General features: G+C 38.4%; 1 protein-coding gene and 1 long non-coding RNA gene across 7 annotated transcripts; one reads left to right on the top strand and one right to left on the bottom strand.

The window, feature by feature from the left end:
- Window positions 1-15207: 15207 nt before the first annotated feature.
- MAP3K7 (mitogen-activated protein kinase kinase kinase 7) lies at window positions 15208-60144 on the bottom strand. Of its 6 annotated transcripts, none has more exons than XM_082300831.1 (18): window positions 59563-60144; window positions 49494-49604; window positions 47835-47900; window positions 46898-46943; window positions 46102-46240; window positions 44845-44969; window positions 41125-41253; window positions 38933-39063; window positions 38428-38509; window positions 37070-37221; window positions 36277-36436; window positions 33892-33930; window positions 33649-33729; window positions 27259-27326; window positions 21536-21644; window positions 18726-18787; window positions 18074-18189; window positions 15208-16070 (listed from the first exon to the last, which is right to left on the bottom strand). In XM_082300831.1, the coding sequence occupies exons 1-18, from the start codon at window positions 59650-59652 to the stop codon at window positions 15890-15892; spliced, it is 1887 nt and encodes a 628-aa protein (XP_082156957.1). In that variant the 5' UTR covers window positions 59653-60144; the 3' UTR covers window positions 15208-15889. The 6 variants fall into 6 exon arrangements, with proteins under 6 accessions (XP_082156957.1, XP_082156958.1, XP_082156959.1 ...); XM_082300832.1 differs by having other exon boundaries at window positions 27259-27323; XM_082300833.1 differs by lacking the exon at window positions 33892-33930 and having other exon boundaries at window positions 59563-60142.
- Window positions 30922-32701, top strand: LOC309584700. The gene is made up of 2 exons (XR_014227265.1): window positions 30922-31185; window positions 32147-32701. It is a non-coding gene; the product is annotated as an uncharacterized lncRNA (long non-coding RNA).
- Window positions 60145-72089: the final 11945 nt, after the last annotated feature.

Genomic DNA, 72089 nt, shown 5'->3' with positions numbered 1-72089 from the left:
AGACATAAAACTCCTCTATATGTCTTTGAAATTGTAATTCTGGTAGGACCAGGCAAAAAAATTTTACATACATCCAATGATTTAAGAGCCTTTGTCCCATTTAAAAAGAATAAATGTATGCACTTGGATGATTGATCCCTCTGGCCACTGATGGCGATTGGGGCCCATTCCCAGTGCCTGGCTGTGGGATCACTGGACCACTTTCAGCAATTCCCACTCTTGTATCTGGAAAGTTAGGTGACAAATTTCTGTGGTCTGTGTCACCTCAAGTCCGGGGGCACCAATGACCACAGAAGAAGTAATAATAATGCAGCCCTGGCTTGCTGATACATTTGCCAAAAGACCTGATTTTTTTTTATGGGACTGTTATTCCAGATAAAAATGGTTTGGCCAACGGCACTCATCTTCAAAAGCAACTTGATCTTTTAGGAATGCAAGTCCCAACGGCTTCAGTGAAATGTAGGTTTCAGGGTGCCAAACACTCTGTTGAGCATGGAGGCCAGATCCCCACGTCATCTGGTTCTTTGAGAAACTATTGTCTCATTAGAAGTGGTTTCATTTGCTAGAAAAGTTTAATTGCTCTGACAGGAACATTGTGCTGAAGAATGTAGAGTGGTGCAGTCTGACAGTGTGCAAAATTGGTTTTAATATAAAGCTTTACATCATAGTTCAATGATGTTCAAGAGAATACAGCAGTGTTTGCATTTATTTTCTGGCATAAACTTGCTGCAATTTTTTTTTTTTTAATTCAAAATCATGTAAAGCAAGCAGTGCAGACTCTAGAGGGAAAACCACGGTGTCGTCGTGGTTTGTACAGACACAGAAACAGTTTAGTCTTTTGTATAGAAAAAAGGTCAAAATGCACGCCTTTGAGGAAAACACAAGCAGATGTATCTATTATAGATGATAACCTTTAGCTAAGTTGTAAGCTCCAAGCTTATTAAATAATTGATATTACATCAGAACTTCAGGAAAGCCTTGTTTAACATGCTGAGTTTAAATAGAAAGGTTTGTCATAATACTTTTTTCTAAAACATAATATAAAGAAAACACTGACACAGAGACCAACAGGACAAAACATTTTCACGTTATTAAACAGATCACTGTATCTAAAATAGATCTAAACCTCACTAAAATCTCTGGAAGAGGAAAATTAACCATGTTTTCATGGTGAAATATCACTTCAAACTTGTATTTGCAAGAGGAAGCTTGCTGAGGGTTTCTACTTTTTAAAAATGCAGCCTAAATGCTCTGTAGAGTGCTCATAACCACAGAATGATATAAGTAGCTTTAAAGGAAATGATGAGCTGATTCTTAACTGATGTAAATCACCAGAGCTCTGCTAGAGTAAATGGAAATTTATTCAATGGACAATTTTAATTTTAAATAAGATACAGATTGCAGATCCACCAAAATAGTTTCCATATACTTTCTTTAAATTGCAATGAGAAAAGGAAAATTCACTTTTCCGCCCTTCCAGTTTCCGTAGGTGACTGTAAGACTTTGTGCTCATCTGGCAGAAGGAAATGCAAAAACACACCTCATTTTTCTCTCTATCGTGCTCTGGTAAATCTCTGGTAAGTTTAAAGAGGTTGCAGTGCTGCAAAAAGATAGTCAGAGGGAGCATGTAGTTAAATGCAGAGATGGTTCACCTCCAAGTGATTCATCTGCATCTTTTATGCCAGGTAACAGGATGAGAATGGTGCAAAAGCCCCACATCTGCCTTCTAAAGAGCCCTGCTCACTGCTGAAACAGAAGCTGGACTTCAGCAAGTGCTTTTTGAACTCTCCAGGGTTAAAGGTAAGCTGCCACTACGGATATGGAAGCTTACACCAGGGCTTACGATGGAGCAGAAGAGCCCTGCACTTGTTCTTTTGCTCTTTGCCAGCTGCTGCAAATACTGCAAGCATCCTCTGATCATTTCAAAGGCTACTCTAGTGATTCATCTTTGTGACTTTGGTACTGTACTGTGGTTTGGGTTTTTTAAATGTGGAAAATTCTAAACCAAAAGAAACACACAAGGTATTTATTAAAATAAATACAGGTTAATTTCAGATACCTCTGAGATTACTGCTTCTTAATGGCTATAATCCAACTTTTTTTTTGAATTCAAGCCTGTCCAGTTGCAATCAAGGTCAGACTAGATTTTAAGTAGGCTCTTTGTAGTAGCTGCAAAGTCCGGCCTCTCCCCAAGAGCACATTTTTCCTTGCTCTTACATTATTAGCAATGTCTGATTTCAGACACAAAAAACCCCAAAACCATTTTGCATCCATTAGAGAGGTTTTGTGCATTGAACAGGCTCCACGTGACGCTCCTTCCCAACAATTCCAGACCATAAGGAGGAAACCACTGCAATTCCCATTTCCAAGCAGTAAAGCAGCTTTCAGCACCACCAGCTGACTACTTAGTGTATTTTAATTAGCTTGAGAATGCTCCCAGGCCACTGCGTTGAAATGAAATGTGCACACAACTGAAGACTTGCTCATTGGCAATCAAATTTTTAAGTTACCAAGCCTGCCGGGTTCTCTTTGCAGAGCAGTGACATTCCTCCAGGGGCAAGGGGGGAGAAAAAAAGGCCATATTTTTGCATAATCACAGCTTTCAGTAGTACAAAATTCACTGCTCTGTGGGAAATGGCAAGACAAAAAATCTTAGTAAGTATGAAGGCCTCAGTGCTCTGGCATGTTAATGCAAGGGAAAAAACTGCCTTGCACAAAAGAGATTATGAGGGCTATTTGGCATAATTTCTCCATCCACAGGTCATTACTCAGGGTCTCATCACAGTTACAGAGCAGAATGCCATGGTTTGAAGGGCTCTGTGAGCAGTATAGCTCAGAAAAAGGGCTTTCTCCTGCTGCTCACCCCTCCTTCAGGAGAAGTCTCTCATCTCCAGGAAATCCAGGTTATAGCATGATGTAATTTAGCCCCTGCTGGCAGTCTCAGTATTGTTTAATTAATTTTTTCAAATTTATTGCAATTTCTTGCAGATCCAGCGTAAACGCTGCGTCTTGGCTACTGCAAAGCTGACACCGAGAAATTTTGCAGAAAAACTACTTGCACTTATGATCACTTACATAGTGAAAAAGTACTGCTTTTGTCTACTAGTGTGCTCAATTAAAAAGGAATAGCACATTTTTCTTTTTCACTTTGCCTGAATTGAGAGGCTAATGTGTGTCCATCATATATTTATTTCTATCTATTGGCAAATAAGGTCAATGATTAGGTAGTTTAAAACTCATGTGTGCCCATATCCAGTCTTACAGAGATTACAGGTAGAGGATGATGTAAGGCCTCTGTCCTCAGCTAAGCTTCAGCGAAGAATATGAGGAAATAGAACATGAAGAATACGGGAAAAAGAAAGCAGAGCTGGGCATGAAGAAGACATTGATCAAAAAATTGGCTGATCCTTTCAATCACGGATTAGGGTATAGGTGGCACAAGTGGTGGGCACGCTCCACTGGACAGGCATCAGCCTTGGCTGGCTCACTGGCCAGGAGTCCCAAGGATGGATAACAGAACCACAAGCTGAGCACTCACAGAAATTTCTGCAGGACACAGAGATGTCCTCCAGGAGAGGTCAGCTCTTCCGGCAAGAGATGATAAATCAGATCTTCGCTGAACAGCAATGATACACTGAGACTAAACACAGAACAGTGCCATTCCGTAGTGTGCTGGGTTCCAGCTCTACCTTCCTGAATTCACTGTGTGCTTTGGATGATTGCAAGAAACTCTGGCATTAATATTTCATTTTTACGTTTTTCCAAGTAAAGGGAGTTTGGCCTGGTTTCTCAAGCCAAGTAGGCCACAGTTCTGTCAAAATGATTGGCCTCCAGGAAGCCCAGTGTAACCGAGCTAAGTCAAGAGACTCCCACAATTTACTGTTCTATAGAGCCCTAAAGGTTTTCTGCACATGTGAGACATTTACTTATTGAATTTTGGTTTGCTCACTCATGGGCATCACAAGAAAGAACTGCATTTTTATTTACAGCTTTGTAATCACTGCTAGATTTGTAAAAGAAAGATGATATATTTCATGTGTTCTAAATAGCAGAGAAGAAAGAATTTGAGCTTGGTGAGAAATTCTTTCTTCTTATGAGCACTGCATGTGGAGATAGAGCTTTAGGCACATTCTTTCCTAACTGCACAGCATTTAAATATAATTAAGTACAGTCACTTGTACCAACCAACGATCATGAACTGTATAACATAAATAGATCTCTGTTAACCTCTTCTATCAACAAAAAATGATACCTTAACTTTAAAATTGTTTTGCAGGATTTTTAACAAGTAACAATGTGTTTGGTTTAGAATATTTTACTCTGTCCTTGAACTATAAAGTTCATTGAGGCATTACCAGAAAGTTGTCTCTTAGGTTTTTTATTTCATTAACAGTTATGATCCTGAACAAGATTAGGTACAGTCAGCTAGTTTGTAGCAAGCCCAAAATTCATGGTCTTTTATTAAAGCCTTTTATATGTAGGGGACACCTTATCTCATACTGAGATGTAAATTCATCGCCCTGCTATGCATATCCAAAAGATGTACCCGTTCATTCACTGCTATCCCACTTTCACAACAACAGCTGACCTGGTATGTAATTGGTTTATTTCCATTTGCATCAGCTTAATCAACTCAAATAGGTGAGTAATTAAAAAAATACCCAATTCTTGCTAACTAAAAGAATTTTTCCTGGATCTAGCTTGGCTAGATCCAGGAACCTCTCCTGAACTGTGCTGCTTAACTGATAATTATTCAGTGACAGAATCACCGGAGCCCACCACGTACGTTATTGGAATGACAACAGGAAACATGAATCTTATTCCCAAATACTTATTCCCTTCTGGCAGGTCAGCTGTGCTCCCTTGGGCCTTTATTTTCTTGTAATCATGGTTTTTTGGAAAGTGATTTGAAGTCTTCAGGTGAGAAATGCTCTGCAAACGTTACATATCTGTAATAAAAGAAGGCCTAATGACCACTTCTTTTCCCCTTAAAGGCTTCGCATGGAGCCAGCATCACCCATGGAGATGGTTCTGCGGGACTTCGCTGGTGTTTTCACCCTATGAATAATTGCAAGATGGGATCCAGGTACCTGTTTATTGTTATAAGCCTGTGCTGAGACTTGTACATCTAAATGACAAAAATTCAATCACCAATATAAATTTCCTTATTACTTATGCTGTGTGCATTGCCAAACAAGCTTTTGCCTCCTGGTTGCTGCAATGACATTTTTTACAAGGCGCTGCTGCCTGTGAGACCAGATGACAGTGCTAATGACCCATGTCCTTGTTCTCTGCTTCCCTTGCTTACGCCTCTTGTTTCTCCACACTCAATTAAGGAAAAGGAATTGAGGTTAATATTCCCATCCTTGAAATTAAATCTACCCTTGCCCCACAGTGCAATTAATGAAAACAACTTGGACACAGAGCCTTTCATCTCTAGTTCACTGGTTTATTTAGTAGGAGTTGACAATGACTCACGCCAATAATTTGTCTGCTGAGTGGCAATCACAGAATGAATTAGAGATGTTAGCCTGGATTGTAGGCATAAACCTTGCAAAATCACTGCCACGAGTTAACAACCCTGCTGCTCTCTGAGGTGAAGAGTTGTGGTGGCTCCGAGATTCCTCTGTGTGTCACAGGTCCTCCTGCAGCCTGTCTGCAGACACACAAAGGTTACGCATGGCCTGTGCTGCCCTTGATAATACTAATTCTAGGGGTAATTAAATAAAAGTGGCTATTATACATTAAACATTAGCCTTGGTCCAAATAACAGGGCAAGTTATGCTATGCACTCATAGTATGAGAAGTGCTGGTCAATTACATACTTGGCTATTAAAAGATTTTAGAGTTCAGCAGCAGAAACAAAACAGATGGGTCAAAATGAGTGTAGGTATCATCTCTGATTTTCCACACTGGAAGATGCTGATGACTGGGGAGTCCTTGTGGTATTCACAAATGCTAAAGCATCTGAGAGTAACCTCTCCTGTATCCACCTGTGTAGCCTCACTTGTAAGGCAGAGAGACCTGTGTTCTGCACCATCCATTTCAGGACCCTGAATTAGGCTCACAGCTTGATTTACTGCGGAGGAATATGTGTCTCCCTTGCCTGTGAAGCAAGTGGGAGGAAGTGTCTTTGTGAATACTTCTACCAGCCCTCCAGCTACCTGCTCCAAGGCTGAGCTCTGGGAAAATGGTTGGTACAGGAAGAATAGCCACCAACTGAGTAGAGACAGCACCATCCCTCTACAATCTGATCCTTGTTATGAAGGAGGCTGTGTATCTTTAAGCTCACAGCAGCAGGAACATCTTTCATTCACTGCTGCCCTGATACACTGAGGTAGGCTTTCCAAACCCGAGAATCCCCCTCAGCTCTTGTAAATAAAGAGAAACTGTAGTTTTCTTTCCCACATCTCTTCAGACCAAAGCTAAAAAGATCCCCAGAGTCACAGCTTACAGTTGTGTTGAAAATTTTTGACCTCTGCTGTGCGTGAAAGAAAGGGGAGCCAGCATTAGTGTGTTATCATCACTCACAGAACAACGATCAGATCTCAGCTGATACCATGGGGAATATCAGTCCAAGTAAATACCAGCCACTAAATCATAAATGTTCAGGAGGGCTCAAAGTGCTTAGTGTTCATCATCTAATTCTTAAGGGATTTGAATTTATGCCAAGTTAATAAGGGAACAGCATCGCCTGCAATTCATTGCCGTACTGTACAGCAATATTTTATGCAACTGACTACAATAACACTGATGTTGCATTCAATTTTTGACTAGCTCAAGGAGGCGGCCACTTTTCTTCTCTTGACGTGCTCAGGCTGGACCACAGAGCAGACGATGGAGTCAATAGCATTGAGATTTGAGAAATCTGTTGCGATGATCTCGCAAAAACTTCAGAATGTAGTGTGCTGCTGTGGTGGCTTGAATACAGATGAATAAATGCCTTGCCTGAATGCTTCTGTATTTAAGGCGTATTTTAGAGCTACTGCACAGTTGTCCATTACACAGCAGGAGGGGCACTGAACCAGAACATAAGAAGTCAGCACTTTTAAACTTCTTTTAAGCACACTTAAAACCATTTGGCTCATCCATCCTGCAAGCAAATAGGGCTCTTGGGACACAGCAGCACTGGCTAACAAAGGGCTGCTACAGATAATATGGTATTGCACTGCTAGTATGGACAGTTCTTTTGTTTTACCAAGTGTTTCTAAAGTCATATTTCTTAAATATTAATTAATAGATTTAATTTTTTAGTTTAATTAGTATTTACTAGTATTAATTAATTAACAGGTTCAATTTATTCTATTATGTTTTCTTTGGTGGGGAGGGAATAAGAAATTGTGAGAAATGCTGTCTTGTGGTGTAAGAAGCCAACAGAAATGAAGAAACATTAAGCAGCAAGTTACTGATCACTATATAACATTCATAAGAAACTTTGTCATTGCAGCTGCTGCTGTGATATTGATGAGACTTTCCTGTGAAATGGGGAAGAACATACCCTCTTCTTACTCTTGCATGTGCTGTTCTGCCATCAATTTGGTGTTCTCCCTGATAAAGATCTTCTGAAAATGGCTCACTTGTTATGAAATCTGCCCCCAAATAAATCAAGTAAGAGCTAAACCTCCCCAGAACCATCTTCTCTAAAATTATATTTATTACTTTCCTTAGCAACTATCTAAACTCTGTACATAGAATCACACAATCATAGAATAATTTAAATTGGAAAAGATGTCAAAGATCAAGACCAATCATTAACCCAGCACTGCCAAATCCAACATTAAGCCATGTCCCTAAGCACCACATGCTTTTAAATATCTCCAGGGATGGGGACTCAGCCACTTCTCTGAGCAGCCTGTTAAATGCTTGACAACCCTTTTGGTGAAGAAATTTCCAATCTAAGCCTCTCCTGGCAAAACTTGAGGGAGTGTCCTCTTATTACTTGGGAGAAGAGGCTGAACCCTACCTGGCTACACCCTCCTTTTCAGCAAGTTGTAGAGAACGATAAGGTTCCCCATGAGCCTCCTTTTCTCCAGGCTAAACAACCCCAGTTCCTTCAGCTGCTCCTCATAAGACTTGTGCTCCACACCCCCCACTGAACCTCACTGACAGAGACTAAACTTGCAGGAGCTGGATAGAGTACAGAAAAGCTGTGTGCAACTGGTTATATTTGCATATTTTCTCGCTCTGAGACTGGGCACCGGAAGGAAAAAAATCACCAAAATCTGAGTTTTCAGACAATTAAAACCAAGTTAGATTCTTAATGTTCATCACTTTTTGCACCTTTTGTGATTTACCACAATAGGATTTTATTAAAAAGAAATCAAGTTCTTTACCTGAGGTCCTGCTCCAGGAATATTTGGATAAAAAGTTCTGCTTTATGGAGGGGCAATTCAGCTGTGAAGGCCAGGTGAAGACTGAGGTTTGCCCAGGAGGTGCAGGTTACATAGTCCTAAACCCACTGAATTAAAGCAGCTGAGATGGAAAACTCAGTTTGACCTCTAGCACTTTTTGGGGGTATCATGGCAGAATACACAAAGTTATCAAAAGCCAGATACATTAAACTCCCCAGCTGCGTTGTTAAGGGTTTTTCCTCTTTTTCCTTTCAGGTCTGAGAACTCAGAGCACTTAGGGAAGAAACCATGAAAGTCTTCACCAATTGTTTCACCACATGGCTCCTTTGGCAGCACACTCAGAGAAGGGCTTGTGCCAAGGCTACAGGCGTACTTCCCTGATCCTGAGATGTGGGATACAGCGCACTCAATGACCCTCACCCCAATTTTTTTTTTCTTCCTCCCAAAAAATAAACCAAATCCCTCCTCAGCCATCTCTTTGGAACGAGGGTTTTGGATAAGCGTAAAATCATCACTGTAAATCTCACACTTCACAGCAGTTTTGGTGTCTGCCAGAACTCAGGGACACTTGGAGCAGTGGCTAAAGGCTGCTGATGAAAAGCAGCAGCCCTGCTTCTCACCACCAGCCCTGTAGCCTCAGCCATGGCACTGCGCTCTGGTGCAAAGCCCAGCTGCACTGACCAAAACGGCTCCTGGCACTGACTCTTCTTCTGAGGTCGCATCCGAGCACTTTCCTTTCAGAAGCAGTTTCTTCCCAGCAGCCCCGCAGCCCCAGGCAGCCCTCAGAGGATGAGCTGAATTGGCTGCACCTCCTACCTCATGAACAATTCCCAGCAGTGCCCAACCACTTTGCTGATGATGAAGGTCATGTAAGAAACTCAAATAAGAATCTGATTTGTACATACCAGGTTTAACTTTTTGGAGACATCTGTACAGGGACACCTCCAGTGACAGGCATAGGCAGGCTCCCCTGGGACCTTGGGGAACAAAAATGCTCACAGAAATACTTCCACAGTGGTGGCTTTGCAAATACGGATATCTCCAAATGATAGGATGATTCATTCCCTCCTTTAGCCTAATCTTTGTAACTTTGCCTGTTTTTGGAAGGGCGTCTGAGTAGTCTAAAGCACCTACTGTGTAGATACAGCAGCAAAGCTGTATGAAGGGCTCACCTCCTTTTCTTAAGCACCTTTTTGGCCACCCCTCTTTTCACACCGCAGGAGCTACCAGGTCAGTCATGTGGCTTTGCACATCACTCAAAGGTGGCCACAGTTGTGAAGTCCACACTGCTACTCTGAGAAAGCAGAGGAATAGAGCCAGACAGAGCTCTTCGGCATATCCACCTCATCATAGAATGGTTTGGGTTGGAAAAGGCTTTAAAGATCATCAAGTTGCAACCCCCTTGCCACAGGCAGGGACACCTTTCACTAGACCAGGTTGTTCAGAGCTCCATCCAGCCTGGCCTTGAACGCTGCCAGGAATGGGGCACCCACAACTTCTCTGGGCAATCTTCTCCAGTGCCTCACCACCCTCTGAACAGAGAAAATATAAAGATTACATAATCTTCAAGATGCCTATAGCTAGGAATTTTTTTCTAATTTTCTGCTATAAACTAAGATTTTGTTCAATTGCACATGCTAATAAGCCCATAGGTTATTTGAACGCAAGTCACCACTTGGTCCTTTGCCTAATTACCACAGGAGAGCAGTCTGTATATAGTTGCTCTATTGCTTTTCCTGTTCAGTATCAGTGTGAGGGAAAAGCATGACCAGGAAAAGAGAAGACCATTGCATTTCCACCAGGCTGCACATCAGTGCTAGTGGATTCACAGAACAGGTAAGGTTGGAAGGTACAACAGTGGGTCACCTGGTCCAACCTCCAAAGGTCTCCTAGACCATGCTACTCATGATTGTGTCCAAACATCTTTTGAGCGTCTCCCGTGGAGAAGACTCCACAATTTCTCTGGGCAATCTGTTCTAGTGCATGTCCACCTACACAGTTAAGGAAGCTCTTCCTCATGTTCAGGTGGAACTTCCTGTGCATCAGTTTCTGCCCATTGCCTCCTGCCCTATTGCTTGGCACCACCAAGAAGAGCCTGGAAACATCCTCTGACACCCTCCCCTCACATACTGATAGACAGTGATGAGATCCATTCTTAGCTACCTCTTTGCCAAGATAAACAGGCCCAGCTCCCTCAGCCTTTCCTCATAAGAGAGATGCTCCAGTCCCATCATCATCTTCATTGCCCTCCACTGGACCTGCTCCAGGAGCTCCAGGTCTCTTTTGTACTAGGAGCCCAGAACTGGACACAGCACTCCAGATGTGGCCTCACCAGGACTGAGTACAGAGGAAGAATCACTTCCCTAAACCTGCAATACTTTTCCTAATGCACCCCAGGACACCATGTGCCTTCTTGGCCACAAAGGCATCGCTGGCGCTGTGGTCCACCAGGTTGTTTCCAACCTTAATGATTCTGTGATTCTACGATGTGCTCCTCTCCATCCATCTGTAAAAAGAAATGGTTCTCAAGTGCGTGGATGTCTTTATTCAAGTCAGAAGGGGAGTACTGACAAACTATGTGGATTTATGCAGACACAAGCCTGCTGTATCCTTTAGGGTATCTCAAATTTTTAGCTACTTAGTTTAAAGCACACAGCTATGAATAAAAGTCTTTTCTTCATTAATGCTTGTTTAGGCTAAAGCCCTAAGATTAGCAGTGCTCGAAGTATTTTAAGACAGTATTTTATTAATAATTAAAAATTAAAACTACTTAGTCTAAATTTGGTTTTACTCTCATTAAGTACTGGTCCATGACCAGATGTAGGTTCAAAGTTCAAACATTTGTAGCAAATCTCTCCAAGTTCAGCGGGAGATGTCAATTGTCCCTGCAAGAAGCAGGAAACTGCTACAGAAAATAACTGATGCACTCTCACACCTGTATTTATCTGCCTCTAGAGAACCTAATCTTCACAGGCATAGAGTATCATCCGTCTAGTGACATTACTGAAGTAAATAAAAACTAAAGAAAGCTCTGATTTGGGAAAAGAAAGAGACATCTATCAATTCTGATTTGATATATGCAGCTCTCTACAGAATCACAGAATTGATGAGGTTGGAAAAGACCTCTGAGATCATTAAGTCCAACCTATGACTGAACACCACCATGTCAATCAGACCATGGCACTAAACGCCATGTTCAACCTTTACTTAGGCATCTTCAGGGACAGTGACTCCACCACCTCCCTGGGCAGCCCATTCCAATGTCTAATCACCCTTTCTGTGAAAAAACTTCTCCTAATGTCCTGATGCCATGAAGATTTTTGCCTTTTCTTTTTTACCCGTTATACCTTTTTACAGCTTCTGATTCCTAGTGCTTTTTGCCAACATTCTTGGACTTGTTTGTTAAGCTAAGAGACTAAACATCTTAGAAGCTTCGTAGCTAGGGATCAGTGTGCCCCAGACCCCAAGGTCCTCTCCAGAACACATTCTGTAAACCAAGATAGAACCATCCAGGGGAAGGTTCCTTGGGGAGGGGGGGCTCACTTGAACCTCTCATTGGGGAATCTTTGATAGATATGCTAATTAGTAAAGCCTATAATGTTATACCCAATATTGGGGGGACACACGAGAGGAGAGAGACACGGAGACACAGGGAAAGACTCGGTGGGGTACATCTCGATGCCTATGACCTGGACGTGTACACCTAAGGATCCTTAAGAACAAATACCAAGGTAAAATCCCTTTTCCCCTTCTAACCGTGTATGCTTCTTGATTTTAAGACCAGGAAAAGGCATCAGTCCAAAGCAAACTTCCCCTGATGTACCTTCAGACTGTGTCCCCTTGTCCTGGCACTGGTTGCCTGTGAGCAGAGGCCGACCCCCACCTGGCTCCACCCTCGTTTCAGGTAGGTAAGAACATGTGAGTATGTAACACTGTGTCTATATTTGCATATACATCTATCTACATGGGTTTACTTTCCTAAAATCCTCCTCATCAACCACTTCACCAGGGATAGCTGTATTCTGAAGGATTAGGTGTGCCACACCTTTTTTCCTTCCCCTTGTTCTTTTTAAACTTTCCCTGCAAGTTGCAGCATGGGACCTGAAAGGGTCAAGTTGTTCAGAACACTTCAGAACAGATCGGAAGCACAATTTTGTGTTCTTCACAGGCAATGAGACACTTATAGGGGTCATCCCTGTCTCTGCTATGGCAATGAAACCTCTCAAATTGTAACATCCACTATGAACAAAACAGAGAAGTTCCAGGGAATGGAAGTTTTCTGAATTTAACAACAGGAGACGAGCACTTATCTCTTTGCAGAACATCCACAGGGAAGATGTGGCATTCTTAAAATATCTTTATACTCAGTTATGAGTAAGACTATTCATCCTACACCCTAGTTCTGCATACAGGAAGGGACGAGCTCATACCAGAAGAATTTTTTTCAGCAGTGGGAACAACTGCACAATGATTATCTTCCACCCAGTGTGGGATTCCATGAGAGATCACGGATGCTCTGGCAAGCGTTGGGGCATTACTACATGTTTGTGGAAGTCTCTCAGCTTTTATTAATTAGATTCCTGACAAAGCAGTAAAACGCTGTAACAGAAAGCCACACTGCTCATTCCTGAATCATATGAAATCATTCACCATTTTATGTACAAGTTTTGAATTACAATCTTCAACTCCTCATCAGAAAAAATAACAAACCAAAAAGGCTAAAAAAGCATTTTTGGAAGAACTGCATAGTATACAGAAGCATATTTCAATTGCACAATATCTTACAGAACACAGACTGTAACAAAAAGCAGAGCCTGTTACCTTTTCTGAGAAGGCAGTGCCCAGCCAAAACTAGATGTTTCATCTCCATTATTAGAGGAACAGTTTTAACTGGACAGAAGAGTACGTGAAAAAAGTTCCTGAACAGTCCAAATAGTTTAACAGAAAAATGAAAGTACATTTGTAAACAACTTTAAAACAAGAGCCTTGTGAAAACAATAAAGGTCACTGAAAGTTAAGCTGTTAAACTCTTCTGAGCCCAAACTGCTGTGTTTTACCCTTACAGGTCTTTTTATGATAAACAAATTTTGTCATGTGGAGGAAAATCTAGTGAGAAATCTGGGTAAGTATTTTTTAAATTTTTGGTGGAATTAAGAAAGGGACAATTCGAAGGTAAAAGGTCAGACTCCAAATTCCCTTTGAAAATTACTAGGGTGATGAAACCAAACTATTGATTGAAGCCAACAGTGCACGGTAGCACAGCACTTATTTTATAATCCGAAACCCTTTTTAATGTAAGCCATGAAAAATCATAAGCAACTGCTAGAAATTACTTTTGTATCATTAATTTATCACTGCATTCACTTTCACTATTCAAACCTTGCCACAAAGTGACTTTTTACATACAACACCGATTTACCTTAAACGTATCTCTTTTACTACATAGCAAAATGTAAAAACTGTCCTGGTAAATCATTTTGTGTATGTAACTATCAATACCTCTGAAGCTGAGCATCAGTATTTATGCTGCTCTACTTAATGCTTCAGCACATGTTAAGTAAGCTGCTGATCACTGAGTGTCTCCATTTTGGTAGGTAGACAGATGTATGTGAACAGCAATGCTTTGGATAACTTGTGCTATTCCTAATACTAGAGTTATTTTCTCCCCCAATTCATTTTGCTATAAATATGTGTGCCCTTAAGTTGATCCCAATATCAGTTTCAGCTAACTAATCAAATTATCTTGCAAGGTTTTGGGAATGAGAACCCTTCCTTTATTGAAATAAAATGAGGGAAAGGTTTCTAACTCCCAAAGGTTTGCCAACAATAGATTTATTTTCAAGATAGGATGTTCAGTAAGTTGTTCATCATCTTTGCTGTTCACAGATAAGCACAACAGTATTAATGGTTTTCATCAAGTAGGCAGGAAGGGAAAGAGAAAATAGTGTAAGGCTTTTCCCCTTAAGATTTTTCCAAGTTCTGCTTATGGGCTCTCATGAATAACCATTCATTTGAAATAAGTGTATTTCAAATTTCAGATTACTTCTCTTTTATTTATAGGGCTCAGCAGCTAAACTTCAATTTCATATTTTTCTTTTGCAAAAAAGTGTTATTAAAACCCTGCCTGTAACTGAGTACATCAAGAACTTACATAAATATGTAAGGAGTAATATATCATTATATTTAGAAATGCCTCATTTTTGTACCAGTTAGAAGTTAATTCATAATCCAAATAATCAATCTGCAATGTAAACAAGTAATTATTTTCTCCGATGTAATAATGGTAAATAATGACACTGAGCATTACATATTCCACTTGAGTTCATTAAATGCAATTCTTCAGTCACAAAGGCAGCAGGCATTCTGTGATGAACTTCCTTTGAGCTATGTTCAAATGAGTGGAATAACTGAGATTCCTGATGGAGATCTAAGCCACTTCCCTTATTTTCTTAATGGTTTCCACTATTTGCATACTCAACTCCATTTTATAATTTGCTATTTAAAATAAATTCATTTCCCCAAACTCTTCTCTCCCTATCCTATCTAAAACAAACTTATTTACATTTAAGTAAATGCTTTTCACCAAGTAAGTTGTAAGAAAAAAAAACCTCCTAAAACAAAATCAATAAGGGAGCAAAAACATAAAGGGAGCAAGTATTTCAAGTTCTGTATTAATTTTCTTTCTGAATTTCCTTCCAAAGATGCTACAGGGACAACAGTTTTAAAGGTTTAAAACACGCTATTACATATTTTTGATTATTTCTCTTTCATACAAGGGACCAACTCTGTCCAGTGATCACCTTCCTAACTTTTGCCCAGTATTTAAATGAAACTGCATGTCATTCACACCAAGAAAGTAAACAAAATACAGCCTTTTACTTCAAATATTTTATGAATGCAAGATTACAAGAAATATAATAGTCAAAATGCAGGGCTATCAAGCACTGAACCAAGAATGCTGGCATCAGTTTGCCTACCATTTTGCATGTGGAAAAAATACACTATGTCTACAGGTACAAGGCATCACTAATGCATCATGAATTACTCTGGTCAGCCAACATCACCTCTGCAGCTTGGTGCATGTTTCAGTTTATTATGAAAATAATCATCATAATAATAAAGTTTGAGATGAGACACTGGAACAAAACCATTCTTGAACAGGAAATTTTTTTTTTTTTGCTCTTACCGAGGTAACACCAAAAACTAAAAATAAGGTCTCACAATTTAGCAGCCTCCTCAACACTTGTTAGGCTAGCCTTCACACAAGGAGCATGCAAACAGCCACTCTTCTTGCTTTAAATTGAGGGCTATTGGTTAATTCAAGTCACTGTTTTTTCACCCTATTCAATCAACCTGTTGAACTGGATGTCCACCTAGGAAAAAGAAAATAAAATGATGTTAAGTGTAGCAGACAAGTACAGATCACACCAAGAAGCTAACACTCATGAGCTGTCATAATAAGGGATAATAATAACAATAAAAAAAAAAAAAAATCAGTCTTTTCTGTGCATATTTTTCATTTGAAAGGTCCCAGGAAATCATGATGTGCCTGGCCGTTTCTGTTGCTGATTTCTGATGACCTCTAATTGTTTTTTGCATTGCTGATAGTATGTTGAGAGACTTTTGTTTTCATCTAACAGCTTTTTATGTTCTTGTACCAGACGGGATGTGTTTTGCTGGTCTTTTTCATCCTGGTCCAGTTCTGCTATTAGTTCTTGTCTGAAATTAGAAAAAAAAAAGTCATTGTCATTTATATTCTATTTCTATTTGTGTGTAGATGACTTCATATGTTTCAAATCAGTATTTCATTATCAATCTAAACTCACAGCTGGTGATATTTTGTTTAAAAGAAGTTGACAAAAGAAATGTTATTCTTTAATGTAGTCTGGGGAAAAATTCCCTTCCAAATCAAATCCACATTTAAACTTTAAAATAGCTGAACGACAGAGCCTCAGTCTCTAAAACTGTCCTTTAGATAATGTCTTTCAGATGTAGTTTTACAGGTCACAGTAAAATATCTAAGGAGCCACACAATATTTCATAAATATATTCAACTGCAATTTTAGGTATCTATATGTACATTTTAAATTTCTAAAAGGCAACTTAAAATACAAAATTGCAGTAATTTTTGTAACTTTTTAGTGAAGTGCTATACTTTCTATCTGGACTTGAACTTGTCAAAGCAGTGGAAAAGTAGAATCAAGGAAATTACTTCTGTAAATGACATTTCACATTATTTATGCCGTAAATAATATGTTCAATATGTTTTTCTAGCAAAGATTTTAGAGACCCAAACACAGCGATAATCTTCCTATAATTTATTCTGTAAAACTGATGTAGCAGTTTGTTTTACTATTTTGTTATGAGGTGACAAGAAGGCAAGCTGCCAGCAATATTTTTGCAACAAAATAGCAAAGGAGAAAGCTCATGTTAATTAATCATTGCCATACGGTTTTTAATTACAGTTAAATAAAACTTAATAATTGTATGAGGGTTGAACTAGTAACTACCTTAACCAGCATTAAATTCATCCATCACATCATTTTTTGTTTTAATGCCTACAGACAATTACATTCTGACTAAGAAAAAACAGTTTGGAAGAAATGTGAATACAAACTTCCTAGAAAAAAAAAAGTAGGAATCTCAAAGCAGAGAATTAAGAGTTTTGAAACAAATATATTTAAAATAATTTACTGGCCCTTAGGGACAACATAAATAAAATTAAAGTATTATCTTTAGCTTCATTATCTCCTCATCAAATCTAAAAATTCTAGTTACATGTGAAAAAACCAAATTGTTCTCAGAATACTAAGCCCAAAGTGAATATGTGATAGGAGTTCAATCTTAAAGTAATGTTTTCCCCCCTTCTGTAGGCTATTTCTACTGTACAAAAGGTTTACACACACATTTTTCTCATTAGCTAATCCAGAAATACCAAGGCAAGCTCCCTATTAACAGCTGCTCGCCTGCAGTGGCTCAGACACTGGCCCCCAGCATCAGGAAACAGAGTACAACAAACTTGTTATGAACTCAAATTCTGAATCAGCAATAACTTTTGATCAAATACAACAATTCGTGCAGCTGCTTTACTTATACATGTAAACAATGCATGAAGAAAGAGTCTATTTCCAGTGCACAAGGAGAAGGTACATAACAGCTTTTAGGTCTTAAACCCATGGTAGAAAAATATGAGTGTTGATAATATTGCTGTAAATGCAGTGCTTGACAAAAGTCAGATATATGATTAAAACTAACTGCAAAATGAGTAACATTGACACATTACTCAAAAGTCTATAATTCGTTAACTAAATGATTATCTACAAACTACAATTGAAAATATTTTAAGTGACAGTGTTGCAAATAAAATTCAAAGGTTCTTTAACAGTCCAGGTCTTTCATTTGAGATGAAACAAACATTACCAGTTTGTTACATACAGAGATTTGCCACGACGTTATGTAGGACTTGTCCAGAAGAGTCTTAATATTAATTAGAACTTTCAATTACCTGCTCTAAATATTTCAACTGTACTGAGCAGCTCAGTATTTCTGAGTTTAAGGTTAAAAAAATAATTATGTCCTATGAAATGTTACTTCATAAAGCCAGAATTAACAGTCACAGTGATTATTATTTACTTTTTATTATGTATTTTTATTATTATACACAGACTTTGTGTAAAGGAAACACATAGAAGAACATAAAAGGTTAAACACATTTCACTTACTTCCTCTGCAACAGCAATGCAATTTCTGTCTGAACTTTCATATATTCTTGTGCCATTTTGCAGTGCTGTTCAAACACAGCCATAGATTCTTTGGAGTTTGGGCATGGTGCTAGAGGCTGAAAATAAATCAGACATGTTAAAGACTAATGAACTGATATCTAAGTAAATAGTGTGTTAGAATGTCTCTGCAGTGTATTTATAACAGTCTTAAAAACAGTAAGCTTTTAAAAGTAAGTGCCAAACCATGCCCTGGAAAATATTACTGCACCAATGTCAAGGTTTACTTAAATCTGAAGTTTTTAATCTGACACTTGTCACAAAAATCAAGGCAGTGTTTAATCCCACACACAAAAAATAAAGTGTATACAACAATTTGATTCAGTAACATTGAAGCAAATAATGTCTTATTTTGACAGTCAAACTCAGCTTACATTTGGTTTTAGGGATCATGTTTCCCAGGGCTTATTTTTAATAGCTTGATCAAACCTGAGTCAACTAATCTCAGATTACATAATATATTTTTTTAGCCTTGGTCAAAAATTAGACAGAACATAAACCCAGGTAGATATGTGGCACTATATTTTGCAGCCCCAAAGTCACACGTTAGAATAAAATGCAAACTTGAGAATCTAATGAAGTGTATATTTATTACCTGTAACTGATGATCTAATGTGAGATATGCCATTGGGATGGAGTTATCTGACCCATTGGTCTCTGTAACAATACCAAGAAAATGTTAATGTATTTTCAAGAGTTAATTCTATTCTTACAGGATAAAAACAAGAATTCTAAGTAATTTCACAATACACAATCTGAATGTGGATAGGCAGATGGAAATAGCAGCGTTCCAATCCCAAGGCAGATGAATCATTTTGTTTTTCTGATAGTTAAGAACATCAAAAGTATGGTCTATCACATCAAGAAGAAATAAAAATTATGGTTATCAACCTACATTTCGAGAAGCCATGTAACAGCACACAGATTTTAAAAATACTATTTTTGTACAGTTTGCAATCATTTCTGTTTATAAAAAAATTGCCATTTCATTCTTGTTTATGAAGGATCAGCCAGCCAGCCCATGCATCTAATGACTTTAAAATTAGAAGCTGTGCAAATCAGCTCTGCCAAAGTAAAATAAGCACAACCTCCTGCTCAGTTTTGAAACCTGCTCCCAGTGAGGTCTCTAAGTATCTTCCTCACAACATGCTCTAGGGCATCTCCTCTGCTCTGTATAGATACTTTGTAAGTAGCAAGGAACCCAATAACCAATCTGTCTCCCAGGCATGGCTGCTCTCTTCTTACACTGCCGTTACTCTGGATTTCTCTAGAGCTTTCATTACAGATTTAGTATGTTCCTGAAATCTTTTGGTAGCCCACAATCTGGGGATCACGAGGTTACTGTTAAGCTTTAAAAGACACAGGAGTAAAGACACACGGAGAAACTACTGATTTTACAGCCGCATAATCGCTACTAGAGGATTATATGGAGAAGGGTAGGTGGGAAAAAAAAGGGGCTGCTTACCCATACCCCAAAAGCACCTGCCACAGAGTAGTCGTGGTAGAGAAACTAAGGTGTTGCCCTCAAAGACTATGCTATTTCCAAGAGCAGCTTCAAAAGGAAACAGAAATAAGAGGGTGGGAATGGAGAAAAAGTAGTTAAGTGTATGCTTGTAAGGAAACTGGAAGGTGGTAAAAACAAAAAAAAAAAGAAAACAACCCTAAAACCAGAGACTTAATCACCATGGTATCTTAAATGCAATCAACATGAGAAGTCCTTCCCTACATTAGACTATTGCCATATATGAATACTGCTACAATGAAGGAATCATTGCAATGCTTCAGAAATACATCAATACATGTAAATACTTCGGATGACATTCCTGAGTGTTTCACCACCATGTCACAGAACTGCAAATTTTCCTTGATTGACCAGATTTGGCTGCATCCTTGTTTTAACACTTTGCTTCACTAAATTATAAACGTAGCATCTTTTACAGAAAACCAAAATTATTTCTCTCTTCAGAAATTTGAACAATTCTTTGTGCATGGCCTACATAAACCTAGCAAGAAAAAGTATACATGTGGCACATTCTGTATTTACCTGAGTATAAGGAGAGTGATTTCTGTGGGCCAGAAAACAGACCTGAATTTTAGCTCCAGTGCTGTGCTGCATTTAAGACCAAAAACTTGGCACAAACTTTTGTTGCACTGGCTTATGATATGCAATTTTCAGGTCCCAATGAACTATTGACTGGTAAGAGCTTGCTTCCGATGTGAGGCAGCAATTCCCATTAGTGCTCACTGCCTAAAGCAGCTCAGGATCCATGCTGCACAAGAGGGCACAGGGTGGGCTGTTGCAATGGGCAAAGGCTTGGGGAAGTTATGAGTGACAAGCACTGACTGTGGTCAGGCAAAGCAACAAAGGACAGAAGGAAGAAAATAGAGAAGTGAAACACAGGAGCGTGTTGTCCTCCCACAAACACGGGGAAAAAAAAGTTCATCTTACATAATTACCTTACATTTGGTAAAATACAAGTGTGCAAATATACATACATATTTATGTATATATTTATATATGGTCATGCAAGAGTCAGTCACCACACGAGTTTCCACTTTGCAGTTGGTTACAGAAAATGTCTGATCATCCAGATGAAAAGGATCACAAGAAAAAGATTACAGAATCTGAGACTAAGTTTAAGATTCAACACGTACATTTCCATAACAAAAATGTAATTTTTATTTATATTCTAAAAAGGAATTTGTGGGGATCCATTGTTTTCCTGCAGTCCAGTACTGGTTCTTTCCATAACAGAATGCATTGACATTTAAAATCAAATTGAACTATTCAGTTATCTTTATTCTTAATCCTATTTCATAACAAAAGAACAGTGATGCTACAGTAGAAGTATTTACAAGGTTTCTGCAGACACGTTAGTTCATTTAAAACCAGTAATTTTGTGTGCTCATTTACATTCTGCATAAGCAAAATCACAACAGAGATGAAAGATAGAAGTAACCTGCTCCAGCTGATACTCACCTGCATAACATTTAATTCCAGATGTCTGGGCAATGAAATCTTTAAATGTGCATTCAAAATACAAATGGACAAGACTAAAACGTTCCAAGATGTCTGTTCCCCTAATTCCCCAAAATCACACTAGAGTAAAAAACCGGTGCTAACAAGATCTTCATTAAATATTACTACCACTGTAGTGTACAGTACTTTCTTAAAAGCAAAATGCTTACAAGTTCACGCAACTTAACAGTCTATAAAAAGGCATTCTTAAAGTGTATGTGAAGAACAAGGCACTAATGTAATGACTGGATTTAAGCAGAACTTGAAAGAATCATGACCTTCATTGCTTACTTTATTTATATCTGAGCACATACCCCACACCACAACCAAATAAATACTTTAATTTTTTTACTGGCAAAAATATTAAGTAATGGACAAAGGATTACCTGCATCATCCGGTGTCCATGGATTACGTGTTGGCTTTTCAGAGGTTGGTCCCGAGGTAGTGATCATTCTCACACTAGGACTAGATGATCTACTGCTGTTTCTACTCTCCTGGAATGACAAAATAAAATGAAATGACAAGTTAACAGAAGATTTTTTGAGAAGTTCATTACAAAGAAAAAAAAAGCTGAAGAAATCTGAACCTATAATCCTCCAAAATGCTCTGCCTCCCCAAGCTTTTACCCTGAATGCTCTCCTAACGGTTTGGTCAACTTTACATGCATTGCAGGGATAATTTCATCCCCATTTTTTCTCCTTTACTGTGTAAAAGAAATGGATACAATTTTGCTATTCAGCATAATAAAAAGCAATGCTGAACAACGTGTTCAAGATCTTTATAGAAAATCATGACAATATGCCAAGTAATTTTCACACCATCATTCAGTGAAATCTAGCAGCTCCACAACATAAGGAAGAAATAAAGTTTGTTTCCAATGTTTAATCAGTGAATGGAACTACATTCAATTAAAGGAATACAGCTTAGTAGCTGCACTAGACTACTGTGTATTAATCTACAGTTTTCTTCTGGTTCTTTTGTTAACTCAGAGGTTATGTGATTAATCGTCAGAAAACATGAAAAAAGAGCTTAATCAAAAAGGATCAATCAATTGAAGCACATCAATCAGAAAATGAGTACATTCTCCCTCATGAAGCAAATTAAGAACTAAACTGAAATTCTGAAGGATGTTTTTTCATGTACTGTTTGACTCCTCCAATCCTTTTGTTTACCAAAGCACAAAAACATAGTACACATTTCATTATTCAACTAAGCTGCTTTTTCAGAAATGTTATTTGCAATACATATGTTTCTATTTCACCTATCCCCTCAGTGACATTAAATTAACACAGTAAAGGATTTAAGACTATAAGCCCCAGCCAAGTTTCTCAGAAAAAAATGAAGTAAAAAGAAAAGATGCTATTAAAATACAACTATTTTCAAGGTGATGTATTTATCATGAAATGATTCATTAAATGACTCAATTTTTCAAAAGAAGCACTCAAATATATGTTAACTAGAAACTATATTTCTTTACGACTGCTTCCAAATATCTGACTTTAAATTAAGTTTTAAAATTCAGGATTTCAGCCAAGTAATGATCCAAAGAATAACAAGATTCTACACACTGAATGATCCATTATTTCAAATGCATAGTCTTTCTTCTGCAATGTTTATTAAGCATTTTGTGTTTTATGTTAACAGCCAGAAACAGGACATTAAACTGTAGAAATAATCTGATGGATATTATTGAGATGACAGACTTGAAAAATCTTTTGTGTTGGAGTCTTTGTTGTCATTAAGTAAGGTTTAAGTTGTCGAGCTTACTGTTAATGTCCTCAGATATGAATGATAAACACACCCTGCTGACGTAAAAGATTAGAAAATTGAGAAAGCACTTGTAACAGCTTTTAAGTCCTTTAAGCAAAAAGAGAGTTGTTGAGTATCTATAGTGGACAGTGAAGGGCACCCGAGAAATACTCTGGTTACAGTAACTACTCAGTGCTTTACCAGATTGTTTTGGTCCATCAACCAAAAAGTATTTCCTTGATATCACTATTTACATGAAATTCAGTAGATCTAGAAATGAAGGAATCACATCTGAAGCATATCTAAAAAGCACTACAAAGCTGAAGAGAAGTTCCCCAGACTGAACACAGGTGAGATTACAGTGTTTGAGCATATGTTGAGTGAGATACTTTAGGTCTCCTGGACGGCAGCCCCTCTGACAGGTAAACCAGTGTCTGTACTTTAGCAATCAGTTTCTGCTACCCCTTCATCCTTGCTTCCTCCAGACTCGCTAGCAGGTTACTCTCAAATCATCTTTGCCAGGTGGTCAAACCCACAAGGCATTCTTAGCTTTCATTTCTCAAAGACTTGCAGTCTTGAAAAGCTGGCACACTCTGAGGAATAACCCCCTCGAAGTTTAATTAACATAGGCAACACAATTTAAAGAAATCATCGTTACTAGTCCTGTTTCCTCATCTCATCTGTGAATTTTATCTTGCTGTGAAAGGGGAGAAAAAAACCCGAATGTACATCTGCGACAAATTTCACAATCTCATGGACAGAATGATTCATCTGTATAATATCAGATCCCCAAATTATCCCACTTAGCTTGCATGCATGTGGGCATGTACATTCTGACCTTGCTTCTCAACTGTTCATGTCAGTACGAAGTTTTCTTTAATATATTAATTTTTTTCACTTCAAAGTAAACTTTAAGAGTTACGAAGGCCCAGCAACAGTTACGACATCCCCTCTCCCCCAAAATACCAACAATACCAAAACAGAACAAAAAAAATGTTTAAAAGAGGTAGCAGGTAGTTTTGGTATTTATGATAGTACTGTGAAAGATGATGTACCAAAACAACCAAACCAATAAAAGATACACAGGGAAGGAGAAAGATACTGCACTGGGTATCTGATCACAACCTGCAGATCTTGAGTCATTATGCCGGATATGTTTCTCAGTATCTGTATAAAACATTAAATTTTGTAAAGACTGCATGCAGCATAAATAGCAATTTGCTGTGTTCCTTTAAGTCCCCAAAACCAGTACTAGTTGCAGTTCAGAGTCTGCACATCTGTTTCTGTGTTACAGAGGTGTTAAAGCAAGAGCAACAGTGCTAGACAGAGGACGTACTAAAATGTCTTAAAGTGCATGTACAGGGAATAGGCACAAGAAAGAATTCAGTGCAAAAAAAAGAGAAGATATTAATAGAGAATCACAGTATAGAGACAGAAACAAAGGAAAATGTAGCATTTGACTTTAGAAGAAACAGTTGCATCAGGGCTGCTCATGTCACTTGGAGTAAGGACCAGTCTAAGGTCCCCCAGCACTATAATCTGTGAAAATTCAGACCTAAACACATGTTCTGAGCACAAAATCACTCCAACAGCTGATCCAAAGATGGAAAACCTTTCACCTAGCAAATTTCCCTATCTAAACTGTTGATGCTGAGTAGTAAAACCTTCAGTAAAGCACTATTAGTGTCTACTGTTGAAAACAACAGTAAGAGCAGTAAGTGTCTCAACAACATAAACATAGTAATCATCAGCCATTCAAGCCACACAAAAAATTCTTCTAAGAGCACACAGAAATAAAATAGACATACAATCATAAAACACACAATTAAATTAAAATAGACAAACAGGCACACAGGAAGACAAGAGTCTTGGTCTACCCTTTCAGGTAAGCACACAAACTTTGGTATATGTATTATTAAATATTTATTGTATGTTTATATATATATATATATATATATATATATATATATATAGAGTATATATTTTTATTGTATATTAATTAATCTTATATATACATATATTTGAATATTTATATCCAATATTAGTGTTTTCCTTCACCTTAAGAAAAATTCCATTCTGAATTGGAAAAACCTTTCTAATGAAAACCCAGAAGTTAGAATCATTTTCTATTGACACAGCAGCAATTTTCAGGAAAAATATGTCCAATAAAAATATTTCTGATCAGCTTTACTGTGTCAAATAGTTAAAAGCTAGAAAAGAGACACCGTGGCAATCCTTCAGCTTGAGTGGGATAGGGCCTTTCCCAGCCTGGGTGAGGGAGCAGAGGCACGCAGGGCCACGGCTGCTTGGTGAAGAAGGCTGTGCTGCAGAGTGGGTGTAAGGGAGAATGGAATGCAGGGAAGAAGGATGTTTGCAATGAAGGGAGGGAGGGGGAAGGGGATTTTCACATTAGAAAGGATACCCTATAAATGGTATAGTGCATATGGGGAGACTGGATAAACTGACCAGAGATATGCCAGTCTGATGTTTTTTCTGCTTTAGCTTGTAGATTGCTTAGAGAGATAGCAGTTCAAAACTTCTAATAAAAAATCAAGGCACTGAGGTCTAGAGCTATAGAAAACCATACGGATGAATCTTAAGTCTTTAGCCATAATTTCATTGTGCTTTGATTCCTCATGGTTTTCCAGTTTTATTTTTTTTAATATACAAGCATGTGTACATCAAAAGTTAGCATTAGTTTCAGTGGACTTCTCTATCTATCCTCCCATCAAAAAGGGGATAAAAATTCATTACTTGTTTATATGGATAGTGCAAAAATGTCTTTGAAACTGCAGTTTTCATGCCTGTTAAAATACTATGTTTTCCAGATTTTACCATAATGTTTCCAAAGACACTGCAGGAGAGCAACAGACAATTGTAATTCTTCCACTTACATTTCCAATATGTACACTATCAAAACCAAGAAAGTAAAATGTGACTCTGGTTCTTCTATAGACCCACATGAGAAATTGGTGAGGTAAACATAAAACAAAATTTCTGTATCCTTCTGTTCACAAGAACAATTTAGCTAGAACATCCATACAAGTAGTCAAACAGCTTTCTAAGAAAGATTATTATAACAGTTACTAAGATATGAAGCAATTGATGAAAATCTGAAATATTAACCATTCATTAAAATGAACAGAATGAAAACTTTCAAATACAAAAGCTGTAATTAAATATATTCATACATCAATCAGCACAATTTGGTATAACTGATGTATTGTCACAATTTTTTCCCCCAAGTCTTGAATAATTTTAATTCTACAATTAACTGAATAGGCTACATTGTTCCCTAAATTTTGCAGATTAATTTCTTTCTAACAAACCTGTCTTCTCTGAAGATAATAAAATGTATTTCAGACTTGTTATTTTCTGATAGACGTACATAGTAAATTTACTAATACCTACAGGATTGATGAGGTTTCTGTGGCTATCACACTCCACAGAATTGAAGAAAAATCAAAGGTTATCTCCCTGGTAATTACACTCCCCAAGAATTACCACCTATTTGAGATTATTGTAGTAGGTTGTTTAATATGGAAACCTGATTAACCTGATGAATATGCTAAGCACCAGTATCCCACATTCAAATAATACTAGGGATCTCAAAATTGCTAATTCACACTAAGTACCAAATAGCCTCTGTGAACTATTGAAGCAATCAAAACCAGAAAATAAACACATCTGAATGAAGCATTAGCTATACTTTTCTCATTTAAAATTGAAATGAAACTAGGAGCATATTATGTAGCATACCACTGTTTCTGTTACCATGGCATTTACAATACCAGACAAATAGCTATGTTATTATAAAATATCTTTTTGAAATAGTGCTTTTTTTAAACATAACTTTGTGACAATACTCTGCTGTAAACCTTTCACAAGAAATAGAAAGATATTTCTGTAATTTACTATTCAGGATTCAGAGATTGCTATTAAATAACATTTATGATACTGATGCACATGCTTTTTATTTTCACGCAGAAAGTGAGTCTATATATAACTGTTTTAGACAGTAAGTAGTAATTACAACTGTTTTCTACATACAGAGAAACAAAAAGGCTTTCCTGTGTAACATGGGCTCTCAGCCGAATTAGGCGGTACACAAAAAACATGTGTACATAAAACCGATAAATACGGCATAAGCTATACAGAAAATGCTTCTCCATCTAGAGCTCATTCATAGTTACCCTCACAGCATCTCATTTCAGTGCAATACAAACAACACTACAGTCTGCCAAGCTTCCACATCATTCCTGTGAAAGCATCAAAGGTGAAGAGTTCCAGATCGATTCCCAAGTACAGATTTGGTGCTGACTTTGCTGAAAGGCAAAGAAGAGATGAGAAGGACATTACCTGACTGGACTCTGTTCCAGCAACACTAAGATCTTGAATGGATCTGCGCCTCTGCTGTCCGTTTCCTGCTGGGAAAAAAACAAAACAAAAACAAACCAGTGAAATATACTCAGAACTAAATAAGAAGGGTGCGACTGTTGCAGAGGAGCTTGGAATTTGTACAAATCCACAGAGACAAAGTCAGAGAGGGGGAGAGAGAGACAGCTGCAGAATTTTAACTCAAAACATGCTGGCCTGTCAACAAAAAGTATACCCTAATACAATAACCACTCCTACCACATGAATAGCTGCTGCACTCTACTCCACCATCTTCTGTCACATGTATTTGGTCAGGCTTAGTACTTGGGGCAGGAGCTGATGACGACATCTATTTCAAGTGCGTTACGTTATGGGGATTTCTAAAAGCTAAACCGCGAAGATAACAGGCTGCCAGCTTTAACCTGTTGCTCTTTGGCTTGCTTAAGGAACACAGCAAGGACTTCTGCCTGTATGCTGCTCCCCTCAAGAAAACTAAAGTGAAAGCGCTTCCTTCTGGTCTCCTGTCTCCTTCAGAGGAATAAAACTATGTCCTATTCTCATGCTCTGAGAAGTGTGAAAAGGGGACCGTTCAGCTAAATCACATCTCACCATCAACCTATGAAGCACAATGCTGTAATCTTTTCCTCTTCTCCTTCCACCTGTTCGCAATTATCCACCAGTGACAGCTACATAAAACAGTTTAAATTTTAGCACTGACACGCAATCAAAGGCATTTTCAGGAAACAAAATCTCCTTAAATATAAAAGGAGATTATGCAACAGAATCTCCCCAGCTACTTTGATTTTTATTACAGTGATTGTTTATATTATCTCTTGAGAGCAGGTCAGCTGTCCAAAAGGAAACACCAAAATGTCCTGAGTAACAGCTGACAATGCTCAAAATTCTTGCTCTTAGCTCTGCATTACGTAACTCTGCTACTGGAGGGGAGCATCTGAAACACGTACTGCAGCCGTGGCAGCCCCTCGCCCAGCGGCCCTGCACTCGGCAACCAACACAGCTCACTCAAAGCCCTGCAAAAGGCATCACATTGCTGACCTTTTAGATACTTCTCATTCAGCATCATTCCCACGACTCCAAGCCTATCCCAACACGTGTTTTGAATTGCAACAGTTACTACAAAAATGTGAGAGTATTTAATATTGATTGATATATTTAATAAGCCTTTAAGTTTTTAAATATACGTACTATTACACTTAGGAACACACTAACACAAAACAGCAATACAAAATTTTTAGTGTCACTTTATCAGTTTGTCATGACATTTTAAAATTTATAGAAAGTACTATAAGAAACAAGCATATAAGAAAATCAAGCAGGATTCTAGAACAGGAATATACTTTTCACTCTGACTACAAATGGATTTGGATTGCAACTGTTCTGTGGTCCTGATCTTTTGCTTCTGAAATTCAGGGAAAGTATATACTTACCAAAGCAACAATGGCTAAGTTGTGTTAAATTCTTTGATACTAGGGATCTTGTGAATGACAAATCTATGTCAAAATGTCTGAACTTGTTCATTTGCAGTGAACTTTTTCACTACATAATCATTTAACAAGCAAGATTATACATTTAATAGAATTCTGCGCTGTGGATACTTCATCTGGCTGCCACAGCTCATCTCAATATTCAAGATATGTGTGATCCACCCACGACTGATACAAAATTATGTGCACATTTCATTCAACAACATTATTATAAAATTAGCTCAGCTGAAATAGGCTTGCAAAAATATCTGAAATTCTCATTTCAGATTAGCAACATTTGTGAATTTAAAGAACCCAGCACATGTGTTGCTGAAATATTAGAACATGGCTGCCAAAATGTTAAAATAATCAGGGTGGGGTGCAAGAAAGAAAAGAAAATGCCTTGCGGGAAGTGAAGGGGTGGGGGGGGGGGAAGGAAAGAGGGGCCAAAACTACTGTGTTATAAAAAATGGACACCTTTAAATGAAATATCTTCAAGTTAGTAGCATGAGGGAAGAGCAAGCTCTACTAGGCAATGCCATTTTAATTAGTGTAACTACTGCAGACATCTGGCAAATAGCTTCGACAAGGCAGAAACAGACTATAAATCAACAAATACTTATTGCTCCAGATTCAAGACAAATTTCAATTGAAAAATATACTATACAACACAACAGAAAACAGTTATTTGAAAAGATCACAGCTACTTCTTTATGCTTTCCTCTCCCAGTTTTGATCTTGTTCTTACCTCTATGTCCATTTAAAAATCATTTTTTCTCATTATAAAAACTAAGAGATTTGTATATGGACAGAAGTTAATCCACAGTAACTTGATGCACAGTGTCAAGCTTTTGGTGGTTTACAGGATTTTAAGATTAAAAAGCGAATGTCACAAAAATACTTCATGGCCTCAGAAAAACCTATTTCACATAGTGTTGTTTATTTTCTAAAATTAAATTCTAAAGGAACAGGAAACTTCCATCATGTCCTGCCCCACATACTGCAGGCAAAAATAAATTCTACAACTTATTAAAGCTTTTGATCACCACCCCCACCCGGCCGCCAAATATCCAGACCAGCTATGACCTCTTCTCCCTGCCCTTTAGCAGATACTTGCGTCTCCTTTTACACTTTCTTATTTACTCACAGTCCTCTCTTTGCTTTACACACCTACAATGGTCAAGGCTCTATCACAGTGCAGGGTGATCAGTGACTGTAACAATGGTACAAGACATTTTGAAGAAGTTAAAACATTGATCTGAATTCCAGAAGAATGAAGTGATCTGGGAAGACAAGGGTGGGATTTCTGGCATATACTGATTTTAAAAGTACATAGAAAAACTACAGACCTACAGCATCCATAATTCCTATCCACCTTCTAAAGACCCTCTACAAAATGTGTGTATCTTGAGTAATCATTTATGCAGTGTCAATGCTATAAAAATCGTAACGCTGTGGCACAGTTTCAGATGACAAAATTACAAAGCCAAATGCACACATGCTAAATGCACGAGATGTCTAACATTGCCAGTGAAGAGAAGGCTGTACTTGTAGGTATATTTGCTAGATGCTGCTTGAATGGTTTCTATCAAAAAAGTACAAAAACCTAGAATTCATATTTTTTTTTGTTTCTTTAAACATAAAGATACTTAAACCTTTTGTACTTACTAGGATTTTTAAAATATATATATGCATATAAAAATAAAGTTGGTGCTTATAACCTGTATTATACATACTGTAAATTAAAAAAAAAAAAGAATTAGCCTAGTCACTAGGCTATCTGGTTGCAGGATACCACGACTGCAAACTCATTTGCTATACAGGTGCTTATAACCTGTATTATACATACTGTAAATTAAAAAAAAAAAGAATTAGCCTAGTCACTAGGCTATCTGGTTGCAGGATACCACAACTGCAAACTCATTTGCTAAATTGTTACACAAAGGAGGAATTATTTGATCCATTTTTCTGTTTCTAATTTTTGTAAGCTAGTAACACAAAATAACATCTTAAATGAACAAATAGTTCTATTCACCTTTACTGTACTTATTTAGAAAGAAGAGCAAATATATTCTAAAAACTTCCCCGCCTGCCAATATTTTACCTTTAATTGATAAAAACATGTGTTTTACGACCTTGGTAGCATAATCAGTTCATGGACGAAATGCAGTTGAGGCAACACATTACGAAAACCCCCAATGATAGCAGATGTAGTACTCATACTTCCAAAATAGCCCTGCCCAAAGCAGCTGACTCACGGTAACATGCCTGCCTGGTGCCTCCCCTCTTCGGGCAGCAGCTGCTCTACCATGTGCTCAGCACAACTCCAGGCAGCAGCACAGACCGGCATTTGTGCGGCTCCAAGGACAGGGACGAGCTGCTCGCCCCATCGAGGGATGTGACCAGGGAAGTTCAGAGGAGCCAGGTCTGTGGCAGAAGTAGTATGGAACATAACTGGGTGGGATCGAGATGGTGGTGACAGTTTGGGGGTCTTGGAAGTTTAGGGGTCTAGACAGTGGAAAGTGTGTTTAGACGCCCAAACTGAGAGCCTTGTGCTGAGAGAGGAAAGAAGTGAGAAATACACAGATGAGTATAATTAATTTACTGGGCAGATGATCACATTCTGGCATGTAATGATTAATCTCATTTTTTTCTGGCTTTGGGATTATTACTGGAAAGCCGTTCTGCCAACCAGAAAACTTCAAATACAAAGCCCGGATTCATTTGCAGACAATTTACCTATTTTTTTCTGTAGTGCCAATACTGTCTTTTAGCTTAAGTAGTTCTCTCTTCCTAGTTTTTAGCTGCAGATTCATCTATAGAAAATAATTATTCATTCTCAGCTTTCATTTTGTGGGCTAAAAAAAGCCATGGTTTCAGATTTGTTTTTATACTCTCTATACCGCTCTTATCCTAGTAACTCTTCTTCATATTATTTCAGTGCATGTATGTTTCTTTTATATGGCTGACCAGAACAGTATGTTGAATTCCTGATTCAAACTCAACAAGGGCAGTAATAATGTCAGTGCTTCTTTATCTTTCCTGGAAATGAACCTTAAGATTTCACAGCTTTTCCCAACTACATTAGATTCGTGGCTCATACTACCTGAGATTCATCTGCATGCATGTGCTATGGTCCCATGTCATCTTATTAATAGAAATTGTTGTTAGCACGTGACCCTGGATTTTACCCTATTTCTATTCAGTCACAGCAAAATTCTCCCTATGTGATACTCTAATCCTCTTCTTAATGAACAGTTGTTTCTGATAAAGCTTTAACAGGGAATTTTATTATCACTCACTTGACTTAAATACCTTAGGAGTAAATTTTGAGAAAATTCATTAATATGCTTGCTCCAACCCTACACCTTTTTTCATTCCTACAGGTTTCTATTCCTTTCATATGTATTCCAAATTATCTTGGAATTCCCATCCTGTCAAGTTCAATTAAAATAGACCAGGTGAAGAATGTTTAATGACTGCCTCTGCCTAACTAAGAAACCAATAGACTGGTACAATCTATTTTGTGAAAACAACATGGTATTTTATTTCACTGACTTCTTCATTATTGCCTAAAAGTTTCAAGGTTTCTTGGAAGCCTCAGTGTTGTTATGGGCAGACAATGTACACAGACAAGAGGCACTCATTAGCTTCCAGAGCTTATTTACTAGGCTCTCATCACGAGTTAACACTGAACCTGGACAGATGTCTTCACTTTCACTTTCCTTGCTTTTTCAGGATTTCATTTATGTCACTGCAGGCCAGGACTGCTTGAAAGTTACAGTGGAAAGCTACTCTAGTAAACTTTTTTGCCCATCTGTTAGCCTCAATGCCAAAGATGTTTTCTTTTCATGGGTGCTCTTGATCTTTGGAATCTACTTTTTCATATTTGGTATTTTTAATGTAACCTCAATAAAGTTATTTGAAAGTTTTGTACAAAATTATCTTTTGCATTCAACTTTATAATACCAAACAATATCAAGATTTACAAGGAAACTTCCTCAGATGACACAATTTAGAACAGGAGTGCCACAGTTTTTAGCTAATTTCTAGGTATTATCACTTGCACTTCCTGCCCCTGACATATAATTTTGAAGTGACTTGCTTACTGTTAATGGTACACCTATCACAGTACAGGAATGATTATTTTTAGGCTTTGAGAAGTATGAAATGAAAGAAAGAAAAATGACATGCTACTAACTATAAATAGACTGGGGATATATGAGAATTATTCATTAAAGTCCCAAATGATATTATCATCCATGGTGCCTGATCATATTAATTTTTTTCCTATCAGAAGCCTCTCCTAGTAATTTTAGTTTGCATTAACTTAAACACAACAGCAATACCTCATGCACACACATTTTAGCTCTGGAAAAATGTAGTCAAATATAAGAATTACACAGACTAAGCATTAATGTTTTAATCACAAATATCATGTGGATTTGAAATTCTGTACGAAATTTATCTTAGTTTTTTGTTCTACTATTATCTGATTAAAAATGGGAGCCCAAACACAACAAAGATCAGGGCAAAACAATTATCTAGACAGGAACTTTTCAACGTAGGTCCATCTTCACCAAATGAGGTACTGCAATACAAGACTGCATATATAGTTCTGCTCTATAAGTAGATTCTGAACATCAAGATCATAAAGGAAAAGGTCCTTTAGCAGAAGAAGGAAATTTGAATTAGAAGACTGAATCATTTACTGATAAAAGTAAGTGTGTAATAAAATATGATGCTCCTCTTTACAGAAGCATTATGAAAAATTTAGTGGGATAATTTCTGGGCCTGCCCTAAAGCAACTGGAGCAAGAAGTATTTTAGCAGTCTGATCATTATTCCGGCATCTTAACCAACTGACCCGTTCACCTGGTCTGCGATACCTGGTATGATGATCTCAGGGACATCCAGAATGTTGCCAAATGAAGCAGTTTTACGATGGCCTCGTTTAGGCTTGGAATAGGCTGAAAAAATACACATATACAATACACATGCAAAACACTAAAATGGCAAGAGCAAAATTATTAAATTCCTAATACTGCATTGTTCATATACTTGGTTAAACTAGAGTTCATGCAAAAATGTGTCATGCAGAATAAACTGCATTGCCTTCCACTCATGCTTACACATAGTAAAGCAACTGTTAAAAAGCAAAAAATGCAGAACTAGGCATCATTACAACACGGTGTAATTAGTTATAGTTAGCAACACAAAAGTCAAACACAGAAAGCAGCATGGCAACACAGAAGGGAAAACCAAATGTAATTATCCAAACAGAGAAAAAATTAAATTATTTCAGTTCACCTGTACATTCAGAAAAAAATCTTGACTGCCTGAACTTAACTAAGATTTTCTCTTTAGTGCTGTGTACAAACTATTTTATAAAATGTCTAATAGTTATGTACTTCTGGTTCTTTAAATCACCTCCTTTCAAAGCAAATCTCATCTATTTCTGAAAAAATGCTTCCTTTTATTACATTTGACAATCATTCCTGCCCTTTACTCTTTCGTCTTACTAGTGAAGATTTTTTGTTTTGAAAACTGGATATCACTACCAGCTTTTTCATTTTTGAATCATGTTCAAGAAACATTATACACTTTGAAATAAAATCTTATTTTACTACTTCTGTAGTTTAAGATAAATAGGTCCTATTTAGAGATAAATCTGAATACGTCTCCCAAAGGTAGAACATTGTAGCATACTCATCTCAGTAAGTAATGGTGATGTGCATTACATGATTTACTCTTATATTTAATCTAGACGAAGATGGAACAAGAATAAATAATTTTCAACCTGATTTAACAACAGCCCAATTCTCACCCAGCCATGCGATTTTTTTTCAGGTTCACAGCATATTATTTCTGTCACACAGTTAACAAGATTAAAAAAGGAAACCAAAACCAATATAGTGCTGTTTCATCTCTTTTTGAAAAAGTTACGGTCAGATGTGCTTGACCTCATTTCTCATAGTCCACTATTGCATGAAGTGATTTCTTTAAAAAATAACCAAAGAACCCCAAACTGAAAATAGTATGCTAAGTATGTACTTTTATTTCAAGAAAAAGAAACCCAACAGTCATAACAACAAAAAAAAAACCAAACCAAAACCCCCTTTGATTATTCTGAATAGTAATTATTATTTCAAAGAAATGTACTTAAAGAAGACAAACTAGGAAAATTAAAAACTTGTACAAAGGAGGGCCAGGTTATCTCTCCTAATGTCAAAAAATTACATTACGAATGTCAATGACCAAAGTGAGTCCTGACAAATTTTAAAATAAAACCAGCATAGTGTTATTACCAGGTAAGTACACAGCTGCCTTCTGTGTTAAGAAACCTTTAGAGATATTCAGGGTGAGATGTGCTACACAATCATCCAGTCAAAGACTGACAATACAAAAGACAGATTTTGGAATAAGGCTTTAAAATAAAAACATGAAAGTAAAAAGAATTTAGGGCAAGATAAATATTATTTCAGTACCTCAGTATTTAGTAAAACAAGATCCTGGAGTAATCATAACACAATGAAGAACAAAAATGAAATAGCTATGGTGCACAAGAAAGCCAGAATTTTGATGTGTAATTCGTTATTAATTGCAGCTACTTGACTACCCTAATTTTCAGATTGGTAGACAGATACTCAAACAGCTAAATAACCCTGAACTAACCAAAGTAGTTTTGTTTGATTATTTAAATCTGTGATTATATACCATAACACAAAAAACTTTCACATATGAAACTCAAAATCTGAAGTTTACGTAGATTAAAAAACAGTATCTTTGATGAAGAAAAGAGACAAGGAAGTGTTTGCCAAGTGTACACATTTTTATTAATTCACTATTTTGGGATGAATCAAGATTGCTTTCACCATAAAATCAGGTATTTATACTTACAGATAAACTCTAATTCTCTCAATGATTTAAAGTTTAGAAATGAGAGTTTATATCTGAAGGAAACCTGGCAAAACACCTCTAGCTTCTCTTTTAACAATGGACAATGCTCTCTTAACCTGGTGAATAAAATCTAATTACGTTTCTTGTTATGAAAGTCAAAGCGGATTTTCAAACTTATTTGGGAACATGCTGAACTTTAAACCTACCTTTTCTTTACAAAAATATTATAGACAACCCCGAAGAAAATGTTATATAAATAATTATGCTAGCAGAGATGGAATAACACTATTTCAGATAAAAAGGAGAAAGTTGTGCATTTGGAATAGGACTGATATTTAGAAATCTCATAATGCATTTTTTAGAAAGGTAAAAATCTAATTCAACAAAATCTCTAAAAGCTTTAAAATACTCAATTAAAATACTCAGTCTTGCTGAGTGTACAACCATAAACATAAAGGCATTTCTCCCCCACAATTAATAAAGGACAATCAAGACTACATGAATAACTTAAGTATTTTCATATGGCTACTGTTTTTAACTTCCTGTAAAACTATACATTTTCCTCCCTATTTCTTTCCAATTCCTTGGTCTACTCCCCAAATATCATTAAATTTTACCTGTGATGGAAGCTATTCTTGCTTCTATTTCAGACATGTCAGCACTCATCCTTTTGGCTTCTCCGGAAACAAGGGCTGACGGTGGTCGGGCACGAACATCTGACAAGCTCTCAACACTGCTCCCACGAGATGGGGGCAAACTCAGACGGCCAGGATCACCCTGTCAGTGATCCAAACAGTCACATTTTGTAAAAAGAAAATTCTGCAGAAGCCCGTCCATAATATGCACCAGTATGTCTCTATAATGTGCATTTTAAAAGCGACAAGATATAAAATTTATAGCACAATAAATGGCAATAATTTAACTTTTACTGGTATATATGAATGAAATATCTGCAGCTTTGAAAATAATCTAACTTTACACAGATAAAAAAATCAGTAGAATTAGGCCAATATGGTCATAAGACAATCTTTTTATTTTTGCATTCTACTTGAAATAAACCAAGGTATTTTCAAAATTCACCTAAATGTTTAATCCTTTCACGTCATACTAATATTTTGGTTATAAATTAAGGCAGCAATTTTCAAACATATTTTTCTAATCTAATAAATCCCTTTAGATAAAATAAACAATTTAACATTTCACTGGAGATCTTATTAGAGGCTTCCAGCTTACCTTTTTGGAATCATACAACGTTTTTCCATCCCTTTTCATATTCTTCTCCTATTACTAACTGGATCAAATTTTGCACTATTTTGAATGATGACACTCATGTTTCAGAGCAGATACAACACTTATGTCTACCCATGTCCATTTTGTTACTATAGTACAAAATTGCACATGTTGGCTTACCGGCTGCTTGGCTGTATTTTTGATTTGCTGTGCCAGTTTTGACTCTAAACGTTTAATAGTGTCATTGGTAGAAGCTCCTTGGAAGTCACTTGGTTCCATGTTAGCATCACTCTTGTTACTCGTGTTTGTAGAAGTGATGTCCATGAATGAACCTTGAAACCAGTAACAAGGAAAAGCATTTGAGAATGTGCACTAAAAATACTGAATGTGCACTAAAAATACTGAAGTGCATCTCTTCACAGGACAGCTCTCAGAAGTCTAACTTGCCTTTAAAGCAACACTTTTGAAAACCTTTAATGAGAGACAAGTTTCATGACTGACACAGATCAATTAGTATAAGAAGCAAGAGGAGTGAATAAAGAGTATGTAACTAAATACTGTGATAACATTCTGAAGTCAAGCTTTATCTCTCTTTGAAATTGTTACGAGTAGGTGTTATATTAACAACACAACAAGAAGCAACGTCATTCACAATTAACCACAAAGACCATCATTAACCACAGAAGAGCACAAATACCTGAAAAGTATCAGCCAATACATATTCACAGTCTGAAGTGATAAATTATGTCTTAAAATCATACGCTGAGAGGTAGAGGAAAACTAGTAATCAGTGAAATGTTACAGCTGCAAAGATTTTGTTAATATAAAGGTCACTAAGCTGCAAAGTAGCCAGTAAAGCTTTATCCAAAAAACCAGCAATTTCTTTGGAGATAGAAAATAATCCAACCAAGCAGAGGAAGCTGAAGACATGTAAGATTAAAAACTACTGAAGTGGAAAAAAATGTAGTCTAAACAATTAGGTGACTAAATGATCTTTTTTTTTTATTATTAAAAGGATTTCTCTGAGGGCGAGACTACCTGAAAGTCTAGCCCACATTTTGTTCTATCCACCTTTCTAGTGATCTTTCTTGCACTTATTTTAAATTACTGTATCTACTGCATCTTAACATAAAACAAATGCAAGTTTAAATTGTGGAGACTGCAACTTAAAGCAGGTGCAGCTTTCAAGAATAGTGAGGAATTTTAAATAGACAACTCCTAAACATTACATGTAAGTGAAAGGGTGTCAATTACTAGCAACGTTCATGAGGAAAAAATGGAGACATTAAAGCTGGGCATTTGGAGACAGCTTATAATAAAAGCTTTTTCTTCGTTACAGGTACACTTCAGCAGAACCATCTGAGAACACTAAATATGATGTGGTATGAGGTATTAACAAAATAAACAGGGTCTGCTGATGCTTAAGATTTTGGAAATCTTTTCCATTTTGAGTTCAAAATCAATATAAGAATGTGCTTTATAATCTATCTGCATCATTTCATATTGCTGTTCTTTTTCTCTAACTTATACAAATGTACCTGTGCTAGTGGCAGAGTTGCTTTGGCCTTCATCTGAATACTGGCAAGGATACTGCAGAGGTTCATCAGCTCCTGGAAAGTACTGTGAAAAAACAATAATTATTTGATAAAAAAGTAACTAAAAATTGTTTTTAAATTATTTAAATACTACCTCATAATTTATAAGTGTAAATTATATATTACATTTATAATAATTTATTTATAAGATAAATGAATGCAATTATTTTTAGTAATACATTAAATACACCTATAATTATTTATTTTCTCAAATCCATTATGAGTTATTATACCCCTCCAAAGAGAGTATATATAATTATATATATGAAAGACAAATTATTTCCCTTCTCTACTGCAATAGTTTGAAAATTTTTGTCAAAAGGAGAGAGGCAAAAGAAAACACGCAAGCCCACCTTTGGAGTGGGATGAAAGGCACACCTTTTGTAAATAAATTTCCCATCTTAATAGTTTAAGAAATGATTAAAATACTTAAAATAAATTTTTATACCCGCATCAAGTGTGTCATTATTTTAACAATTTCCTCCATGGATGGTCGTTGTGAGGGATCCTTGGACCAACAACGGGTCATTAAACTCTCAATTGGCTTAGGTAAATTTTTGATCAGTGGTGGCCGAGTACCTGTAATTGAAAAACACCCTTAAATTTTTTAAACAGACTATAAAACAACTGAGAGTTTCTGATCTCTCTCCAGTATTTTGCTAAATAAAGAAAGGAGAACACAGAGTTAATTGTTGAAGGAACTGGTCTGTACTTAATTTTCTCTCTAACAAACAAAAATTGACAAAAGAAGCTCCTCTGCACTACATAGCAGCAGTAGAAAAAAAAAAAAACCCAACTTTTCCTTCAGTACAGGTTTGAATCCATTCACTGACTGACCAAATACAGCATATTACAATGGCTAAAGAAATGTTACTTCTTTCTGAAGAGTGAAGTTCTAGGCCAAACTAGGAAGCAAGTAGTAACAGTCTTTGGCTCCTAATGCTGTATCCACAAAAAAAAAAAAAAAAAAGAAAAAAGAAAAAACCCAAAAGACTCAAAGTATTTTTGAAAGCCGATTTTGCTCCTAAGAATGTCCTGAAAAATTATTAGGCACTGGAACTACCAATTTTTGTGCCTTTTTCATGGCCTGTACTCATTTTTAGTAACATTTTACTTTAACGATTGTGTAACTATACAGCTGTTTTTTGCTTCAACTTCCTCCTCTTACTACCATTTCAATGGGAACAATTAATGGACAACCAGTTGTGTTTGATATATGAGACACACTGACAGTTTGCAGAGAAAACAGTAAGTATTTAAGACTATAACAAACAGAACAAGTACTACATGAACTAAGAATGCCACAATAGTTTTAAGTGAGATGAAGTACACTAACACTTCCTTCTTAAAAAGAAGGAAAAAGAAAATGGAAAAAGATAAAAAAGGTAAAATTTTAAAGCAAAAGTAGGTACAGATAGGGAATTTTCAAGTATACTCCCACACCTTACTGAGGCTTCTTGGTTTACTATTAGATTAACACACTTAGTTTTACAGTTAATGCTTTTATGCAAGGCACTTATCACTCCTAATCTCAATGTCCAGTGTCCTTGAAAAACTGGAGAATCTCTTTCTTCATTCAAAAATGCCATTTGCAAACATCTCTCTTTGTGCATTTCTATGACTATAATATTCATTGATTCTATCATTGTCTGCCCCACTCTCTTCTTTGAATAGGATATGCCTGTGCTCACCTTAAGCTTCTACAATTTACTACTGAAGCAATGACACTCAGGCAGAGTGCCAGCCTTCATTGCTTGTTTGTTAATTTTTTCTTCCAGAAAGTTTGCGCTTGCTCGGATGTTGTCCATCACAAATGGCAGAAACTCTTTGCAGACATTCATGGAACTACTTCACTATCATTACTTTAGTACTCAAAAACTCTGTTTTGCCATGGTACCCAAAAACACAGCAGTATAAAGTTACAACTCTAGCATGAAGATACTACAGTCTACTCTACTACCCTGACCAACGTTACACCACTGCTTTAAAGAAAGCAGTCCATTTGAACACAACCACTGCGCCCTGTTCATAGTCTAAGTGCTTGAAGATCTGTTTTGTATAGTACCTAGCACAGTAGGGTGCTGTTCCATGAGTGCAGGTACCTAGGTATAAAGGTAAAACCATTCAAACAGCAGAATAAAAAAAACAACCCCCAAAACACCACAGATGAAAAACAAAGTAACATTTTTAAAGCCTAATGGTCCCAGACGAGGTTTCATAGCTTCTAACATTTCTAAACACAGGTTAAGTTACTTAAAGTTACACATTTCTTGTAGATGTCCAATTAAAAAAAAAAAAAAGACAATGTAGCTAATAAAATCATCATTCAACCAGGTCAGACGTTTTTCTCAGATCACGTCTAAAATGGAGTGCTGTAGTAATGAGGACGTTGCTCTTTATCCTTCTTTGCTCATACACCACTTGAACGTAGCAAGCACTGTAGCAGCAGCCAAGTAACTCAAACCCCACACTGACACAAAAGTGGTAGCGTCTAACTGTTTAGTCTTTGTGACAAAAATGCATATTTAATGAAGCATAAAATGGAAACACTAGTAATTTAAACCTGTACAGTTAAGAGTGTTTAGCAAATTCGTAAGTCATATACACAACTTCAAATGCAATAAAGTATCTTCAACTCACCATTGTGAACTGCCCACATTATTCGGAAAGCTGGACCACCAATCTCATCGAAAGGTTTCCTACGGGTGATTACCTCCCAGAGAATAATACCCCAACTGAAAACGTCACATTTTTCACTGTAATTGCTACCTGGAAGAAAGCCATCAATATAATTTGACTCTTTTCTATGTAATACATTAAAAAGAAATACAGTTTGAGCAGATCATAGAATCAGGTTGGAAAAGAGCTCCAAGATCATCGAACCCAAATTTTCACTGAACACCACGATGTCAACTAAACCACAGCATTAAGTGCCATGCTGAGTCATTTCTTTAATGCTTCCAGGGATGGTGCCTCCACCACTCCCCTGGGCAGCTTGCTCCAATAAATACATAGCTTTACATACTTACTTTCACTCCACATTTATTTTGCTGAGAAAAACCAGTTTTCTAAAGCTGGCTGATTCATGCTAACTTAAGCCTGAAATCACTTGACAGTATGACTGTTAAGAATGCCCCTCTCTGGGAATCAATCCTTGGAGTCATCTTGTAATGATAAAACACATCAGTTTCCTTATATAATATAAACTGCAATTCATTAGGTTTAAAGAATTTCTTGTATTCAGGGTTTAATTGATTATGTTTCTTTCCTCTAAATATTCTTCAATTCACTTCTTCCAACCTTAGTCACAATATGCTAGCCAATAACATCTGTCATATCCATTACTCTTTATTAATTACAGGTCTTCAGAAGAATTACTAAGTTACCATATGAACAAATCAGGAGAGTCCTCAATTCCTCACCATCTTACTTCCTCCTGTTCCTGGTTTATTATTCTTATTCTTTTTGTAATGTCATTACTTAACTAAAATTCTCTGACTGTAAGTTCAGTATTTCTAAGACTCCTAAGGTGCTGAAGACAGGTAGACGACATAGAATAATAAATAAAAATGTTCAGAGGCTACAAAGAAAGAATGCTTTGTAACCCTAACTCATGCAAACACTTATAAGAAATGTGAATGGCTAATGACATGAGAATAAATGTGCAAATATAAATTATAGGAGATTTGTTCATCTATCTTCAAACAAGGATTAAAATTGGCATATAGTGGCCAAGAGATTTTTTTGTTTATACCTAATCAGAAGGCATTATTCAGACAAATCATTTCAGTAACAGGGGAATTAAAGAAGTCTAGTTTCATGTGAATACCCAGCATATAGCACCAGTTGCAATAGGCTACACTACCCGTGAGCCAACTTCCTCTGCCCCCATACCACTGACAAGCTGCAGGGCAAACAGCCTGTTCTCTGGCCAGTTCTTGCAGTCCAGCCAGTTTGCAAGACAAACAAGAAACAGGCTGCAGCATGAACCACAAGCCCTCTTTAAGTGAAGGCATTAATTTGGACTTTAAAAAACTCTCTAAGAATGTGGATCTCTGAAAATCTTTTCACCTGTATCAAAGTAGCTGAATGTAGCTAATGAGTTCAAAAGGCACAAAGAAGAAAAACAAAGTCAGCTTTATCAGTTGGCTTATTTTCAAAGGTGCTGGGGAAGAAAAGTCATGTTAAGCAATGGCAGATCACTAAGGGAAGCAAAACAGTCTCTATGCAGTCGCAGCACTTCTGTAACACACAGCCTATGAAACTAAAGGAATGCTGTTCACCTGTTTGAGCAGTGAAATCCTATTTTGTGGCTGAGAAGTCTTGGACTAATTCTGAAAAGCGAGACTCCAAAAGAAGTGAGTGAGTATTCTGCATTGTTTCTTTATGTGAGAGACTAAGATTGCACAGACAATAATTCCTCAATATATCCAATTATCCCACAGCAATTTTAAAATACTTTCTTTGAATGGGAGTTCTGATATTAGAATTGCTCTCTTTCACTTCATCCTGATCTATATCATATTATTTTCATTTAGATTACTTGACCTGTACAAGGCTTTAGGTGCCCTAGTGTTTAAAACGGGGGGAAAATCTTAATATTACGGCAACTACTCCACTAAGCACCATCTTCTGCGATAGATACTTCTCATGCCTTTATTGTTCTCATCTGGAAACCTTAGTATTAGAACAGCACCAAATTAATAGCAGCCTTTATTCCATTGTTGAATCCTGATGCAATAACATAAACAAAGAAATTTTTAACGATTTTCACATTTGAAGTGGTTATTTTAGTAGTTTAATGACTGTTTCAAGAGTAACTTGATATGCTGCATCATAGAAGATGCATCATACTAGATTCTTTCCTTTCCTTGATACTTGTGTTTATGTAACGATTTGTCTATTTATCAGTAAATGCTTTCAGTTAAAAGTATGTAAAAACAACTGTAAACTAAAGGCTTTTTGCTGCTATCCAACAATACAACTGCAATACAAGATTTCTTTTTTCTGCCTTGCTGGATTCATACACCAGAGGAACTAGGATATGAACTGTAAATCCCTACTACAATACACTTATTTATATCCATTTTAGATTAAGATTTTGCACCAAAAAAATCTAGCTTTAACACTGATTGTTCAATTGCTTATTTCTAAAAGAAAAAAAATCTTCTATTTATACAATTTAATTTAATAACAAACAAGTGTTAGGAAAGAAGCAGTCCTGGCTAAAAAATAGAGGAAGTGCCCAAATATAAAATGACATAATGGAAAAATTTCAGGCATCAGAGTGAAACAAATAACCCTTGGGTGGGTACTCTAAGCAATACGTGGAAGAAAATGGTACCTTCAGAACAAAAGTTCCAAAGGTGATGTTTGGGAGGAATCCTAAAACTGTATATGGACAGCCTCTGGAACAAGGATAGTAGAAGAAAAGAGGCCACTTGGATCCAGAATCTGGGAAACCACTGCTGCACATATGCACTTACCAAATATATCAAATCAAGGACACCTGCTTCCTAAAGCAGTAGGATGACTTTTCCAGACCATTGCTAAATTGCATTGATAATTAAGGTACTGACTGGTTAAAAGGTGTTTAATCTGCCATTTAATATCTACTGGATTATTTCTCTGATAATCATGCAGCAATTATAGCTATCTAATTATCAAGTGTCATCAGTCTTTCCCAATTACACTCCAAGAAATAGCTTGTTTTCCTACTTAACCAAATTAACTGGTATTAACAAGTTCCTCAGTATGCAGGAAAGAGGAAGTACATCGAATCTTTAGATTACACAAAAAGCAGATGAAGATGGGAGTTACAAGAAAGTGGGGGATCAAAAAAGAAGGTAATTATGTTCAATTTAGAGACACTAACAGGGAAATTCTAAAGTTAAAAGCTGATCAGAGTAGGGAGTGAAAGTAATGACAGTGTATTTAAATGTCACAAGAGTTTGAAATGATTTAAGAATCTTAGAAACAGCAAAATTGTGGGGAAAGAGCCCTCTGGCTGTATTTTACTTACAAAATAAGGAACTGCAGCTGTCTAAAGGTACTCCTTATATAAATCTCATTTATGTCAGCAATGACAAATAAAGGTACACATAATTCAATGTCTAATATTAACATGAGAGAGTTGGTTCAGTGCTGCTCTTCAAACCTCTGCACAATTACTTGACAATATACTCTTGTACAGATTTAAAAAAAAAATGTTAGACTTCTGCCAAATCTCTTTCAGTTTTTACCTCAAACTTTAGTAAACTTTATTTTAAAGACTACATGATGCTCTTACTCTTACATCACGTTAACTCACAGTTGCATTCCTAAAAAGGAAATGTAATATTGATACTGAATTTTTATTACCTTCAAAAACTTCAGGTGCCATCCAAGCAGCACTTCCTTTGTTGTTGGTCATGTGTGTTTGAATATCACAGGCTGTACCAAAGTCACAGATTTTTAGAACTGTCCCCCCAGCTACTAAGAGCAAACTGTCAAAGAAAAAAAAAGGGTATTAATATTGTAGAATAAAATAGTCTGATAACAAACCACTGATTTTTTTTATCCCAACAACTATCATTCTAATATAGATGAATATCTTAAGGCTTTGCATCTCAGTGCTTTATTTTATAATCTGGGAAATATGTACGGTCATTTGTGTCTAATGTGAACAGATTACATATTTTAAAGTAATCCAATGTGTGTTGTAATTTACTGATATTTCTACATGTTAGATTTTAAATAAATATCTTTACCCATGGTAAACCACTAAGTGTATATTGAGAAAATTAGTCCTTCAGATGCCAGGGGCTGAAAACGAACAAGTGCTGTAACAATTTTACTAAAAGAAGAACAATCAAGACTCCCACTAATGTCAGTCAATGTATCTATTTATTTAAATGGAAGGACTTGAAGTTACATGTGAACAACTTTCTAAATCAAAACTGGGGAATACAAGAAAGAACTAAAGATTTAAATTGTGGCTTCATGTTATAATTTTACCTGGTAATAACTGCAGGTTACCACCAAAAAGGGATGATTCTGCTGATCCTCAAATATCTCTTTCTATCTAATCTGTGGAGCCAGATCTGAAGCTGTAAAATGAGTTGGATAACAAACTGACTGGGTAGAAAACTATTAAATTTTGTTTCGGTGGAAAGTGATGGGAGCTTCTGGCAGGGGTGGCAGAACAGGCAAAAGGAGGGGATAAAGGAGGACAGTCACGTGGCGAAAGAGCTCTAATGCAACAGATTAAATATGACATTAGAACCAATCAACCCCCCCGCAATGTCCTCTTATTAAACACCACAGCCGTTCAAAAACTGGAAGATTTTAAATGTCTCTGATTAGAAGCCCTATTTCTAATAAAATCCTCTTCCATAATGCAGGGCAGGAGAAGGGTATTCTTCCAGTTTAACAGAAAGTAACTGAATACAGTTAATTTTCTGTATCATATACTGTCATTCTGTAACTGAAGTTTCAAATGCACAGCTTTCATTTGGAATGTAGCATAGCCAAAAGTTAGTACCAATTAAAGGTATTTCTTTTAAATGCAATAAAATTATTATAAATGATCTTAAAGTCCAACTGTAAGAAAATATGAAAAATGAACCATAAACCTACTTTGGTGGTTTCAGGTCTCTGTGAATTAGAGCCTTTGGCTTCATACTGTGGAGATATGCCACTCCTTGGGAACACTGTAAACACCAACTCATGGCATGTGCAGCAGTATAATGAGGCAGAGGTTCAGCACCATGCAGCACTGCAAAACAAAGGCACAAACTAAAAAGAACTTTATTGCATATTACAACAGATACAATGGAGTTAACAAAATACCAGTCAGAAAAGCTCTGTGGAATCTAAGTAATTACCAACACCTCATTACTGCAACTAAAAATATCCTTCTACAGACTGTTAAAATAACAGAAATGTCAAAATATTTCCCATTTTTTTAGTATACTTTCCATAATCTTTTGTGTTAAATTTCAATATGAAAAGTGTTGCTTGTTCTCAACTATCCCTGGTAAAGTCTGTGTTAAACAAATGCTCAAGACATTTACAAATTAAGGAAGAATGTGTTCAGATGTTCCACTGGAAAACCTTAAATTACTTGTATAAAATATAAGAAACTGGTATCAAGAACAAACCAATGGATTGAAAAGAGATTTTAAAAAGCACACTTCTTTCTCCTTAAAATTATTTTAAGAATTTCAAAGAACCACATAATTGTTGGAAGAGACCACTGGAAGTCTACCAAGCAGGTCAAGCAGGCCACCTCCAGCTGGTTGCCCTGGGCTGTGTTCAGGTGGCTTCTGAATAGTTCCAAGAATGGAGATGTATTTATGAAACAACCTGTAGTTTAGACCATGTTTGCCCTAATACTAGCACTTTAACTCCAGGAAGTTGAAATGATACTCACCATTGTACAGAGAACCTCCTTCAGCATACTCCATAACAAGACACACCTTTGGGGAGAAGGGGACAAAAAATAGGTATATTTTCAATGCAGAGGCAGAAAACAGCTAAAAGGGAAGTTCCTTGAGAGCAACTACAATGACTCCATACCTAAGCTAATGGAAAATATATCAGTCAGTTTGAAATGTATGTACTTACATGTAAGAAAAATGAGTTTTTCATTTAGTTCTCATTGTAAGTTAGAAAATAAAAGAATGACCTCCCTCCTCTTCCTCAGTCTTAAAAAGCAAATACTGTCTTCAAACTGCAGTTCACTGTCCTTTACTTTTTTCCTTTAGCGGCTTACAAAAAAATTCATTAAATACCATGTCAAAAGAATTTCACCAGTACTAAAAAAGAAAAGGGATGCAGCATTATTTTAAGCAATTAAGCCCATACAAGCTAAGGATACATCTGTCCCGTCACAGTACTCTCTTTTCTGCTTAGAGAATTTGTGGGACTGTTTGCAGCTGTGGCAGAAAGCAAGCAAATCCTGAAAACTGCATGTAAGAAAATAGGAACTGATTTACAAGCTATAATCATGTGTTGCTAATGCATTTACTTTTTGTATTGCTGATTTGCAATTAATAGGACTGTAGATATGAATGTAAATACATATGTAATATACCAAATGGCGATTTGACAAACTCAAGTATAACTGATGTTTAGAAATAGCTTTGGGGTGTTCTTAAAATAATTTATTTTTCATAGCAGAAGAAAGAAGAAACAAACACCTGAATATATCAACCAACCTACATATCTGTATATTTCCTTATTATGGCTAAAACATAAAACAATATACAATAGATACATTTTTAATATAAAATATATGTTCTGTTCATTGAGGCTTGCATAGGTTAAGCTAGTCACCTTTTGTCATACTGACATAAGCTATAACTTACTGGATTTAGACAGGCTCCATATAACTTGACAATATTGGGATGGTTTACTCGTGACAGTTGTCGAAGCTGCAACACAAATCACACAGTTTCAAACCATGGGAAGAAAAGGCTTTATTTTCATAGCGATAAATAATACACCACACAACAGCAAGTACAATTTTCTACATCTGCATAACCCCAGATGGTGATTTTAGGAATTACAAGACTAATGTCCCTCTTTGCATTTTATTGTATGTAATCAGGTTTGTGTCAAACTGGAACTGGGTTTTAAAAGAAAGTTTGAAGAAATTACATTTAAAGAAAGTATTTTTTCCAGACTGTAGTAAAGTCACTCAAATCACAAGCACTGTGCAACTATGACCTCTACAGATTTGATGCTCTTCCTAGAGCCTTCAGTTTTGGACTATATAAAAATTGTCTGATTAAATAAAAAAAAAATTAGGATCATACTGGCTGTTTTCACAATATAGAAGATACATGTCCTAAAATCCCCAAGCCCACAATCCCATAAAATAATTTAATATTAGAATGACATAGTTCCAATAACCTATTACTGTTTGTACTCACAATTGCACTATTTTGCATTGGGTTTTTCTACCAGTACAGAGTAGAAGCAAGCAGAAAAGGAGTATTTTTCTTTTTACACAGACTTCTGAAGTAGTTTATGCTGTCTATGGAGCAAACACTATTTTATCTATACACTTCAGAAGATCTAAAAAATCAGAATGAAATATTTCAGCTGATGCTTGCACTGTGCAGGGTTTCCTGAATAGCAGTAATTACTGAAGCATTTCTGGGATTACCTGCTCAGATCTCTTTTGAACACAAAAATCCCAAGATCTCAATCAGATCTACTCAGTGTTACACTAGACTCAGATTATTAACCTTAAAAACTTCCCACGGTAATGAACAACATATAAATATTTACAGAGGCCTATTACAAACATGCTGTTTTCAGCCCTTTAGTGTTTTACATTTCGCTAGAGTTAGTTCTAAATTTAAGAGTTTTGTTTTGAACATATTTTGTATATCTTGAATATCCTCAATTATAACTGAATAAATACTAAGCACCATGTCACAATATATGTCATTTAAACATTTGATTCTAGAAAATATTATGTATCTTGGGAAGTTTATCAGTGTATCTGAACTACTCGACATTTTTGAAGAAGTAGACATTGAATGAAAACAGTGATTGCCTTTAAGGTAGCAATGTACTTATATACAAGAAAAAAAAAATCAAGTTATTAGAACTGCTGAAAAAACTCAGAAACAGTTTCAAATATCAACCTGTTTGTACTGGAGAACCTATGCTGTAGCCCCTGGAAGTGTTAATCAGCTCCAAGGCTTTGGTAGGTATTCCAGCTGCACCCTTACTTTAGACTGGGACAGAATCTAAGAACTGTTATTTCCCCAGTTGTGTGCCCTCCTCTCTCCCACACTCTTGCCTTTCAGTTTTTATGAAAAGCAAACTTAAGGAGCTGCAATGTGCTTCAACAGGTTTCCTGTTCTGCAAGACAAGGGTCCAGGCCTGAACTGGGTACCACAGGCAGCATTTATCTTGTGATAAAGACATAGCTTTTAGTACACTAAATGCACCCATGAATTTCAGGAAACAAGCTCTACCAAACCCCATATTTTCCATCAAACTTACTGTACCTCTACAATGAAGGCTTTTCTTTCAGATTCACTTTCTATCTGTTTAATGGCTACATCTTTAGCTCGCCATTTTGCCTTGCAGACCACACCAAAGGCTCCTCTTCCAACAACCTAGAACAAAATACAAAACACTAGAGTTAAAACTTGAAATGGTTTCATTTGCTGTGCAGGACTTCATAAACAGAAAAGAAATTTAGTTCAGAAAACTGTAGATACAGGCTTGAGTTTTGCAGTAGGAATTGAATACTATGCCATTAAAGCACAACTGGTCTTAGCAAAGCTTACTCAAGAGACCATTTACAGAAGAATTGGAAAACACACATACAAAACATTTTATTAGTAATATGCAGTAACAGTATTTCAGAAAAGTATAATCTCAGTTATTTAGAACAAGCTTTGCTCAGAAGAAAATCAGAAGAATGAGAGCAATTTTTTTTTTAGGTTTCATCTGTGAAATTATATCTATCTGCTGTACTTGTTTATTCTGTCTAAGAACAGGAATTAAAACTTTTGAATTTTAAACGCATACACAAACAATTGCACAGGACCACGATGAAATTGGGATGAGATGTTCAGTGTCCTTAGAGTCTGCCATAAGATATCCACGTAAGATGCACAGAACATTCCCCATTCTGCTCCGTTAAAGAACGGGACCTGTTGATTGTAACCTCCTCCCCCAGGCAAAGCGCAGGGCCTTGACTCTTGTCCTGACGTAACACACGCTAACTATTTTCTTGCATTCCACAGTGAGGTTGGAAACACCAAGCCATGAATGATAGCTGAGCAGCCAACAAGAATAGTACATATAAACAAATTGGAAACAATGAGTCACTGGAAGATATAAAAGTCCCAAACTAGTCTTCCTTGTTATTTCCTTTTCTGTCTCAGACCACGTTTTGAAGAAAATTGCCCGTTTTCTTGGGGTTGGCCCACCCTCCACCTTCTACTGCCACAAGAGTTGTCCATTACAAAGCCTCTACCCACCTTGCTCAGCACATGACCAGACCTACAGAATAAGAAAAATCTCATCAGTTGGTGTGTGCCGTAAGTCTGCATTTTGCAGAAATGGTAATTAGTGAGCACATAAAAATCCACCATGCAAGCACCTGGGAAATACTAAGGACAGTTAATGAGAGAAGGATGCCACAGAGCAGCTTGTGCAGGATGAAGTGTATTGGCAGTAGCAATACAGTTCCAGATCTGCTGCTCCCCTACACAGCGAAGGAATCCAAACACGGTTATCACAGTGAGCGGGAAGAACTCTCCCTTCCACTTAGGGAGAAGGAGGTGGACGTATAATGAATTCTCCTAGGTGGATACAATTGGCCTTATGGTGCAAGCCTCTGTGAGACACATTTTAGAAGGTTCCTTTTCTTAATATACCTTTTCTCATAGTCCTTCACAGTTTTTGACTACAACTCTGTTACATTTAATCCAGTGATGGAAACAAAAAGAGCTATTTGAAAATAGCGCATGAATGCCAGCTAAAAGATTGGTCACAAAATTTAATGAAGTAATTAGATTTTTTTTTTTTTTTCTTTACTTAGCCTGAATCACTTTTTTTCTGGCTAGTCATAGCGTTCCTTGCTGAAAAGACTTGCCCATATGTACAAATACACTGTATGTATTATTATGTACATGATTTTAATATTATGATTATGCAATATATACTACATATATTTTTATATAGTAAATATATTTATTTTTCATATGTATAACAAAAACCAGAAAGCCCACGTATCTGTTGCATTTGACTTCACATGGTCAAATTCAGCTCGTAAGTCAATATAAACGCATACTGATCCTCCACAGATAAATCCATGACTATTTGCAAGTTTCATCCTGAGAACTGGTACATATATTTCCAGTTTTTATACTGAAGAAATCATTATTTTTCAATGTTGTTGAATTTTTTAACAATGTTTCTATTAAATGAAGAAACTAAAAGAAACAAGTACACTGCCCAATGTAATTTGCCATGAATGTCACAATATTTGGGTTTTAGTTGAAAAGTGGAATAAATTCCAAGAGTCAGATGCACTTTAAGAACTCCCACTGATGACTGGAAAAAAATAATAATAAAAAATAAAATCAGTGTCAAGCACCAAGAGGAAGAGTTAACCAGGCAATCTAAACCTAATCACATAACAAAAAGCTGTGAGACCATCAGGTATGTAAATTTTATTGTTGCTGAAAATAGTTTGATAAATGATTATGCAGTCAAGGTTTCATAACAATTTATCAGTGACTTGGTGCCTGCTTAGGCAGAGGGTTGAACTTGAGAAGGGACATGAATGCAGTGAATATTTACCTAGGATACAGGGAAAACAGAAGAGCCGATCCTCCATTAAAGCAGCTCAGGCTTTTGAATAGCACATGAAAGGAGCAACCATCAGAAACAATGATGGATCTGATACAAATTGAAGTTTACCATATGTGAAAACTCAGTATGTTTTTCCTACTTAATCTGGAAAACGTACCTTACTCATAGCAAAAACCCCTTTATAATCGACAGAATGCAGCTTGTGGTAGAGTCCATTTACATATAATTTTCTTCACTTAAACTTCTTTGAAGGAGTTAAGTCTTAGATTTTGTCAAAACAGTTTAAACTACGGAGTTTCCTTCAGCACTGTGTGCTAGAACTAAGTAACTTAATAGCAGAGGAGGGAGGCACTGCCTGAACTTTAGTTTCTTCATACTCATTCCTTCTTGTCCCCTGCTGTTGGTGCCACACCATATGTTTGGGCAATAGTGCATATTCGGAATTATATGAAGCACGGTAATGGAATTATTGACACAACAAATCAATAAACAGCAGTTGATCTGTAGCACTGTGTATGTTTGGAAAATAATCTAAAAATAAACACATTCTTTTGGTAAAAGATTTTGTTCCTCTAAATATCTTCTAGGAGAAAAAAGGAAAATATAGGGCAGATGAGACATTTAGAAACAGAATAAGAACAAGAAGAGAATTTTTCACAGAAGAGAATTAAGTTTGTCAAAAACCACTCGGTACATGACACAAAAACATTTTAAACTGGGAGTAATACTTAAAAGAGATTTAAAGATTGAAAAGTGCATTAAAATGTATTCTTCTATGTATAAAATTCATACCAGTAAAAAGTTACATTCTACTGTGTGACAAAGTGACATGGTGAAGGACAGTGCCACTTGCATGTTTTCCAGATAGTGTATTTAGAGTCTTATTTAAAGAATATGAACCATACAAGAGCCCTGGAACAAGCATTACCTCTGTCTCTGTGTACAAATAGTATCAAATGCTGTACATAAACAAAGATACATGATACTGACTTGTAAGTATGTAGACTATACTGACTGGTAAGTTATGTAGACTAGAAATCATGCAGGAAATAGAGACTGCAGATATGTTAAGACCTTAAGGATGTATTCTGTCCTAAGAGATGTAACCAGTAATTTCCCCTCTCCCAGTAAAACAAGAAAAATGCATCCATTTATTCAGATGCACCATAATCCCCTAACAATGTCAAAACTTTGGAAGAATCAATTTCAACTTTGCTCTAACTGCACAGGTTTTCTATTAACTCAAAACCAAAAAAATGCTAAGTTGTTCTCTCTATCCATAAAGTTTCCATGTAAGGTAGTTCTACATGCTGGATACCTAGTGCTTTTCTTTCTAAAAAAAACTTGCTGGATATATAAGACAGCAATAAAATATAATAGCTCCCTGGTTAGCAGACGTAGTATTCTTTGGAGAACTGACTTCATAATTTGCAGTATCTACTGCATGACATGCTTGTTTACAATTTTGGGAAAAAAGACAAGCAGTTACAAAAATCCAACAACAGAAACCAAACAAAACCCGTGCTTCCAAAGCGACAGCAGGCTTTAAATTATCTTTAATATCTATGTCACTTTGTTTACTGGTGTATTGGCAAATGAGATGATATGCACGCAAACTGAACTTCTGGATCTCTCAAGTTCCACTACACAAGAGAGTGGAAAAAAAAGAAATGTTCTAGAATGCTTTGTAAAACACACAAAAAAAATCACATTTTAAAATTCAGTTGCTTCTACTCACTCTGTCTACCAGAGCTCCAGGAGTATCAATAAGGTATACTAATATTTTCAGGTTTTCACATATCTGCCCTTATGACATATGGAGCATAAATTTAAAAAAAAAAAAAAAAAGGGCCAAAGGAAGCCATGAACAACAGTGTACAGCTTCTGAAAATAAATGCCTACACTTTCTATCATTCATTCAAATAGCCTCAAATTCCAGCTTTGGTTCCTCTGTGTGTGCTATGCTTTATTAAGTAGGTTGAAGCAAATCGGCCCCGTGCCACAGATGACTGTGGCCAATACCCTGGCAGCACTTTGAGGAAGGAGTTTGGATGTATCTGCCAATTCTTACAGCTATGTTCTTTGACTGGTTAAGTTTATTTGTACTAGTGTCAGCCCAGCTCTAAATGTTGCTTTTCCTTTTCCTTTCTGGGATTCATACAGCAATGAAGAAACCTCCAAATCCTCTCTACTCCCCCACCCCCAAAACCCCTACTAATTTTAAGTAAACTAAGTAATTTAGTTTAGATTTGGTTTCTAAGTCTCAACTTAAAAGTTATGCAAAACACCACAGGAAGAAATATTTCTTCCTGAAAGAAACTGCTTATTAAAATCAACTTAGATTCTTAATAAATATAGCCAAGTTCTGCTTGACACAAACTCATACAATTGGTCCCTACTTAGGGTTTCCTCTGTTAGAGCTGTATAACACTGTACAGTTTTCATTCAGTGACTTGTCTACCTGAATTTAGTTCTAAGAACTAATTCTCTTTTCAGGTTCTTTAGAACATGTTTATGAAGAATCAAAGTATCATCTTATATGGTCCTGAAATTATAGAATCAAAGAATGATTTGGGTTGGAAGGTACCTTAAAGATCATCTAAGTTCCAACCCCCCTGCCGTGGGCAGGGACACCTTCCACTAGATCAGATTACTCAGAGCCCCATCCAACCCGGTCTTGAAAATTGTGTCTCCAGAAATTCTTCCTTTGCTCTGAACCAACCCACTCTGCATTTTGATAGCTCGAGTCATCCCAAGAAATGCACGCATCTCAAAGATAACAGTTTATCAAGTTATACTTTCATTCTGGCTTATCACAACTAATTACAAGCTGAAAAGCTTTTACACACTGATAGGGTTTTATACATCTGTCTCAAGAACAGAACTCATATCAGCAATTAAAAAATACCAGCAATTTAAAAACATTAACAGAACAACTGTCTGATGCTCCAGTATGAATCAATTTGTTCTGTTAGAGCAGCCCAGAGAGTGCATTATTGTTTTAGAAACAAAATGTTGGGTAATGAGGCACTCAGGGTACAGGACTCCAACAAGAGTTGGGCTTTCTGGGCTGGCACTGTCTAAAATTACTGGTCTTTGGGAAAAAACCAAACCAAAAAACCAAACAAATACTCTGCAGCCAGTAAAATACTGCTGCAGTCCACTGGGTGGAACAAATAAGGGACACGTGAAACTCTCTCTGTTGTTTTAGTTTTTTTCTTAGGGAAAAGCATTAGACATAGAATTCTATTATTATCTCATAAATATGGCTCTTGCTTTCATCACAGAACAGGAAGGTCTGTGAGGTTTCTTTCCCATGTGTTCTTTATGAGACTGAAGTATGAGTCTATTTTACAGGACACAAACTGATTCACTGAATATATCTGCATGTGTTGAAATTAGTATAAAGTGTCACACTAACAGTTTAACTAGCTTATTAGCCATCTTCTAACTCACTGCACAGTAAATTTCATCCACATGGAATTGGTGTTGCATAACTTCTGCTATAAATCCACACCCCAGCTGACACTTCATCTATTTTCTTATGTAGATGAAGGTAGATGAATTTCTTATGAAGATGAATGTAACTAAACTAAATTTAACTAGTTATTTGAATTAATTCAGAAACGTATTAAGACCAAAATCAGAGAAAATACTGGCATATGTTTTCACCACATGCTTATTTTTTGCCTTTGTTTTTGAACACCCAGCTTTGCACCTTGAAGTCTTACTGAAAAAGGCTGCGAAATTCAACTGACTTCAAATGGATTTCTAACTACCGCCCTTGGTTCTTGAGAAGCAATCCTTCTGTACTCATGTCAGATACCCAAAAATGCTGTTCAAATCTCAAATCACATCTGGTTCTTGTCCAAATTTCTTCCAATTTTCCAGATTGGTATCCTACAATTGGAGATGATCCCCCAGGACACAGAAACACTGGAGGTAGTAACAGTTTCATGTTCAACAGCAGCTTACACAAACCTGCTTTACCTTGTAATGGACATAATCAGTCACTGCATCTCACTAACTTTTAAAAAGTTACCTATACGAAGGGGAGCAAAACCCAGTTGCCTTGCTGTATTGCTCATTCTCTTGCCTCTGAACTGCTTTGTTCCAGAATTGGAAGGAACACATGTAGTTCCCAGCACACTATTCAGTTAATGAAATTAGTCAACTGTTTCAAAAATATCTAAGATAGGTGGACGTACCATAAACTGCATCTCCTTAGTTGCTGGGACCGTAAGTAAATTTTCTAAGATATACATTTATAAAGCTTACCTCTTCATCTCAAAGACAACATTACCCTAATTCCCTTAGAATTAACTACTGTTGCCCTCATAGATTGCTGAAAATAAACTTCACTGTGAACTGCAATATACTAGTAAAGCATTAAACAACAGTTTTCAAATAATTTAAATTCAAATTTCAGACCATCCAAAAGTAACTTGCAACTACCAATATGGCATTAGTTTTTTAACCTGGCTACATCAGACAGTGATGGGGCAGGGCCACAGTGTACATGACCAGACACGTACCTTTGGCTGTGCAATCCAAGGATACACACATCCTGTGATGAAGAGGTCTATGTTTTGGTCATGTATGGGACTGTTACCCAGTTACATGATGGAGGAAAGCCTGTGGAATTTTCAGGAAAGACTGGCAGAGAATAGGCTGCCAGAACAATTAAAAACCAAAGTCTGTTGTTTAGATGTGGAAGCTCGTCTGGGAAGAAACGACAGTAGTGTTTAGGCTAGATTTAAATATGAGATTTTAAAATAAGGCTATTAGGCTTTTTATTGCTAACTTGAGTTATATAATTTGTTCAGTTTCTAATGATTTCTCTATCTCATACCTAAAAAATTAAAAAAGGCCATTTTCACAATTGAAAACTTGCATAGTAAAATAGAAAACATTTCTGTTGAACACAAGTTTTATGTTGTTTCTCCCCTTCTAGTTTTGAAGATGCTCCTGCTGTGTCACATCAATTTTGATTTGACTCCAACTCTTTCATAATAATTGCCTCTATATTTTACTTCATTTTAAGCACTTGAAATAACAAAAAGGCAGCCTGAAGCTGGAGACGTGTTTGACTGGTGGGGAGTAACACTACACTACAGTTAGTCATGTGCATGGTATCTTAAGCAAAATATGGTATATTCTTGTTTTTATCCAGCAGAGTTCAGGCAAACCTAAATGAAAGTGCACTTAGAGATTCCACATTTATTAGCAAGGTCTCTGGGCCTGCAAGTATTCCAGAACTTCAATATCTATTAATAAACCAGTGGCAGAGTGGGACTGCTATCTGCGGACAAGACAGCCTTGATAATACAACAGCAAAGCTATGATTATAAAAGCATTTGAGTTTCCAGTGTAGACCTCTTAACACTCCATTTTGAAACATTTGAAGCTTGCCAAGCATAAATATGACTATTGTGAGATATTACAGCCACTTAAAATCCTTGAAAACTTCTGAGCCTAAAGTAAGAGCACAGAAAATAGTCAGTAAGGATGTGTTTTGACTACAAAGTTGACTATTTGTGCTGAAATTGCATCATGAGTAATAGATCAACACCCACAGCTGAGAAAAGCAAGGTCTAAGTATGATCCATCTGCTTCGTTTTAAAGTAGGTCTTTTTTCTTCCTCTGTGCAATGACATTTAGACTGTGTTCAGCACTAGGGTGTCCCCATTGCCTATAAGAACTTCTGCTAGGACAGGTACACTCAAAATGCTATGCCAGCTGTCACTGGATTTTTTCATGGAGACCACACTTTATCAGAGTTCTGCTTATAAACATGAGTTTTGTTATCTCTAACAAAGATACTGCGTTAAGAATAATGCAACAACTTCATTCAACGAATTTTTACTTAGGCATAATCTCCAGATACATTTTGTGCCGATACTCCTGTTTCTGTGAGTGCCAGGCACATGCATGGGACGCAGACAAGCTCTGAGCACTAAACCTTAGAATGCTGAACTCTAGTTACACCAATTACACACTGTGCAGCTCCACACTTCCTATATGTAAACCAGCAACATAATCCTTGCTAACAACCTCCCCACGGGTGTTGTGAGTATTAAAGAATTGTACAGCACTTTATTCATTCAAAGGACTATGTCTAACACAGCAGATATGCTACTCACTTCTATGAGCCATCACGGGGCATCTTTACACGATAGGTAAGTTCTTACCCACTTGAACTTTCATTGTTGGGTGAGAAACTCCATTTCTCCCAAAACATGTGATTCGATCCCTGGCTATTAGTAAGTGTTGCAAAAACAACAAAAATACCTTCACTTCAGAACAGTTCAATGCATAAAAGGAAGCAGAACAACTAGATTTACAGAAACAAAAATCTTCTTGATTGCCAAATTCATAGAAAGAGATAAAAGCAATCTCTCGAAAGATACTGTCTTCTGAAAATTTCCTGTGCCTGCTATGGCGAAAACCAAAGTTACCACAATACTACCTGAATACACCAGAAAGTGCCCTGGTGCTCCATGGAAATATCGTAGATTTTAAGGTCTGTGAACTCTCCCCAGAAGCCCAAGCCCAGCAGGATAATGATGAACAAACCAGTATTAGCAAACTACACTAAAAGCTTGAACACAGGTTGTCCTACCTATAAAAGCTACTACACAAAACTAACTCCACTTCCACACAAACTTTTTAAGAAAAAGAGAGTAATTATTAATGAAAGAGAAAGATGTTAATCTACAAACAAAAGCACAGAGACTGTTTCAGGAGTCTTGGATGCATATTAGGTCCAGACTCTACAAGTTTGCTTCATCAAATTCATTACAGATCCTCATGAAACAACTTCATTTCTGTAGAGAACTTAGCAGGGGAGGAAGGAAAAAACTCAACAGCAGCAATATTTTTGTGCAATTCTGAGAGTTAACCAACACTGTAGTATATAGATACTACTGAGCCCATTATTAAAGCACTCAAGCTATCTTAGATCACACCCACCCTACTTTCACAGGAACCCCGGAGAGATGAAAGGTACACCTGAAATAATTTTACTATGCGATTTTCACAGAAGAACTTCCTTCCAACTTTGTTATACAATAACTGAATGTCACTTCCTGGGTAACATGCACAGGTCACAAACTAAATGTTACACATCCATAAGGGCAACATCACTAGCCAACGTCAGGAAAAAAAGAAAACTGTTTATCCTTACAGCTCATAGAGCTGTAAATTTAGCAAATCATTAATACTGGTGCGATCATTATACATGCAATGGCTCAGTTTGGTGGCAAAAGGTGAAAGCAGAGGCAGAGAGAACCAGAGATCTGAAAGAAACATCAGAATTAACAGTTTCCTCTTGTGACAACGCTTGACAGCTATGTTTGCCACCCATACTAAAGTGGGTGGTAAAATGGGCGGCGAAACTTTAACATCCCGAATAAATCTATCCCGTTTAAATAAAACTCCACAGTAAAGCATCCAGCAGCAGGGCCGGCAGAAGTAAGCCGGCACCTCCGCTCCCCAGCCAGACTACCTTTGTTCGCTGGTGCCAGCCGCTGCAGCATCCACAGGGGCACAGAACCCCCGGCCAGGTACACTGGGGGGGGTCCCGGCATCTCGGTGCACCCAGGAAGCGTCCGCGGTCCCTTCCGCAGCGGGGGGACGCCGCCGGGGAGGGGAACCCCAGGGGCGCTCGGGGTCAGGGCGGCGGGAGCCACGCTGGCCGCTCCCGGGGAGCAAGGGGGTGCGGGGGACGGCGGGACCCGCACTCACCTCTTCCACCTCGATCTCTTTGTAGTCGATTTCTTCGAAGTTGAGGACCGGGGGGGTTTCAATCATTTCAGCGGAGGCGGCAGCGGACATGCCTCCTCTTTCACCGCAGGGAGGAGAGGGGGCTGGGGCTACGCGAGGGTCCGGCACCAGGCAGCCGAGGGCCGGAGCCGGGGCTACGCCGGGCTCGGCGGCGGTTCCTGGCGCAGGTCGGGGCGGGCCTGGCCGAGGCGCCGCCGGGGCCGCATTCGCGGCGGCCGCGGGCCTCACTGGCGGCGGGCACAGGCCCCGGCGCCGCCGCTGCGCATCCCGCGCCCGCCCGCACCCCCGCGGGGCGCCGCGCCGACTCCCCTAGGCCGCGGCCTCTGCGCAGCTCGGGACCGCCTCAGCCGCGCGTCCCCGGGCGAGAGAAGGCGGCGCCCCCGGGGCCGCAGCCGGGCTTCTCCGCCAGCCCCAGCGGCGGCAGCGGGCGAGGGGGCCGCGGCGGGGGTGGAGGAGCCGCTCAGAGCCGCGCCGCGGCCGCCGCCGCTGACATCAGAGCCGCTTCCTGCTGCCCCGGCCGAGGAGGGAGGGACGCAGGGAGAGAGTAAGGGAGGGAGGGAGCGCCGGGCGGGGGCGGGCAAGGAAGCGCCGGCAGCAGCGGCCTCTCGGGCGGCCACGGCGGGGCCACGGCCTGGCGGCGGCCCCGCCCCCACCCCGCCCCGCCGCCCGCCGCCGCCAGGGGGAGCAGCCGCGGCCCCGCGCCGGCGCCGCTTCCTGTTCCTGCCGCCAGCCGGGAGCCGCCGGCGCGGGAGCGGCGCGGGAGCGGCGGCAGCCCGGCCCTGGGGCGGGAGCCACGCTGGCGGTGGGGCCGCGGGGCTCAGCTGCGGCTGGAGGGGCAGAGTCTGGCGGGGCTCCCCGGGTTCTGGGCGGCTGCCGGGCACGGCCTCACTCTGAGGGGGGCCGCGTGTTACCGCCATACGAGTGTGGGGGCGCAGGCGTTTTCCCTCTGTGTGTGTGTATATATGTATGTATGTATATGTGTATATATATATATATATATATATATATATATATGTATGTATGTATGTATGTATATGCATATGCACGCACATGCCTTTTCCCTGTATATATGCATATATTTCTCCAGGGCAGGAGGTATTGTATGGGGTCTTGGGACGAGGGCAGCCCTTGTGCTCTTCAGCGGCACTTTCTCAGGGGAAAGCTGTGTGTAGGAGGGTGGCTGTGGAGTGGAGGGTAATGGAGCAGTTGATGTAACACACAGTAATAGAGAGGTAGGATTTGAGAATGAAATTAAGCGCTCCCTCTCCAAGGGAGTCTTGACCCACTCCTTCCCTGGGCTAGCTCCTGCTCCTGCTTCTGCTTTTGGCTGGAGCACCTACCCCATCAATGTCTTGGTGGTAAATGTCTCAGGCTGACACTTTAAGGCGGTCCACGGTGTGAAATCGGTGCTGGGATGAGTGAATAGAGCTGCTGTGTTCCACTGAAACAGCTGTGCTTCATTTTGATATGTTTAGCCTCGGGGCTATATATAAAAAGTTATGTTATTGTACAATACTATTAATAGTATGTAATTTTAGTAGATCTAGTAAGCTTTCCTAGATGTTCCTCTGCTAACGTGCTAGTGAATGTCTGTACCTCAGAAGGAAGTCTCATAAATGTAGATATATCTGGTTTACAGAGCTAGCCTGACAAAGTCACATAAACAATTAACTAGGAAAGAAAATACCAAGGATGAATATGGGCAGTGACCTAATCTCATGGTGGCTCAGCTGTTGTTAAAAAAGCCAAAGTGAAAGTACTTCTGTCAGAGCTGCTGCACTTTGTGACAGGTTGCCATTATGGGTTCGTTCCCCTCTTGCATTTTTCTGTCAGCTTTTGTAATTTGTCCAGGATTTTCAAATGTACAATAATCCAGAAATCCTAGCCAAGCAGTCACAGTACATGTTGACTCTGTTGAGTTCAAGCTGAAACTTGTATGCAGAGCCGGTTGGGTTGGTGGAATTATATCGCCCAAACAATCTGTGTGTGTGTGGGGAGCAGACTCATATCCTGAATGTGCTGAGTTTTTGTTGCTTTTTGATTTTCTGATACAGTTTGGTCTAGAAGGATCTAAAGAGTCTTCTGTTAGACAGGGGAAGTTTCCTGGTGTTACAAAATCTGGCTAATATCTGCTTCATCCAGCAGTGGGGTTATCCTGAGCCCCTACTTTCTTAGGTTGTTTATATGTTTGGATGTTCATACTGACCCTGGCATACCCTTATACCCAGAGAAGCATTTGTTTTCATTTTCTCAAAAGCCACTATTAGTGCACACCTTGGTCATGCTGTGACACAGTCCTAAAGTATTGTGTTTATACCTGTGTCGCGGGTTCGGTTTGCAACCGGGCGGAAACACCAATTTAGTGTAGTGGTTTGGTCCAAAATACTCATTACTGTTTATCTGCTGTGAGATAAGAATTAGGAGAAATGCAAAGCAGGCACCAAACTTGAAAGAATATAAAGTTTATTAACAGACCTAAAAGAGGGAAGAAAAAAAAATTATACCACCTTCAGAACTCTCCTCCTCCCCCCACCTTCCTCCCTTCTCCCACTGACAATGTGAAAAAACAACCCTTAAGATGTTCAGTCTGTTTACCACTTCCATAATAACCTTGTTCAGTCCATTTAGAAAGAGAAGTCTCTTCTTGCTCATGCTATGAAAACATTATCACAACGAGACAGCCGCCCACTTCCAAATATTGTTCAGTCCCTTTAGGAAGAGGAGTCTCTCTGCCTGCGTGTGAGTCCTTTCCCCCGACTTGCAGCTTTTCCCGCAACTGCTTTCGAGGGTCCACTCTTGAAGTTTCTTGGGGTACAATTTTAAGGTTGAGCCGTTCAGAAACAAAAACAGAGGCCCTTCTCCTTCCCTGGGAGCAAAGGGTCTTCATCATCTTCATCATTAAGACTATCTCTGGGAGCATCTCTAGGTACTGAGGTTTTCTCCTTTCCCGTTTGGAGCAAAAGTCCTCATCTGGTTCATCTCTCCTTGTTCAAACTTCTCATGAAATTACAGCTGCGTCAGCATCTGCCTATCTCAGTGCAGGTGCTTTTGCTTACGAGTTGAACACTCCACCCCCCATATCTTCATGAAATTACAACAGGATACTCTGATATATCATAGCTTCACAACAGAATTTCAGCTTTAAGCATCTCCTCTCTCTCTTCCCTCAGGTTTTCAGCTCTTCACAGCAGTAAAAGGGTTAATCTCACCTCGGCCTTGCAGCTTTGCAGCTGGAATGTTGAATTTTTCTTATCGCAGTGGAGAGGGGGGAGAGCCGAGCCGCTCCGGCTGCCCACGGCAAGGCAGTGGGGGGGGTTCCATGGCTGGAACAGGTCCATGGCTCCAGGATGGCCGTGGCCCGGCCTGACCTGGCCCAAGCAGGGCCTGGCCGGGCCCGCTGGCCCCCACACGGGGCCCGCAGCCACCTGTGCCAGCGCCGGAAACGAGAGAGAGCTTGGGGGGGAGTTTGCCTATTCTTAAATGTGGATCACAGAGGTGTTCACAACTTTAAGTGGCTCAGAGAATTGTCCATATTCAAACTGGCCAGCTGATAGGTTCTATCAGTTCCCAGAGGAAACTGTAAGCACCCCTTAGCAAGGACATCCCTTCCGGGACTATGCTTGCTAACCTATGACAACCTGGACCTCACAACTTCTTAAAGGGAAGTGTATCAGTTGTGTAAGCAGCTGCTACTGTCTCAGCTGCTGAGTGTGCAATATACTGATTATTGGAAGATGAAGAATATGGATGTCTGAGGTTTTGAGAAAACTGCAAGTCCAATGAAAACCAGACTCCTTTCAGTCTGGTTCATACTTCTTCATACTGGTTCATACTGGCTTCATACTGCTGGACGAAGAGTAGCCAGGATAATATATCTGTGCCTTTGTCTGTATTCATGTATACATACTGCTTTAGTTCTCTAAACACTTGTAGATCAAGACAAGTAACATATAAAGTCAACTGAAGCCAAGGAAAAGGCGTGAATGAAAAGAAAGGGAGGTGTGAAAATCTATCACTGATGGTCTTGATACCTAGTTGCAATCATGAGCATGGTCTCAGGCCAAAAGCTTAAAATTTTGTTTCTTTTAAGGACACATATGCATTGAGGAAGGTGAACTACATCAGTACTTTTTAGAAAGATGGCCAAGTGGGCGGTTTTACTTTAGGGGGTGGCAGTTGGTGATCTCTGGTAAATGTAACTGAATATTTGGCTTTTTATGTTTCCCAGACCTCTCGAGGATATGTATCAAGCAAATGGCAGTTGCAGTCTTCTATTTTTCAGTGGAGAGATTTTTCTGTTACCTTTGTTATATTTTGTTGATGAGTATTAAGACAGCAGAGGAGAGCATTCCAATTATAGTTGCTTGTAAGGTTCATTTCCTTTCAGAAATTGATGTAGAAATATGTATCTCAAAAATAATGAGCTCTTTCTTTGTGAAGGCAGAGTCATCATCATTATCAAAATGTCACTGCTGTGAAGATCAGGAGGGGTTTTAAGGATGTGATAATTTTGATATTACTTTTTTTTTTTCTTCTTTCCTGACTGACACAGTCTTAATTAGCTATGATTAGCTATGTTATGGACTGGGTATTGGTTGTACAGCCCCAAAATGCTTATTCAACAAATACGGGAGAAAAAGGAAAATAAAAGCTGCACCTGCTGTGTTTGTCTTGAAGGAAAGCTGCTCTTGGGTTTAGAAGAAAAACCTAGAACCTGGGAAGCCCACATTCAGGGTCTCAGTCGCCTCTCTCTATCATTGGAAAGCAGTTACACTGCTAAGAAGGTGATCACTTAAAAGACTGTTGGAAACATCTGGGTACCATGGCCAGAGTGTGCAAAACCACTCAAACCTGAGACAGCTGCTGCGGAGCTCTTTGTCACACCTGTCCTAGGGCGCAGAGCTCTGTTTTTTCAAAGAGACAGCAGTAAGTCTGATGCAAAATACAGACAAAGTCTACCTGGACAGCTTAACAGACCTGAGACTTAGCCCTAATAAGACGCGCTGGCCGTGGAGGGGGTGGAAAGAGCGGTGCGTCCGTCCCGATCGCATCCCGCCGGAGCCGCTCCGGGGCGTGCTGTGCGAACGTGCTCAGACACACTCTGACACACCGTAGTAGGTGGATACTCACAAACACACACACACACACACGCAGAGCCTGACAGCTTCTGCAGCGTCGCCGAGGACAGAGAGGCGGGAGAGGTCCTTTGTATGGAGTTCCGAGGGGTTTATTCAGGTCCCCGCCCTAAGGGATCCAAGAACAAAGAACACTGAGCGGTCCGGGGTTTTATCTGGATCGGCACCGAGGGCCTATCCTTTGGGGGCCAGGGGGTGGAGAGGGCATGGGGTAACAGGACAGTTACCAGTGGAAAAGGCGAGGGGTGGAACAAGGGACCTGGGAACCAGTGGGGTATCAAGGAAAGGAGAACTATCTAGAACATGGACTTAAAAGGGGTTAAGAGGGGGTGATCTTAGACCTCTGAGCCTGCCCACCAGCGGACCTCCACTGTTTTGGGGTTCTGTGGCTTCTTGGTCATTCCTGCAGTGGATTCAACCACTGCAACACTAATATCTGCATATCGTAATGAAAATCTATCTAACATATACAGAATTTTACAGCTTAGAATTTGGACACATTTTCATGAATACAGACAAAGGCACAGATATATTATCCTGGCTACTCTTCATCCAGCTCCTTTAAAATTACTCTGCAGTTGTAGGAGTTTTTTAAGAGGAGTGAACCAGCATTATTTCCCACTAACTTAATTTAGAAAAAAGCTAAGTGATTTCTTCTTTTCAACAACCTTGTGCTGTTTTTTCAGTATATGCAATTTTTTTTAAAGTTGGTTAAAATGTCTCACTTTAAGCGATTGAAGATTGATTCTAGAAAACAGTGGTGGAACATGTTGGATGGTACCTACAACTGGAATGCCTACAACAAAAATGTTCCCTTCTAGATTAAGCACAGGAATATGTTTCTGCCAAGTCTGACTCTCTTTTGTCCTTGTTAAATACTGTCCTGTAAATATGAAGTTACGTCATTTCAGTTTGTGGGAACCCACTGTGATTAAAGATCTTGATTCCACCTTTAGAACTGATTGTGAGTCATCAGCCTGTGTATTGGAAAGTGTCTGGATGTGTGCTATTCATAGGCAACCTGCAGGAATTAAAAGGAGTGGAATTAGCCTGGATAACTGTGTGACAGGAATTTGTGGATGAACTATCTTGTGCGTTGCCTTCCAAGTGTGAGGCTAGAGCAGGTTTGTGGTGACAGTAGTATAGAGAACACTGTGGAACACACGTGCCCTACAAATTCATGTCCCAGCTGGGAGAGACATGGGAGGAGCCTGCTGCTTGTTTCAGTGCAGGTACAGTGAAAATATGAGGACAAATCACTGTGATGATACTGAAAGTTTCTCAGCATGGCCAAGTTGTTGCTTAATGCACTCTTCTCATGCAACTCCTTTGGCTTGTACATTAATATTTCCCAAGAGCAGGTTGCAATATTGTGTGTGTTAGATTCCACTTTGAATCTCAATGATTTCTTCAATTCTGTCTTGCATTAGTGGTTTTCAAAGTCTTGGAAAACAGTGCAAGGGTGTCTTCTGCCAAATACACTGAGATAACAGCCCCAGCATGTTTCATGTACTTTTATTGCTTCTTTCGCTTTCTGGGAAGACTTCCACGCAGTATGTAAAGTCTTCTAAATAGCTATTAATTCCTTCAGTGGTGGCGTACTTTATTATTTGTGATCAAATGCATGTATTAAAAAAAAACCCCTAAAAAACCTTTGCAAAATAAATGCATGTGCTGCTTTGCTAAATACCAAACTCAGTTGTATGCAAGGAATTGTATTCACTTTGGTAAAAGGAAAAGTTCTATTGTATGAGTATTACATAAACTCAAATGATCACAATTTTTTCTGAACCTTATTTTACTTCCTAATCTGAGGCATGTTAGATCTCCCAGACTTTTCCAGCAGTCTAAACCACCAAGAGAGCCAGGAAAGACAAGTAATGCAGCCACTGTGCAGTATGGGCAAAGTAAAGGTGGGAGACTTATCTAGATTCAGTCCTGAAACCAAACAAACATATTTTCTGTTTCAGCTATCAGCAGCTGGGCTTGGCTAAAGTGGCCAGGGGGAAGAAGATAGTAACAAATTTACCATGTGGAAGAGTGAGATAGATGGCTGTAGACTGGCTGATCTTGAACTGAGAGGTCTGAAAAATATGGTACATGAAATTGCTGATAGAAGATGTGTTAGAGAAAGGCATAAATGTAGGTAGCTATGAAGTAGCAAAGGTATTTTTGAAAGGTGCAAAACCAGATCCAGACATCTAAGTGTCTTTTGGTCTGCTCTCAGTAGGCTTTAAAATAAAACGCGACAGAGAGAATAATAAAGAGCGTGGAGGTAAATGGAATGAAATGTCACATCTTTTTAATCAAAGGTAGATTATCTCAGATTAACAAAAGATCATTTTTGATAAATTCAGTGATATTTTTAGGCAAGGGGAATGGGTAGAACTATTCTATCTTGAATGTATTTGATATATTGTCTTGTGGGAAATCGTTAATTAAGCAGGACATGATAAGAATCATTAAAAGAACTGAAAGTGGGTAAGGAGAGTAGGGGAGTAGTTAGGAGACAGTAGAGACTATCAAAAGGGTAGTATTGGAATGAAGTTTCTAATAGATTTTTTTTTTTTCAAGATTGAATTTTGAGAGGAAGGTTCTTAGTAATTTCATTAATGGTGTTGATAAGAGAATTAGGAATGTGACAGTGATTCTGAAGACACAAGTTTAGACAGCATAGTTAATGGAGAGAAGGATAAGAATATCAAATGGGAAAAATTAGACAACTCCAAGGATAAGAGAAATAAAATGGCTAGTATTTAAAATATTAGAGTGCAAGTTCATGAATTAATTTGAGAACTCATAACATCTTGTTATCCTGTAAAAGACTTATGAGGAAGTGTGGTGGCTGGTGAGCCAGTACAAGGGACAAAAAGAATCCACTTTTTGGACAGTCCCTAGTACCAAAAGATCCTCCCCAGGTTAGGGTGAACAGAAGACACTTCCCCCAGGCTGCTTTGCTTTGGTACGTTAATGTACCCCAGTTCTGCTTCCCTACTTGGCCGTTGACCTCCCCGCCCTTTGTTACCTTGTATGTCCCTGCCCTAGAAGGTTCTCCACTCCCTGTTCCCCCATTGGCCCTTGCCCCATTGCCTCTCCCTCAGAGCTGCCTATTGGCTCCCATCCCCTAGTCCCGCCTGTGTACCGGCCCCGTGCCCTCAGATCATTGGTCACTGATGCTCGAGCTGCTCCCGTACTTAAACCTGGACCCTTCATTGTTCTTTGTCTTCGTCCCTGGACGCCTTCACGGTGTGGCTGCAATAAATCTTGTCCGTGGAACCCCATACGAAGACCCTTCCTGGCTCTTTGTTGTCAACCCACTTACCGGAGCTATCCATGCGTGTGTGAGCGTGTGATGGTACTGCCGAGCAGCTTCGCCTAGGAGATGCTTTTAGGAAGGTCGCGGCACTTCGTGCTCTGGCACCGACAAGTTGCAAAGCGCCTGGCTAGCGACAAGGAAGAGGTGAAGAAGATTACAACTTGCATGTTTTAACTGGTTTTAGGAGAACTGTGAGTCTTGTAGGTAATGCATCTAGAAAATGTGCAAGCTTATATATGCCGCATGATACATCCATTAAAACTATAAAAGTTTATGCAGACCTCATCTGAAAGGCTCCACTCTGTTGGTACCTGTTTTCCAAGAAAAATAAATTGCCTAACTAGTTGCAGAGAAGAGCTACAAATATGGTCAAGATAAGAGAGGGTTTACCACAGAAGGAAATATAAAACAACTTGGCATGTTTAGTCTTGTGAAACAGAGAGGATATATGTTGCCCCTGTATAAAGAGTTTGGAAAGATAAAGATATTGTGGAGGTAAACAGTATTGATGGAAAATGATATTCATGTAAAAGGAAACTTCTTTTTGCACAAGAACCCTGTTAATGCACGCAGATTGGAGAGCTGTAAATATTCCTTGCAAATGGGGAAAGTCACTTCACTGGATGGTCCTGATAAGTGAAATCATTTATTTGTCATAACTATCTGTGAAAGCAGAGTATTGCATTCATTGCCTAAGGCGGTATCTTCTAATCATATGTTGACCAAAAATGTGCTATTAAAAGTGTAAATAATATAACAAATTCTTTTAATGGTATTTCTTCACCTGAGTATAGATTGAAATGAACTGTATGTTTAAGATTAAGTAAAAATTGCATTGGATTCTGTGAGTTAAGGCTGTGTTCTAAAGAAGGAAGTGAAATTGGGAGGTAGGAGAAATTTTTGGTATTTTATTTCTTGGAGAAGTAATATCATTATCTTTCATATTTTAAAGCTTCTAACTCTTGAATCAGAGCAAGCGAAGGGAATTGTTGCAGGTATGGTTTTTAAACAATATTGGGTAAAGGAAGTTGACAGCCTTGTATGTTTTATGCAAGACACACAAGTGGGTGGAGTGTCACAAAGCACAAGAACAGCAGACTGGAAATAAGAGGGGAAACTGTTCATGACCTTCATCACATAATGAGGATAAAGACTAATGTAGTCTGAGAACATGTACACTAAGGCTCCTGTGTATGAGGAACTTACCTTCAATGTTTTTCTTCTAGAAGATCTATTCTGCTATTTAAATGAGAAACAGGAATTGATGCTCTGTGTGCTTACTTTCTGCTTTCATACGAGCTAGAACTGACAGAAACAAGGAACATACAGAGCTCTCAGTCAAATGGAGAACTTGCCTATGTGGAAAGTCTGAAGCAGTTAGTTCTTTTCTCCCTGAGAAGGCTCAAGAGAAAATCTCTAGTACTAGTATTCTAATACTTAAAAGTTTCTCCAGAGAGGATGGAGTCTCTCTCTTCATAGAGAAGAAAAGGTGCAGTGAGAACTAGTTGTCCCAGGAGAGGTTTCATCTTGATAAAAGAGAGAATTTTTTTACAGTGAATAATCATTGACTAGAACAACATATCCAGGTTTATGGTGAAGTTCCCTTCACTGGAGGTTTTCAAGACACTACTGGACAAGGTGCTAGATAATCTCATCTAGCCTCCCTTTCCCACACAAGGTTGGACCAGATGATCTGTAAAGGTGCCTTCCAACCTCGGCTGTACTATGTTCCTAGGAAATATGCTAGGAGGCTGGAAATATCTCACAGAAGGCACCCTGATTCTTGTGTGGTTTGCAATAACCAGTGGCATGAGTGTGAAATGTGGACCTGCAGCTCCAGCCTGGTTGGGTGCACAGGCATGTCCTCTGTGTGGCTCTGCCTTCTGGTTGCTTGTGGATGTGTTTGGAAAACAGCCTCCGAATGCACATAGAGAACCCAAAGATGCCACCAGATAATCATATTTCTATTTGATATGTGAATGATATGTGTGCTGAAAGTCAGTGCTCTGTAATGTAAAATAAAAATCACAAAGATCTGGTTCTTTTAAAGAGGTAGTTGTTAACGTGCTTTGCTATGCACCATTAGGATGGTATTTCTTTCTAGAAGGTATCTTAAAAAAACGATCAGTCAAAATCATCTGTAATCAAGACAACACATGTTTATCAGTGGAAGAATAAAGCAAATAAAATTATAGGAGAAGGAAATAAACTGTTTATATCATTGTATCATTTGTTTGGTAATGAAATATGGACATCGTCTTCTGTTTTATGCATGATGGCTCCCAATTAAATGAGATCATATAGAGGCAAAAGTCACAGTAAATCAGGAACTGATGAATCACCAAAATTTTTCATGTTTCCTCTAGCAGCTTCCAGTCCTGTTTCATAAAGGCAGCCTTCTTCAGGCCATAACTGTAGCTGTTGCTTCAACAGATCAATGTAATAGATGCGGTGGGCCAGTTAACTTGTTGAGGCCTAACTTTTGGCATCATCCCAGCATTTCATTGTGTAATTCATTTACCTTGATGAGACCTGGAGGTGTGTGCCCTCTTGGGAATCTCAATCTGCATCCATTGGTCCCTACTCGCGAACAGGAAGGAAAATGAACTTCAGTAAAAAAAAATTTTTTTTTTTGTGGTGGAAAACTCAAAATATAGTTTCAAAGCTAGACTGAAATGGTAACTTCAAGACTTGCATATTTTTTATCTGAGAATATCTGTGAGTCTCTCAGACTGTGGGGCATACATGGCTAATGGCATGGCAGGCCCTCCAAGGTCAGTGCGCCTGGTGGTGGCATCTTCTAGAAGGATATCCACGTCTGGGATGTGTGCCAGATCCACCCTGAGGGAGTCTGGGAATGTGGAGATTGAATGTGGTAAATTTGTGTGGTGCCGTGACTTAGGGTGTTGGTTTGTGGAGGTGGAGAACATGCTGAGAGGGGGGCATAATTTTTTTCTGTTTTTCTGGCAAATGACATGCATGTTTGGAGTAGAGGGGTGCTGCCCTCATTGGGAAGAGAGCATGTGATCCTAAAAGAGCAGCTGGGTGCAGAGGCACTCTTCGTGCATATAAACAGTCCCTGGCAATCACACCTCAGTTGCTGGTACTGCCACCACTAATGGCATCTGAGCTGCCTGGTATTCTGGAATAATGCATGCATCATAAGTCAGATCACATTATACAAATAATATGTACAATGTGCAACCCAAACAACAACCAACAATGCTGATATTGTAAGCATGCAAAAATAGGGAAAGTCTTTAATCTGTTACACATTAACTTTTCAGTTTAATCTCATCAAAATGTGATCCCCTGAAAGTTAGATGGTTTCAAAGTGCCTTCTTTGATCAGTAAGGAGAGACAGCCATCTTCAGAGGGCATTTCTTCCCAATATGTTAGGACATGATGCATTAATTACTCTTTGGAGATGTCTTTTTCTCTACTGCAAGCCTGCCACGGCGTGCGGAGGGGGTGAGGTGCCACAACCTTCCCAAAGTTCCCCCAACTAGAGGGAGCCACTTTGGCTCTGAGGCTAAATGGAGGCACAGGCACACACAGTCCAGGTGGTACAGCCACTCACACACACATCCAAAAGGCGGCAATCAGTGGAGAAGACACGAGAAGGGTCTGTTGTATGAGATTCCAGCAACAAGGACTTTTTCCATGCGTGGAGGGTCCAGGGACAAAAGACAAAATGGAGGGTAAGGGTGCAGGCTTATATACGGGGCCAGTAGGGGTGGGCAAAACATCAGAGCCAATGGTCTGAGGGCAGGGAGGCAGAGTGAGGGCAGAACAAAGGTGTAATAACCAATGGGGAAGTAGGAGGGGTGGGCAGGAGAACAGAAGCCAATGGGAGAACCAGGAGAGGAGAACTTTCTAGATGGGGGCCAAACAAGGTATAAAGGGGTGGGGGCCAACGGGCCAATCCAGGATACAAGAACAGCATACATCAGCATAATAAAACAATGCATTTTGGGAAAGCTCCTTGTGCTCACCACAATCTTGGGGGCGGTTCAGGACTTAGGGGCTGTCCCACC

The sequence above is a fragment of the Coloeus monedula genome (assembly GCF_965178545.1).
Source record: "Coloeus monedula genome assembly, chromosome: 2".
In the NCBI taxonomy this organism is placed as follows: Eukaryota; Metazoa; Chordata; class Aves; order Passeriformes; family Corvidae; genus Coloeus; species Coloeus monedula.
Note: the sequence above shows the minus strand (reverse complement) of the source record. Positions and strands in the feature narration are given on the sequence as shown.

What these genes read in the sequence shown, in the direction of transcription:
- MAP3K7 (XM_082300831.1), bottom strand. Translation starts at nt 59,652, where the DNA reads ATGTCCGCTGCCGCCTCCGCTGAAATGATTGAAACCCCCCCGGTCCTC. An exon ending in TAATGACACACTTGATGCGG is followed by an intron (nt 38,510 to 38,932) that starts GTATAAAAATTT and finishes GTTTTTTCACAG; the next exon opens with TACTTTCCAGGAGCTGATGA. An exon ending in ATGGACACCGGATGATGCAG is followed by an intron (nt 18,788 to 21,535) that starts GTAATCCTTTGT and finishes GTATTGTTACAG; the next exon opens with AGACCAATGGGTCAGATAAC.